The sequence below is a fragment of the Castor canadensis genome, chromosome 7 (genome assembly GCF_047511655.1).
Source record: "Castor canadensis chromosome 7, mCasCan1.hap1v2, whole genome shotgun sequence".
In the NCBI taxonomy this organism is placed as follows: domain Eukaryota; kingdom Metazoa; phylum Chordata; class Mammalia; order Rodentia; family Castoridae; genus Castor; species Castor canadensis.
This window is the reverse complement of record NC_133392.1, coordinates 9,025,380-9,095,989: the sequence shown is the minus strand read 5'-3', so window position 1 is coordinate 9,095,989 and position 70,610 is coordinate 9,025,380. Positions and strand designations below refer to the sequence as shown.

General features: G+C 45.1%; 3 protein-coding genes across 5 annotated transcripts; all 3 read left to right on the top strand.

The window, feature by feature from the left end:
- The first annotated feature begins 27,545 nt into the window (after positions 1–27,545).
- On the top strand, positions 27,546–30,752 carry Hmx3 (H6 family homeobox 3). The gene is made up of 2 exons (XM_020171806.2): positions 27,546–27,943; positions 28,571–30,752. The coding sequence occupies exons 1-2, from the start codon at positions 27,547–27,549 to the stop codon at positions 29,248–29,250; spliced, it is 1,077 nt and encodes a 358-aa protein (XP_020027395.1). The 5' UTR covers position 27,546; the 3' UTR covers positions 29,251–30,752.
- Positions 30,753–33,480: 2,728 nt separating this feature from the next.
- Positions 33,481–41,474, top strand: Hmx2 (H6 family homeobox 2). Its single transcript, XM_020171807.2, has 3 exons — positions 33,481–33,608; positions 39,141–39,409; positions 40,341–41,474. The coding sequence occupies exons 2-3, from the start codon at positions 39,142–39,144 to the stop codon at positions 40,892–40,894; spliced, it is 822 nt and encodes a 273-aa protein (XP_020027396.1). The 5' UTR covers positions 33,481–33,608; position 39,141; the 3' UTR covers positions 40,895–41,474.
- A 3,177-nt stretch (positions 41,475–44,651) lies between these two features.
- On the top strand, positions 44,652–56,607 carry Bub3 (BUB3 mitotic checkpoint protein). 3 transcript variants are annotated; one of them, XM_020171778.2, is made up of 8 exons: positions 44,652–44,792; positions 45,140–45,334; positions 46,249–46,318; positions 48,215–48,366; positions 50,888–51,046; positions 53,226–53,403; positions 53,666–53,882; positions 56,084–56,607. In XM_020171778.2, the coding sequence occupies exons 2-8, from the start codon at positions 45,140–45,142 to the stop codon at positions 56,091–56,093; spliced, it is 981 nt and encodes a 326-aa protein (XP_020027367.1). In that variant the 5' UTR covers positions 44,652–44,792; the 3' UTR covers positions 56,094–56,607. The 3 variants fall into 3 exon arrangements, with proteins under 3 accessions (XP_020027367.1, XP_020027366.1, XP_073934234.1); XM_020171777.2 differs by lacking the exon at positions 56,084–56,607 and adding an exon at positions 54,846–56,077; XM_074078133.1 differs by lacking the exon at positions 56,084–56,607 and adding an exon at positions 54,846–56,077 and having other exon boundaries at positions 44,719–44,800.
- The last annotated feature ends 14,003 nt before the right edge of the window (positions 56,608–70,610 follow it).

Below are 70,610 nucleotides of genomic sequence, written 5' to 3'. Positions count from 1 at the left end.
AGATGGGGAGGGCATGAGGGACTCTTGGGCAGCCTCAGGCATATTGGAGACAGGTGGCAGCTCACCTGCAGGAAGGAAATATAGAGTGGGTGCACTGAGTGTCCTTGCCCCTTCTCATTTCTTCTCCTACATGGAAACTCCTTATCCTAAGAGCTCCTTTCCCAGAGGCAAATCTCCATCCTGATAAGATCTGAGGACATACGGCCTTAGAGAAACAGGCTGGGCAGGGCTTGATTGGGTCCTGAGAAAGAGGGCTAGGGAAGGGAGACAAAACAGGCTCTCTATGGTCAAGAGAGAAGGTGGGAGGGTTCACATGAAATTGTAGTGAGCCCCATTTTCATGAGCCCACACTGTGGTCAGAGCTGCAGTGTTCAAATTTGGGAGCACATCAGAATCAAATGGGAAGCTTGCTCAAAAACAGTTTCCTGGATTCCATCCTACAGATGGAGATGAGGCCCATCCATGTTTTAATCGTCACCCAAAGATAACTCTAAGGTGGCTCTAAGATGAGTGATCCATGGGCACACTTTGGAAAACCCCGGGTCAGTGTATGCCTTAAGAGTCCAGTTCTAGATACAGATGCCTGGACCTTAATCACTGCCTTGTGGGTTATCAAACCAACAATGTACACCCAAATCAAGCAGGTGCTTGTAGAAGCCAAGTCCTCATTGACTTCACCTGCCAAACAGATCTTGAAGATGCTCATGTGGCAAGGGCTGGGGACCATTCTCCACCTTCATCATGTTACCAGTGGGGAGCTGGAGGTGATGCCTGGGAACAACCTGCACAAGGTCAACTGGCCCAAGGCAGAACTGGCCGTTGGACTCCCAGTCCAGGGCTCTTCCTACAGTACCACTAGCCTCTCTTCCCCTGTGGTAGATCCGTGTGCTCACTTCACTCACCACTGCCTAGGAGCCTCAGACTCCCCACTCCTCCATTCTACAAGTGTGGGGTCAACTCTTTTGTGCTCACACAGGGGACTGATAGATATTGTGTGAAAATACCCCAAGTGTAGGTGAACATGTAGACTCCCTGGAATTCATAGTTTACCCCTAGCCTGAGGTTTTAGGCAGAACTAGAACCAAGCCACATGCAAACACAAACTGGTTTGGAGACGAAAAGAACAAGTTCAATTAAGTAGAGTCTTTGGCAGAATTCAACTGTGCATGCCCCTTCCCAGAAAAGACTGTAGCTGAGTTTCTTCAAATATACCAAAATACGCCTTCTCTTGGTAAGAAATGTAGGAGATTACAAAACACATTTACTCCTTGATCTTTGTGGATACTCATTAAAAACACTACGAGGTAAGTGGTACAGTTATGCTTAAGAACAGAGAGACTGGCTGAGCATGGCAGTGAACACCTGTACTGTAATCACAGCACCTGGGAGACTGAGGCAAGAGGAGTTCCAGCTAGAGGCCAGTGAGACCCTGTCTCAAAAAAAGAGAAAGAAAGGGAAAGGAAAAAAAAAATTGAAGTCCAGAAAGGTCAAGGGACTTGTCCAAGGTCACCATGTAAGCAGAATAATAACCCTCCCCCAAAAAGTGTTCATATCATAATTCCCAAAACTGGTGAATATGTTATTTTACACAATGAAAGGGACTTTGCAGCTGTGATTAAGTTAAGGATATTCAGATAGTGACTATCCTGGGTCATCCTTGTGATTATGATAGTCCTTGTAGGGGAAAGAGGGAGGTAGATAATGTGGTTAGATGTGGAAGCACTTGACCTTTCAAGCTGGCTTTGAAGATGTAGGAAGGACTAGAGACAAGAGCTGCCCCCAGCTTCCAGGAGCTGGAAAAGGGCAGGAAACAGAAGGTCCCCTAGAGCTTCCAGAAGGAATTCAGCCCTACCACTCTTGGTTTCATGCTGGTGAGACTCATTTCGGATTTCTGACCTGCAGAACTGTAAAGTGAATTTGTGTTGCCTTAAGCACTGACTTTGTGGTACTTTGTTACAGTGACAGTAGGGAACCCAGAAGGTCACACAGAAAGGAAACAGCAGAATTGAACCCAAAGGTTCTGGCTCAGTCCAGTCCACCCCCTGCCCCTTCCCTACCACCATTGCAGGGACCAGTTGGGAGGCATAGACATCAGAAAGGGGACAGATTTTCAACTCCTATTTTTCCCCTAGGGAGCTAATGGTAACAACCATGGGAGAGGAAATTATTTAAACTTCATCTGAAGTCCTGATCAGGGAGACGTTATATCCTCTTCCTTGTTCTTCCCCTTAGCCCTCTTCTTCCTCTGCTCTACAATCCCAGCTCTTTTCGGTCCCTCCCTATGGGGCCGTGACCTGGGGAACTCAGACCAATAGAGATGGTGGTCTGTTCCCAAGGCTGGCCTTGTGGAGGTTTGTGCAGTGCCAGAGCCCCAAGGAGGCTACATTCTGTTCTGTCTCTGTTTAGGCTGGAGCTGAGCGTGGCCCCTCCAGCAATTGCTGAGTCTGGCACCCTGGTTGAGCCCCCTGCCAGCCTCTGCCTCCTGCCTCCAGCTCTAGGACTGTCCCAGAAAGGAACCTCGAGCGATCAATCTTGCCAAGAGCTCCATGAATTTTAAATAATAGTGGCTCTGCTCTTTCTTGCTCACTCTCTGGGCACGTCAGACTGCAGCTGTTACAAGATCATATTTCTTCACATTTTCATACAATTATTTTAAATGGACAAGATAATGTTGAAATTCTTATTTAAAATGTATGCAGGTAGAGAATGAACCTTTCTGCTTTTTATATTTAACACCAGATGGAGCAATAGAAGGGAATTTTAACAACAGAACTGAAGTGACAGTGTCTCCCTCATTCATGATGGACTATGGTTTTAAGCAGCTGGTTTTCTTTGATAAATAAATAATTACACCCAAAATAGACAGTTTGGCCATTATTAATCTCATTTTAGACTGTGAACATTTTATTGATTCTTAAGTACAAGAATTTTGCAGTTCTCATCGAAGGCTGACTTTCTTAATTAAAATGTAAGTTAGAGGAAAAGAATTTTTAGCAGCCATGTTAGAGGGGGGTGGGGATGGGGGAGTTGTGGAGGGGTGGGGCATAGAGAGTCTTATTTCTTCCAGAATGGATTCCTTCCAGCAATCCCTCCAGCTACAAAGGTCCCTACTGAAGAACACACATCAGGAAGAGACAGAGAAGGTCCCAAGCCACCTTGGCGGGAGGAGGAATGAGAAGGGGGCGTCTGTGGTTATGGGGGAGGCTGCAGCCAAAACCTGGACTGAATTGGGACTACGAATTCTAGAGGCAGCAGAGCATGGGAGCCATCCAAAATGACTGGGGCGAAGTGGCAAAATCTCTCTGTAAAGTTCTTTGACTCAGCCCTAAGTGCAGTGTCCCTGCCACAGTACTTGTCTCTTGAGAGACTGAGGTGTCACTTCCCACAAGCCCAGCTCAGTTTCTATGGCTTTCATCGCATTGGAAAAGAGCACCAGCTTGAAATAGTTGGCTGGCACAAGGGACCAGGTGGTATAAAAAAGATGAAACTTGAAGTCCTAGACTCACTCAACTCTGGAACCATTGTCACACTCCTAGAAGGGCAAAAGAGTGAGACTGGACTCTAAATTCCTCCCATGGCACACACTCAGGATCAGCTTCTCTCATCCTCTGTCTTATGGAAAGTGGACTTTTGGTTGAAAGTACACATGACACAATTCCTTCTCTCTGTCAGGAGACCAGTCAGGCCTCTGCAGGCATCTACAACTTTAAAAATTGCAGTGAGAACTGGGCACTGGTGGCTTCTGCCTAGCTACTTGGGAGGGGGAAACAGGGAGAATATCATGGTTTGAGGCAAGCCTGGGCAAATAGTTTGTGAGACCCCCATCTCCAAAATAACCAGAGCAAAATGCACTGGAGGTGTGGCACAAATTGTAGAGCACCTGCTTTGCAAGCACCAAGTCCTGAGTTCAAACTCCAGTCCCACCAAAAACCAAAAAATCACAATGGTTTATCAAATCTACCATTAATAATGGCCATAATAACAATGATTATCCTTACTAGTGTCAAATGTGGTTTATCTAACTGATTTGGTATGCTGAAAGCCAGTGAGGAAATGGGGTGCAAACTAGGTGCAATGATGCACATCTGTAACCCCAAGCACTTGGAAGGTAAAGCAGGAGGATTCTGAGTTCAAGGTCAGCCTGGCCTACATAGCAAGACCATCTCAAAAGGAAAAAAAAAAAAAGAAAGAAAGAAAGCAAAAGAAAAGAAAGAGAATGGAGCACGTAGCCAGTTTTGCTTGAACCGACCCAGACAGGGGGTTAGTTCCAAAGTCATTTCTACTTAAGGTGCTGTTGCCAATGTCTGATATTTACAACAAATTCTGACAAAATTTCAGTGGAATTGGGATGGTTATGGCTGTTTTTCTTTGATGGAGAATCAAACATGTGACTTGAGCGAGAACTTGCTTTTTATTACCCATCCCTGTCTGTAAAATATCTGGTTTATGTGCCAAGAAAAGTATAAACATATGGCATAGTATTGGTTTTTCAGTAACTTGGCTTAAGCCAAAGGGGGAGGGGAATCCCATCTTGACACTATTTATGAAGCAATTAATGTTGTCAGCAGCCTTCCCACATGCTGAGTTACACATAGCATCTAGACTGTGATGACTCCAAGAAGTGTCAACAATTCTAATATGAACTGTTGAAGCAAATCCATTTGAAAAGACTTATTTCTACAACTTATAAAACATGATGATAGATAGCTCTTCAACTGTGGGGTACAAAAGATGCCTTATTCTCTAGGAAAATCCCCTCATCATAAAACTAACATCAAGATAGCATGCAACAAGGATGTGATGTGCCAGGTATTTCTATAAACCGTATCTTACTTAATCCTAACAATGACAGGTGAAGTAGATATTTCCATAGGTTGAGTATCCCTTATCCAAAATGCTTGGGACCAGAAGTGTTTCAGATTTAAGAATTTTTTTGATTTTGGGATTTGCATATACATAATGAGATATCTTGGGGATAGGACCCAAGTCTCAACACAAAATTCATTTGTGTTTCATATTCACTTTATACACATAGCCTAAAGATAATTTTATACAATATTTTTATTTTTTTATTGTTGTGGTGGGTGGGGGTACATTGTGGCATTTTAAAATGTTCTTATAATATATCAAATATATCATTCTTGAATGCATCCCTTCACTATTCTTCTTCATATACCCCTCCCTCCAATAGTTTCATCTGATATCATTTTTCCATTTACATACATGTGTACACAGTATTTATACCATATTCACCCTCCTTCACAATTTCCCCACCTCCACCCCCCTCCCACTGGTACCATCCCCCTCAGGCAGGACCTGTTCCCCCCTCCTATTCTCTGATTTTGTTATACAGTATTTTTCGTGCACTTGCATTTTGACTGAGACCCATCGCATGAGGTCAGTTGTGGCATTCACCACTTAAGTGGACATGTGATCACAACACAAGCTTCAGATTTTGGAGCATTTCAGATTTCAAATTTTCAAATTAGGAATGTTCGACCTATATTGGTACCTTCCTTATTATGGCTGAAGAAACTGGACCTCACTGAGGGTAAGTACTCGGTTCAGATTCATGCAGGTAACATATTTAGAGGTTAACAAAGACTGTAAGTCTCATCTTTGAATCTCAGGGAATATATGCCCCAGAGGCAGGTCACCCCAGGGGCTGAGGGTGCACCTCACCTAAAAAAAAAAGATTTTGAGTATCAATTTTCAGAGACAAAATACTGTGAAATACCTTCCAAGACTGGCAGTTTTGTATAAATTTAAACATAACTCTACCTTGTGACTCAGCAACTCCACTCCTATACATCTATTTACTCAAGAAAAGCAAACACGTATGTGTCCCAAAAGACTTGCACAACAAAGGTTTCCAACAGTTCTAAACTGGTAACAAATCAAACAGGTATTGTCAGGTCAATAAATGAGCAAATAGTGGTATATCCACATAATGGTTTACTAGTCAGGAAGACAAAGAAATGAACCACTGATACCAGAAACGATTTGGATCAATCCCAAAAACGTTATGCTGAGCAAGAGAAGCCAGACACACCAAAGAGCAGATATCAAATGAGTTCATTTATTTGAAATTCTAGAACAGGCAAAACTAATCTATAATGACAGAAAGCAGGTCAGTGGTTGCCTGAGGCTGAGGGATGGAGGGTAATTGAAAAGAAGTAGGAACTTTCTAGAGACACTGAAATGCTCTTTATCTTGATTTGGTGGTGGTTACACAGATATATGCATTTGACAAAATTTGATGCATCATACACATAAAAATGGTACATTTTGTGGTATACAAATTATACCACAATCAAGGTGAATTTCAAAAGGCAAGCAGTGTCCTATGCAGGAGTAAGCATGGTTTTCAAAGAAGGAAGAATTGACCTCAATAGTCCAGCAATTTCACCACATTCCAATATGCTGCTCAACTCCTTGGGCTCAAGCTCTCTCCTGCATCAAATAGAGATGGCGATACCAAAACTAGGCAGCATTAATTGGGGCTGCACAGGGCGCAAACCTTAAGCAGACTTCCCAGAAGTGTTTGCAGTACCCCCACTTACAGCTAGTTAGCTAAAATCTAACAGCATGGACCATCCTAGCTCCAAGGAAGACTTGGTTGTATCTTCTTTTATTCCTCCGGGTGCTGGCGGCTCACGCCTGCCATCCTAGCTATTTGGGAGGCTGAGATTGGGAGGATCACCGTTATAGGCTAGCAGGGCAAATAGTTTGTGAGACCCCCATCTCCAAAACAACCAGAGCAAAACGGACTGGAGGTGTGGCTCAAGAGTTAGAGTGTCTGCTTTGCAAGCATAAAGCCAGTCCCAACAAAAACATCTCCTTTCCTTTATTCTAGGCAGCAATGTGTGCTCCTGAAACCTGGGGTCTTGTTACAAGCGGGAGCCATCCAAGGGTCTTTGACCTAAAGGCCTCTTCTTCCCAATTAATCTGAAGATTCAAAAACATCCACACACTGATTCTGTGGAGCACAGTGCTGGTCGTGGTTACTGATATTGATGATTGATTATATCTTTATTGATTAGATATTGTTCAGTATTTCTCCTCCTGAATGGGATGTTTTGTATGCAAAAGCGGTCACTTTGGGAATCTGTTAAATTGTACCCTCCCCTACTGCCTTTGACTCTGGGGAGTCAGGTTCCTAGAAACATTATCCAATTGGCCAAGTCTAGGTCTCATGTAAAATAATTATTTAAAAAATATGTATTCTAACAATGGTCATAGTCTACATCAGTGTATTCTGGGCTCTGTGCCAAGTGCTTCATAAGCATTTTCTCACTTAATTCTTTCCACACCCCCATGAGGTTGTGCAGTGGACATTTGCTACCGTTTGGCCACTGTCAAGGGGGAACACTAGCCTGATACTGGGGACTCCATCATCCCATGATTCTTGCTCCTGCCCCAGAAGGTGAAGTGGGGCAGATCTGTCATTCCACCCATGGCAGCTGGGACAGGAATGTGTCCAGGACTTGACCAATTAGAAGCTCCCTGAGAAGTCTTGGCAGGTCGGGGCAAAGGTGCAGAATGGGTAGTGTTGTTCCCAGCAGAGGCTGCACAGGTCGGCAGCCAAGATGCTCAGGGCTTGTTCTGGACGCTTATGCAGAAGCCATGTTCTAACTGGAAAGTTCATCTACCAGGACTTTGTGCTCACTGCTGTCTGGATACCATCAGCCCCTGCTTTTCTCTCAGGCTCCCCTTCTCTCGAATTACCCCATGTTCTTCCTTCCAAAGAAGGAATCCCACTAATCCCATCTCCACTTCCGTTGGAGCCCAGCAAGAGTGCTCTAGGTCCTATGCCAGGGACTCATGATGGTTTTTTCTAAAGATGCACAAAACTGGTCCCCCTCTCCATCCACCCTGAGCCCCACTACCATGTTGCCTGGCCCAGAGTCTCTCACATTCCAGGTGAAAACAACTCCTTCACTTTCTGGCCTCCTCTCTCTTCTTTTTTTTTTTTATTATTCATATGTGCATACAAGGCTTGGGCCATTTCTGCCCCCCTGTCCCCACCCCCTCCCTTACCACCCACTCCGCCCCCTCCCTCTCCCCCCTACCCCCTCAATACCCAGCAGAAATTATTTTGCCCTTATTTCTAATTTTGTTGTAGAGAGAGTATAAGCAATAATAGGAAGGAACAAGGGTTTTTGCTGGTTGAGATAAGGCTAGCCAAACAGGGAGTTGACTCACATTAATTTCCTGTGCGTGGGTGTTACCTTCTAGGTTAATTCTTTTTGGTCCAATCTTTTCTTTAGTTCCTGGTCCCCTTTTCCTATTGGACTCAGTTGCTTTTAAGGTATCTGCTTTAGTTTCTCTGCGTTAAGGGCAACAAATGCTAACTAATTTTTTAGGTGTCTTACCTATCCTCACCCCTCCCTTGTGTGCTAAAGCTTTATCATGTGCTCAAAGTCCAATCCCATTGTTGTGTTTGCCCTTGATCTAATGTCCACATATGAGGGAGAACATACGATTTTTGGTCTTTTGGGCCAGGCTAACCTCACTCAGAATGATGTTCTCCAATTCCATCTATTTACCAGCAAATGATAACATTTCGTTCTTCTTCATGGCTGCATAAAATTCCATTGTGTATAGATACCACATTTTCTTGATCCACTCGTCAGTGGTGGGGCATCTTGGCTGTTTCCATAACTTGGCTATTGTGAATAGTGCTGCAATAAACATGGGTGTGCAGGTGCCTCTGGAGTAACCTGTGTCACAGTCTTTTGGGTGTATCCCCAAGAGTGGGATTGCTGGATCATATGGTAGATCTATGTTTGAATTTTTAAGTAGCCTCCAAATTTTTTTTCCAGAGTGGTTGTACTAGTTTACATTCCCACCAGCAGTGTAAGAGGGTTCCTTTTTCCCCGCATCCTCGCCAACACCTGTTGTTGGTGGTGTTGCTGATGATGACTATTCTAACAGGGGTGAGGTGGAATCTTATCGTGGTTTTAATTTGCATTTCCTTAATGGCTAGCGATGGTGAGCATTTTTTCATGTGTTTTTTGGCCATTTGAATTTCTTCTTTTGAGAAAGTTCTGTTTAGTTCACTTGCCCATTTCTTTATTGGTTCATTAGTTTTGGGAGAATTTAGTTTTTTAAGTTCCCTATATATTCTGGTTATCAGTCCTTTGTCTGATGTGTAGCTGGCAAATATTTTCTCCCACTCTGTGGGTGTTCTCTTCAGTTTAGAGACCATTTCTTTTGATGAACAGAAGCTTTTTAGCTTTATGAGGTCCCATTTATCTATGCTATCTCTTAGTTGCTGTGCTGCTGGGGTTCCATTGAAAAAGTTCTTACCTATACCTACTAACTCCAGAGTATTTCCTACTCTTTCCTGTATCAACTTTAGAGTTTGGGGTCTGATATTAAGATCATTGATCCATTTTGAGTTAATATTGGTATAGGGTGATATACATGGATCTAGTTTCAGTTTTTTGCAGACTGCTAACCAGTTTTCCCAGCAGTTTTTGTTGAAGAGGCTGCTATTTCTCCATCGTATATTTTTAGCTCCTTTGTCAAAGACAAGTTGGTTATAGTTGTGTGGCTTCATATCTGGGTCCTCTATTCTGTTCCACTGGTCTTCATGTCTGTTTTTGTGTCAGTACCATGCTGTTTTTATTGTTATTGTTTTGTAATATAGTTTGAAGTCAGGTATTGTGATACCTCCTGCATTGTTCTTTTGACTGAGTATTGCCTTGGCTACTAGTGGCTTCCTGTGTTTCCATATAAATTTCACAGTAGATTTTTCGATCTCGTTAATGAATGTCATTGGAATTTTGATGGGAATTGCATTAAACATGTAGATTACTTTTTGGAGTATCGACATTTTTACTATGTTGATTCTACCAATCCATGAGCATGGGAGATCTCTCCACTTCTCCTCTCTGTTCTTATGCAGGCTCCAAGCTGGATAAGGTTGGCGGAGTGGCCAGGTACCAGGCCATTCCCTGTCCCTTGTCTCATCTCTCTATCAAGTACAAAACAAAGTGAAACAAAAAGTTTGGCTCCCTTTCTGCCATAACCAAAACCTCCGTCCATATTGACTTACTTATAAGAGATGATTAGTTTAAAAAAAAAATCCAAATTCTAAAGCCTAGTGGATTCAGATAGGTATAACCATACTACCAAAATAATGATAAATATTTTGTGCAGATGTAAACCCTGATTAGTGAGATATTCAGATGGAGCCCTCAGAGGGAGCACATCCATTATTTGGCTGAGCGGGCTGATCCTGGCAGGGGAGTCAATTTAATTTATTCTTAACCACCAGCTTCACCATTAAGTGATTTTCCAATCTACAATTATTTGTTCAAATAAAATACAGTCATTTTTGTCCTTAGATTTCAAAGCAAATTGGTGCTTAATAGAAACCCACTAGCCCTTTTGTGCCCATTTTGTGATTTATTGCAAATAGTGTTAATACTTCATCCTCAACATCTTCCCTTTGAATGTTTTATTTCAAATGTACTTTGCTCTTTTAAAAAATGTTTTTTTCTGATTATAAAAATATTTGCTTGTTGTAAAGAATTTAAAATGGTTTGAAAGTATAAAAACTAAAATAAAATTACCCATTTTTAAGTGAAAATTGTTAAATTTTTCAAGGACTTATTCTTATGCACACACACAGAAAACAATCTATATCTTATACATTCACATAGTAGGGTTGGTTTTTTGGGTTTCTTTTTTTTTTTGGTGGTGGTACTGGGGCTTGAACTCAGGGCCTACACCTTCACACCTTCAGCCACTCCACCAGCCCTTTTAGGGTCTCATGAATTATTTGCCCAGGTTGGCTTCGAACCACAATCCTCCTGATCTCTGCCTCCTGAGTAGCTAGGATTTCAGGTGTGAGCCACCGGTGCCTGGCTTAGACTACACACACACACACACACACACACACACACACACACACACACTCTTTTTTTTTTTTTGCAGTTGTGTGGATCCTACCTAGGGTGTTACACATGTTAGATGAGATCTCTGCCACAGAGCACCATTCCCCAGCACCATATTTTTATTAAGATGGTATTAAAGAAAGATGATATCATGAAAAGTTTTTCCTGTCACTAAGTAGACTTTTAAAACCTGGCTTGTATAATATTTTATTACACTGTTTGGCTATGCCAAAATTTAGTTAGCTATTTACTTATTTAGATTTTATTGTATTGCAAGTAACAGGATGGGTATCCTATGTAGGTTGAGAATGTGCTTAAATTTCCAACTAATTTTTTTTTAGGATATAGTCTAAAGGGAAACCACTGGTTCGAAGTGTGTGATTATTTTTATTATTATTATTTGTACTGGAGATGAGCTTGTGAACTTCTTATCCATATTGACAGATTGTCTTCTGCAAATGTACACTGATTTGCATCCCACTGTGAGGTAAGAATGTCAATTTCTCTTTATCCTCACCAACATTGAATGTTAACTTTTCTTAGCTTTGTTAATTTAATAATGGGAAGGTGTTTCACTGATGGTTTAATTTGCATTTGTTTAATTGTCAGTGACTATAGGCTGCTCATTATTTCTGTGACTTTCAATTTTTTTTTTTTTTTTGCTGTGCTAGTGATGGAGCCCAGGACCTCACACATGCTAGACAAGCACTCTACCACTAAGCTACATCCCCAGCTGCTGATTCCATTTTTTGTGTGAGTTTCCTGTTAAATATTTTTGTAATTTTTCATAAACACTTGAAGGTAATAACTCTTTTTGTTTTTTGGGATTTTTTTGGTGGTACTGGGGACTGAACCCAGGGGCTTGTGCTTGTTAGCCACTCCACCAAGTGGCATTAAACTCTTGACCATTTCATGGCAAGGAATTTTGTTTTTGGTGGTACAGGAATTTTTCTAATTATTTTTCTGTATATATAGGCATGTTTTGGTTGCATATGGAGTACCTATTTTTTATAAAGACTAGACTTCCAATTTTGTAATAATAAATAAAGGTGAAATATCCGAACTCCACTAACACTCAATTTACAGTATCTGTTTCTTTTACCAAATAGCTACAGGCTTAATTGACTGTGGACTCTTATTCATAAACTAACTTCTGAACTAAAGACAATCTATGTGAATAGTGCGTAACTCAGCTGTGTCCATACTGGCCTTTCTTCAGAACTTGCCATGTGTTTCCTTGCGGTTTTCATTTCCTGTCTCCATTACATCTGAGGACCTTTGCTGCCATGTGATGCCTGCCCAGAAATCCAGAATCTTCCCTGGTTTGAGTGGGCATGTGCCTTTTGTTTTCCTCCCTGTGCATTAAACACCTGGGACAGAAAGGCGAAAGAAGACCCTCAGAGTCAGTCTGACCTGGGTTCAAATCCTAAATCCCCTATGTATTTGCTGTGTGACTTCTCCCAGGACTCTGAGCCCAGTTTCCTCTTCTGTAAAGAAGAGGTTAAAGTTCAAGAAGGTCAAGTCCAGCACAGAGCCTGGTTTAGTTAGCAGCTCCTCTTATAAGTTTGGCTTCCATCCCATTTTAAAGATCAGGGAGCTGACTGCCCCTAGTAGCTGTCCTCCTAGCTACTTGGGAGGCTGAGCTTGAGATGATTGTGGTTTGAGGCTAGCCTAGGAAAATTGTTCTCAAGAGCCCATCTCCAAAACATAACCAGAACAAAATGGACTGGAGGTGTAGCTCAAGTGGTGAGTTGCTTTGCAAGCAAATGACTGCTTTGCAAGTGCAAAGCCCTGAATTCAAATCCCAGTCCCCTCCCACCCCCCCCCCAAAAAAAGATTAGGGGTATGACAGACCTTTTCCAGTTCTACTTCTCCCCATTCCTCTGCCCCATAGCTGTTATTCCTCAGTTAAGTAACTTGACACAATACGTACTGGTTCAATTCTTATGTTATCAAAAGTGAACTTTTCCTGCATTATTTAATAATGACATATTTTCTGCTATTTTTAAATAATGGAAAATGTATGAACTGTGCCTCTCCCCCTATTGCTAGGTGCTCCATTACTGTAAATTGTAAAATAACATTTTAGTGAGTAATATACCTTCTTTAGGTCATACATCAAATATATGTCATATTCATTGTTTAATTGATGCTTTATTCTCTCCATTATGATACAAGCAGAAATAAATTCCACTTCCTCCCCTGTAGATGCAATTTCATTTTGATCCCACGTGTCAGTGGGAGCAATAAAACATCAATTAAGCAATGGATTCCTGACAAATACATGGCATTTGATGCATAATTACTCCCTCAAATCTCATTTTCCCCAGGGCTGAAGCTCCCTGGACCATTTATGTTCCAGGTTTCACCCTCTAAAATAGACCCCACGCTTCACGTCCTTTTCCCTCAAGACACGTATCTTGGATACACTCCACAAACAGCAGCTGGGCTGGACAGAGATCTTGCAGTCACAAATTAGTGGCCTTGAAATTCAGATCAGAAAACTAAGTCTCAAGGCAAAAGCCTTGTATGACCCCCTCCCCCTATTTCACCAGAGTCCAAGCAGAACTAGGGTTGGAACTGAAGTCAGCTCACTTCCCATGATGTACCAGGGAGGAGTTGGACTTAGTTCCTTGTAGAGAGGACCAAGGAGGAAGATAGGCATAGAGGAAGCCTGGGAGGCATGGGTCTGTAGAGGAGAGAAGGGAAGCTTCTTAGGAGGCTGGGGAAGAGAGGTCCCTGGTGAGAAGACCTTGCACAGAAGCCCCTCTCCCCACTACAAGCTCCCTAATGCCAGATGACATTCTGATGTATTCCACAAATGTGGTTGAGGGTCTCCTGTGTGCTGGGCTCTGGGGACCTGGGGGTGATTGGCTGTGTGTTTAGTGCCATGGGAGATGTATAAACATAATGCAGGAAGAACATGGGAAAGAGATCCTGGGGAGCTACAAATGCACACCCAGTGAAGAGGGCTGGATGAATTAAAAGGCCCTCAAGCAGCCAGCGCTTCACCCCAAGGAACCCAGGAGCTGCCCAAAGCTGTGGCTGAGAGTAGCCTTGAATCCAAAGTGCTGCAGGCCCTGAGCTGGGCAGGCAGAGCCTGTGCTTCCTGGTCAGCCCCAGTGATCCCAAGAATGTTAAATGTTTGGGGGCCTCTGCTGCCTCCTGGAACCCCATGGAGGCTCTTTTTTTTTTTTTTGAAAAGGCCGTCACAATTGGACTCTGGTGTCTGGTGGAGGGTGGGGAGGAGCGAACGGGCAGAGCCTGAAGTGTCATTTAAGGGGATGTTTAACTTCCACTCCCTGTTTCTGAAGAGTAATTTTCTGCAGAGACAGGAAGAATAATAGGAGGAACTTGGCTCATTTTGGCAAATTGCTCCAATTTTCCCACAATCTCAGCCCCCTGTATCACCTGCCCTCCCCCCTTGTCTATTTGGGCCACTTAATGCCCTGGATTCAGACCTAATAGAGGCTGTTTGTTTGGCCCTGGCTCAAAGGCTAGACTTGTTTTCAGGACAGAGCTGGAAGAAAAACCAATCTGCACATCTAAATCACAGCCAGGACTCATTACATAAATGATATATTTACACAATTGATCCCTTTTCTACTGGGTAATTAATTCGGAATCGGAACCCTCAACGATTTAATTGTCATATGCTTAAATGGAAATGGTTGCCACAAATTTCCAAAGACAAGGAGCAGACTGAGGAGGGGGCCACCTTTTGTCCCGAGTGGGAGTGGCCTCCCTTGTTTCAATATTGCCACCAAAAGGGGAAGCCCCAGCTGTTAGTCCCAAATGGTTAAACACGTCAGGATTTTAGTGCCTGCCTGTCTTGCTGGATTAGGCCATTTAAGGCTGTGGAAGGATCTTCATTTGGAAATAGTAGACTAGGGTCCCACTCCCATACTGACTAGGACCCTGCTGGTGTCCTGAATGCCACACACATCTATCCCATTGAGTCATGAGCTTCTGTTTCCCATAGGACTCTTCCCTGGAGAATGCCAGGAGCCACTTTGCCAAAACAAGCAGAGAGCTGGAAGTGCCTAACAGTCCATGTCCCCAGGGCAGCCCTTGACCAGAGACTGCCCAGCAGTGCGGAGCTATGAAAGACTCAGCTCTGACAGGGATAACTCTAAGAGGTCCACTGTGGGTCAGAATGGATCCACGCTCTGTGGAACTATGGCCAAGAACTACTCTGCTAGATTTCCTGTTCTTCCCTGCCCTGCTTGCCCCCACCTGTCCCCATCTTCCTGGGAGCGCTTTCTTAACTAACAGGCCCTTATCCCAGGACCTGCTTTGGCCTCCTAGACTTAGGACTTAGGACAGCTACTGCCTAGCCAAGTGACATTGGCAAGGTTCTTCCCCTCTCTGTGCCATCATTTGTAAGATAGACAAAATAGTACCACAGATCCCACCTGGCACGAATGCTGGCGGCATTGTTGGTGGATGTGCCAGGAACCGTTCCTGCAGACACTTTCTGCCATCATCTCATTTGACCCTGTGAGCATCTCCAAGAGGCATTATCCATATTTTACAGACTGGGAAATTGAGGAACAGGGCTGTTAAGCACTTTGTTCACATTCACAGCTGCTGCAGTGGTCTTGATGAATGTTTGTATCACATGCCCCAAATCTGTGTGTGGAAATTCTACCCACTCCCTCCTCCCCAATGTGATGACACCAGGAGGTGTCAGGTAAGTAGGTCATGAGGGTGGCACCCTTATCAGAGAGACTCCAAAGAGCTTTCTCACCTTCTTTCCACCATGTGAGGTCACATCTGTAAACCGAAAGAGACCCTCACCAGAACCTGACCATGCTGGCACCTGATCTCGGACTTGTGTTCTCCAGCATTGGGAGAAGTAAATATGTGCTATTTAAACAGCCCAGGCTGTGGTATTTTTGTTATAGCAGTCCAAAGTGATGAAGATACCTGAGGATGATTATTTCTCCCTCCTCCTCCTCCTTCCTCTTCTTCTTCCTCTTTCTGTTGCTTCTTCTTCTTACCTCCTCCTCCTGTTCCTTCTCCTCCTCTTGCTCCTTCACATCCTCCACTTTCTGAAAGCAAATAGTAAGTTTCCCTGACCACAGAGTCAGGAGAAAGACGTGAAGGATGAGTGAGAAAGTGCTTTTCGAAGTATCTGCCCATCACATATGTAAGGACCGCCAAGATGACCTGGACAGGGCTGGGTACACTAGGGTCTTCCGTGGGATTCTCAGTGTGGACTTCCTTATATCACATGAATATCTGTCATCCAGTTTTTACTCTGTGAGTTGAAGGAAATATACACATATCCTAAGGCCCATAGTTCCTTTCTGGAAATTTCCTAGTTTCATCATATTTCAACAGAAATGCACGCAAATGTTCACCAGAAAATGTATTAATGACAGGTCTAATTGTATAATTGCCACAAACTAGAAACTAGTCAAAGGCTCATCAATAGCACTTGGGAAGTGAATATTGAGAGGACTGAGATTCAAGGCTAGTCTAGGCAAAAACTTAGACCTATTTCTACCAACATGCCAGGTGTGGTGGTGTGTGCCTGTAAATCTCACGTACAGGGAGGCATAGGTAGCAGGACTGTGGACAAAGGTCCACCCCAGACAACAACATAAGACCCTACCTAGAAAATAACTAAAGCAAAGAAGGGCTAGGGGTATGGTCAAGTGGTAGGGTGCCTGTGCCTGCCTAGGAAGCATGAGGCCCTGAGTTCAAACCCAGCAGCATAAAAAAGTAAAATTAAAAAAAAAAGAAAGAAAGGTCCATCAATAGCAAAATGGATAAATTTTGTTATATTCATTTTGTGATGCTAAGCAGCATGGAAAAGAAATAAACTATGATTGCACAAAACAAAGTGGATGGATCTCATAAATATCGTGTTAAGCAAAAGGAAGCCAGACATAAAAGAGGAAACAACTCATTCCATTTTTACAAAATGCAAGTGGGGCAAAACTAGTTTGTGTTCAGTACAGTGGTTGTCCTTATTGGTGGTGAGGGGAGGGATGATGAGATGGGAGCCCAAAGAAGCCTTGTGGGCTTTGATATGCTCTGTTTCTTAATCTGAGTGCTGGTTATATGGGGCATTCACCTTGCACAAAATGGCTGGTAGAGCAGGTACTCACTAACCACCTCCTAGCCAGTCTCTCAGACTCCTGTCCCTCTCTTCTTAGACAAATCCTTTGCTTTATTAAAAAGATTTTCCAAGAACCTAAATCTGATTAGATCTTTTTCATTCCTATTGAAAATCAATTTATGTTTCCCCATTGCTTAGGTGTTCAGACCATCATGGGCATAAGAAGCACTCTACCACTTGAACCACACTACCAGCCTTGTTTTGTGTTTTTTTTTTTTCTGAGCTAGAGTCTCACAAACTATTTGCCCAAGGCTAGCTTTGAACTGTGATCCTCCTGATCTTTGCCTCCCAAGTAACTAGGATTACTAACATCCAGCAAGAGCTTGTTTCCCTAGTTATATATTACTGTATGACAAATTACAAACTTGGTGGCTTAAAGTAGCACACACATATTATCTCACAGTTTCTGTGGGTCAGAAATGTGGACCTGGCTTATCTGGGTCCTCAGCTTCATGATAACTCACAGGCTACCATCAAGCCATTAGCCCAGGGTCTATGTTCTCATCTGAAGGCTTAAATGGAGGAGGTCCACTTCCACTCTCAAAAAGTTATTGACAATATTGAGTTCCCTGCAGCCTGTTGACTTGAGGGCCTCAGTTTGTTATTTTCTATTGGCATGAGACCACCCTGGGTTCATCAAGGCATGAGGGCTGAAAAAGCAATAGAGTCAGTTAACAAGACAAAAGTGACAATCTTTTATAACCCGATCGTGGAACTGGCATCCCATCACCTTCCCTGTATTCTTGGCTGTAACCAAGTTTCCAGGTCTAGGCTGCATTTAAGGGGAGAGGATTGCAGAAGGATGTCAATACTAGGGGATCATAATAGGCTGGTGAGTTGAATTGTGTCCTCCCAAAATATAAGTTGAAGTCCTAACTCCCAGTACCTGTGAATATGTCCCTATTTGGAAATAAGATCTTTGCAGATGTAATCAAGTTAAAATAAGATGACACTGAATTAGAATAAACCCTAAGACTGGCATCCTTCAAAGAAGGTCATGTGAAGGCACAGGGACACACACAGAGGGGGTCCACCATGTGAACAGACAGGCAGAAATAGGAGTGATGAACCTACAAGCCAAGGGATGCTGAGGATTGATGCCACCAGAAGCTGGAAGAGAGGATTCTTCCCTAGAACAGAGTCTTTTCTAGAAATTCATAGGGAACCGGGCCCTGCTAGCTCCTTACTTTTGGATATCTGGCCTCTGGAACTATGAAATAACAATCCCTGTTGTTTTAGGCACCACCCCTTCCATGTGTGGTACTTTGTTACGGAAGTCCTAGGGGCAGTGATAGAATTCCACTTGCCACAACCAGCAAAACTGAAGATTGTTGAGCCCATGTTCCTACCACACCACCACTACCACCACCATCACCATCACCACCACCACCATCACCACCACCACCACCACAACCATCACTACCACCTCCTCCACCACCACCACCACCACCACCATGATTACCACCAACACCTCCACCACAACCTCCATCACCATCACCACCACCACACCACCACCATACCACTACCACCATCACTACCACCACCACCACCACCATGATTACCACCAACACCTCCACCACAACCTCCATCACCATCACCACACCACCACCATACCACCACCATACCACTACCACCATCACTACCACCACCACCACCACCACCATGATTGCCACCAACACCTCCACCACAACCTCCATCACCATCACACCACCACCACACCACCACCATACCACCACCATACCACTACCACCATCACTACCACCACCACCACCACCACCACCACCACCATGATTGCCACCAACACCTCCACCACAACCTCCATCACCATCACCACACCACCACCACACCACCACCATACCACTACCACCATCACTACCACCACCACTACCACCACCACTACCACCATGATTACCACCATCACTACCACCACCTCCACCACCACCACCATCATCACCACCATAGTGTGATATATGGGCCTTGCAGTGACTCCTGACTTAGATGCAGGAAGTCTAGAGAAGCAGCCTCCTTTGCCAGCTCCATACCCTGTCTCCTGCCCCACCTGAACCTCTCTGGTCATGCTGCAGCTGTGTCATCTGCCTCTTTGTCCTTCTTCCTTTCCTACTGCTAATACACTAATCAGGCCCCTGACCCTGGCTGATCACCTCCTCCTGGAAACCTCTTTCAACCACACTTTACCACCAGGCTGAGTCAGTGGTATCTTTCTCTGTGATGCTGGTGACTTGGAGTCCACCAATGCTAGCTGCATTGCTACTGTTTGCTCCCTTCTCATTTTCCTTCCCTAGGCTGTGATCCCCACAAAAAAGGAACTATAACTCATTTAGTCTATACCCCCAGACCCTGACCAATCACATTGTCAACTGAGTGAGTGAGTGAGTGACAGAATCCCTAGGACTTCTCAGCCATTGACGTAGGACCTGGAGGAAGCTACACCTGTGTCGTGCCTGGCAGTCTTCGGTAGCTGTCCTGATTTATACCATATGACTGGCAATGGTTTTGCCACAGAGAATGTCTGGTTCAAGGAGGATGGGTCATTTCTTAGTTCTCCAATGTAAGGAGCACAGAATCAAGAGCATCCAAGCTGGAAAGGAAGCTTCCAGGACAACAACCCTCCATGGATGGTCCAGCGCCAGTGTGGCTGAGGGCTGAGAAGCTAAGCTTTCCCCAATGCTGGAGGGAGAGAGCTTTCTACACAGGAGGCTGAGTGAATGGTCTCTATGTCCTTTACCCCTGTGTAGCCACAGCAGGAAGAAGAATGATTTAGGAACAGTTGAGGGAGCCTACCCTCCCCGAGGTGGTCACCGGACTAGCTCCATGGGGTTTCAAGGCAAAAGGCAATAGATATACCTGCCCATGGTGACTGGGAGGTAGATTTTTTTGGGGGCAGTACTGGGGTTTGAACTCAGGATCTAGACCTTGAACCATTCCACCAGCCCTTTTTTGTGTTGATTTCTTTCTGAGATAGGGTTTCACAAGCTATTTGCCTGGGCTGGCTTCATACCGTGTTCCTCCTGATCTCTGCCTCCTGAGTAGCTAGGATTACAGGTGTGAGCCACCAGTGCTCAGCTTGGGAGGTATATTTTTAAATAGCAACTTTATTGAGACAGTATTCATGTAGTATATAATCCACTCAGTTAAAAAGGGAAATTCAGAGGGTTTTAGTACAGTTATAGAGTTGAGTATTCATCACCCCAACCAACTTTAGAAGACCTTTATTGCCTCCAAAAAGAAGCACCAGGACTGGCAGCATGTTGAAGTGGTAGAAAGCCTCCTTTGCAAATGTGAAGACCTGAGTTCAGACCCCAGTCCCACCAAGAAAACTTAAAAATAAAAAAGAAGTCCCATATGTGTTAGCAGCCAATCCCCATTCTCCTTAATCCCAGCATAGGGCAACCATCTAGTTCCTTTTTGTCTCCATGAAGTTGCATGGAATCACACAATAGGTGGTCCTTTATGATTGGCTTCTCTCTCTTTGCATAATGTTTTCAAAGGGTCATCCATGCTGTAGCAGGTGTCAGTTCTTCACTCCTTTTTTACTGTTGAGTAATATGCCATTGTATCGAAGGACCACATTTTCTTCATCCACTCATAGCATGTGGGATTTTTTTAGGGTTAAAATCTCATTGAAACTTGATGAACCCAAAATTGATTTTTAAATGTAAGCCAGATGTGTCACTTCTCTGCTAAAAACTCCGCCCTGGGAATACTATGCAGAACAACATGGATAAGTTGGACAGATATTCTGAGTGGAAGAAATGAAACCTAGAAAGTTGTACATAGTAGGTGTTGTTATTTTGGTGAAGTTCTAGAATTAGAAAAACTAATTTTTTTTTTCTTTTTCGGTGGTATGAAGTTTGAACTCAGGGCTTTGCGCTTGCTAAGCAGGTGCTGTAACTACTTCAGCTATGCCCACAGCCCTTTTTGTGTTAGTTATTTATTCAGATAGGGCCTCGTGGTTTTGCCTGGCGCCAACCTGGGACTGCAGTCCTCCTAATCTCCTACATAGCTGGGCTTACAGGAGCACACCACCGTGTCCAGTTTATTTGTTGAGATTTGCGGGGTTGGGGGAGAGTGGTCTTGCTCATTTTTTACCCAAGTTGGCCTCCAACCATGGTGCTCCTGATCTATGCCTCCCACATGGGTGGGATTACAAGTGTGCACCTAATGCCTGCCTCCATGCCAGGCTGAAAATGACAAAACCAAATCAGGGGCCTTTTGGGACAGGACTTATAGGAATGCATTGCATACGGCCAGAAAGAAGTTTCGGGGGTATTTGAATTTGTCAAAGTCCATTGACCTGTATCCTCAAGATATGTGAATTCTATTGCACAGTAAATTATACTCAAAAAGCTAATTATATAGAAATTATCAATGTCAAAGTGGAGTCACTTATGTCACACCCTCACAAAATGGAGGCGGTAGGCCATGACGACGGAGCTCTCATCCATATAAGCTTGTAACAGGGCTAGTCACAAGAAGTTCCTGCATGTGTGCCTATGATAGGAATTACATAAAGAACTCCTCAAAAAAGCAGAATTCCAGATCAATCATTTGCGCAAGGACACTTGCCCACTCCCTCCACCAATGAGCTAATGTCAAGTCCTACAACACCCCTGTAACCAAAGGTCTTCGTTTCAAAATGGCTTATGTGAACTTTGTTTTGGCTTTAAAAGCTTATTTTTGTTTGCACAACCCTATTATCAGACACCTGCGATCCACCACAGCAATCACAGATTGCAACTCCCTACTATTCCTGAACAAACTCTTTGGAGAGCTTGTCTCTCCCTGACATTATTTTAGGTTGAAAAAAATTAAGTGCATAGCGATTCTCCATTTCAAAATTTCTTATGAGGGCCTCTGGGGTCCCATGAAGTGGGTCCCTCTTACCTCTCTTCTTGGGCTTCTGTAGGCACACCACCATATGGTTCCTGCCTGAACCTTTGACTCCAGCACTTCTTTTTGCTTGCAGCACTCATCTGGCCCCCACCTCCTCAGAGTGTCTGCTTAACTCTTACCTTCTTAGTGGGGCTTTACTTGTCTGTGTATTTAATGCAGCCACACCCTCCACCCCAGCATTCCTGTACCCATTTAGGATTCCCCTATAACCCTTACCACCCCTCACACACTATAATTTACCTGCTTCCTGCACTACAGGGCCATCTCCTGGAGAGCAGGAATCTGGAACAGTGCCCTGCGGATATTAGGTGATCAGCAAGTATTTGGTGGACACATTGTAGTGATACACCTGGAACTTTCCAGATGGTTTTGGAAATCTCTGTCTTAGCACTGTAAGAGAAACCAAAGAACAATGTCTTTGGAGCCCCTGTGCAGCTCCGGGGGTAAGCACATCAGTTTTCTGGGGCCAGGGGGAAATCTCTCCCAAGATCTAAAGGTGCCCTGCTTTGCTCCTGTTGGGTTCATTGTGATGCATCCCAGGGTTTTTCAGGTGAGGAGACACAGGGTCTCTTCAAAGGCTTCGGCAAATTATCAGTCAGAGCCCACAAAATATCCATAAGCTTTAAGCAGTGAGTTAATAGTGCAAAATGCAAACATTTGCCGTTCTTTTCCCCTAATAAGAACTCTGAAGAGCCAGGTGCTGGTGGCTCACGCCTGTAATACTAGCTACTTGGGAGGCTAAGATCAGAGGATCGAGGGGCAAGGCCAGCCAGGCAAACAGATTGAGAGACCCCCCATCTCCAACATAACCAGAGCAAAAATGGACTGGAGACATGGTTCAAGTGGTAGAGTGCCTGCTTTGCAAGCTTGAAGTCCTGAGTTCAAAACCCTGTACCATAAAAAAAAAATTTTTTGAAGATTGAAAAAAAAAACCTGCAAATAATTATAAGTGAAAGACTCTTGAGTCTGGGGAAAAGACTTGAAGAAGATAAGAAAACAGGGAAGATAGGTAAGACAGCTAGCTTGATTTGTGCTAGCAGAGTCCTCATAGGGGCATGTTAGTTTTCTTAGAAAAACCCTGCAAGAACAGATTTTTTGGCCTTTGAGTTCACCTTGAAGAGTGTATGAATGGAAGTTAACAACAATAGTCAACACTTAAATCACACTCAAAGTATGCCTGTACTGCCCTTACAATATCCAGACTAAATGTGTTTAGTACTCACTGCAGCTCCCCTCTGTTGTATTCTCTGTGTCTCGGTTTCCTCATCTGTCAAGTATGAAGAATGATACTATCTGCTTCATCTGGGCATCATGCCTGGTAATGAGGCATTCAATCAATGACTGAAATAGCCTTGCTCTCAGGAAAGGGTTAGCCCTTCAGCCACTGTAAGTACGCTTTATGTGACTCAGGATTCATATGTGATTAAGGGTAGCATGCCTATGATTAATCTCCAAGTGTTGTGTATTTCTCCAAGTCATATTCGTTAGCCAAAGGGAGGGGTCCCTGGCTGCATTCCTGGTGGCCTGAGAAAGATGGGTGAGAGCTCTGCAGTTTTCCCAGAATCACAGGTCCAGGCTTTGGTCCATTTTGCCTACAAATCAAAGATAGGATTTCTTTCAAGAGATTTGGGTGGTAAAATGTGACCATTAGGACCAGGGCAAACTCTGGGTACATTAGTTGTAGGAATCCCAGTCTGGTTCTTTGCAGCTGGGTTAAAAGCCTAAATAGTTTGGTCTCCCTTCTGTGAGTAAGTAGTTATATTGCCTCAGCATCTGTTCCAAGAAGATGGAAAACAGCCTTCTTTAGGTGAAATAGTGGAGAACATGGAAATTACCCCTCCCTTGGAGAACTCCCTGCTTATTGATGTGTGTGGTGGGTGTGAGGGATGAGGGCACTATTCTAAGAACTCCTTTGCCAAGTCTCTCATTCTTTGTGTAAAAGTTGGTTGTTATTCACTAGTGTTCACCAGGCCCCCTCTGCTCTCTTGGCCTCTCCATTCAAAGGGAAGTAATGTGCAGCCCATTTGCCTTGGATCAAGCTGTGAAACACTCTCCATTGGTTCTATCCCTGGAGATTCTTTACGTTTTGTAAAATGTCTCACCAAAAGACCTCAGATTTTCATTAAACTCTTTAAAAACTGTTTTTGGATATTCTCAAGCTATCTAAGCTTGAGAAGTGGATCAATTCTATGCAGTGGGAACTGTGAATCCATCCAGCCACCCATCCATCATTCATCCATCATCCATCCATGCACCTCACTCAGGCATTAGTACCAGTGGTTACTGAACACCCATTTGCTGGCAGTCGGTGTGCTAAATCCTGGAGAGACGAATCCTTGCCTGGCGTCCTTACTGAAACTCGCATCCAGACTACAAGTATGATTGGACAGTTAAAGAACAGGTTGCAAGGGGGAACACAGAATGGTCCCTAAAAATGGGAGCAGAAAAAGCAGGAGAAGGGTGAGAGGCAGGCGGAACCACTTCCAATGACGGTCAGGTAAGAACCAGCAGAGACCTGCAGGCGACTTCAGTCTCTACTCCTCCCAGAATCCAGACCAAAACAAAATGTTTTTGTTTTCTAACCTGGACGGGCCAAGCAAAGACCGAAATGTCTTTTAAATGCTTTGCACCAAGACCGGTATCTCCAGCCCAGCCTGCAGGCTTGATTTAGAAGATGCCCCATAGAGGGCGCTGTTTGCCTGACTTTGAATGGAGTCGTGGATGCAAGAAAACAGAGGCGGCGTTCGCCCCCTGGGCCGGATATTCCAGCTTTCTCCAAGAGGAAAGGAAAGATCTACTCTATGCATCTTGCTGCTCAAACCCAGTATCCCAAACTCAAAAGATGGCTGGGGATGCTGACACGCAAGAAAGCCCGCCTCCCTGGTCAACACACACACACACCAGCGCACCTGCGCGCCCCTTGGGAGGGGAGACACCTTTGGGGCGACAAAAAGTAGGGAGACGGATGCCTCGCAGCAAGGTCCAGGGACTACATGGTCAGTCAGGCACCCCCCTCAGATGTGATCAAGCAAGAGTGCACCTACCCAGACAGAACCCTCAGCGTTTTGGGGGTCTCCAGCTGGCTCTTGGTTTTCACGTTTTTTCTTTTTTTGGGGGGGGTAGGGAAGGCGCTCTTTCTTTTTTCTTTTGCGAACCTGGGTATTGAACCCAGAGCTTCGCATGCTAGGTAAGTAAGCGCTCTATCCTCAGCTTTTTCTGGGGAAATCAGAAGCTTTCCCCACTCAGTTTAAAAGCGGCTGCCCTGCGTCAGAACTTTGGCAAGTATGCACGCATCCGCCCCGACGCAAGCGCTCCCACAACACGCATGCAACTTCGAGAGCAGCCTCTTCGCTTCTTCCGCCACCAGGTTTGCAGTGTGCAGGTAGTGCGCACCGAACCCGCACAGACTATGAGCAAAGAACAATCTGCGGGTTAGGGAAAAATGATGTCTGGGTGTCCAGTCCTGCTTGGGTGACCTAGGCCCGGTCTCCTCTCTGGAGGCCAGTGTCCACTGTAAAATTCAAGCGTGTGACCCACCCTGCTTGAGTCTCATGGCTGTGATTGGTTCCAAGAGTTTGGATGGTGCACCGTTTTGCATTCTAGTAAAGCCTTCTACAAACTCAAAGGAATAGTAGTAATTGTTTGCCATTTACAAAGCTATTCTAAGTGAATGCTAAAACATTAAATTCGCCCATCGAGATGTGGTTGGAGAGGGTCTGGCGTCCTAGGACCGAAAAAATAAAACATATCTGCTTTTCACTTAAGGACCCAAAAGCAGAGAGACTTTGAATTAGGCAAGATTCAACCCAACAAAAAGGAAAGCGGCAAGGGGTGGGGGGTAGAAAGTAAGGGAACACAAAAAGACAGCTGTACAGGGAGTTTTGCCAGGGGCGGAGGGGGGCTGAGGACTGTTTGCCATCTTTCTCACTACGCAGCTGTGTTTCAGGAAGGGACCCCACAAACACTTCTGATTTATTTGAGGCGTAAATCTAGAGTTAAAAGTGCCTGCCTCTCGGGCTTCTCGTGCCAGTCAGGGGGCTGTTTTTAAAGTCCAGTGACCTTCCACCCATAGTTCTTCTGAGGCCAGACATGGTTCTCGGGGGACTTAAGGCCCTTGGGACGAGCTGCAGATGTCGCTACCTCGGAAGGTACTCCGTTGAGCCTTTCGTTCACCTGGCGCCTATTAAAGCGTCGGGCAGAGCCAAACGCCTACCTGAGAGACTTCCTGGAAAAGAGTCTCTTTCAGGACCTCAAGATCGGACTCGGTCCTCCAGCATTGGGCTCCGGCATCTAGAGGGGAGGAGTGCCCTTCCGAGCACAGCCAAGGCTGCGGAAACGTGGCCACCCCAGCCCGAGTGATGTGTGGGCGTCGGCTCCTTCCGCGCGCTCACTGGGGAGCGCAGAGACGCACACCCACTCCTGCTCCCCAGGGACTACTCACTCTTCGGTTTTACAGGGCCAAAGGCCACATCTACGCGGATTCGTGAGCCCGCAGACGCACCGCAAGGACTCACTACGGATTCCCTTCCTACAAGCTAGGCGGTGGATGGGGAACACAAATCCCCCTCTTCGTTACTGCGCCCTTCTTAGCAGGCTTTGGGGAAAATGCTGAGGCCACAGGACCCCAAAGGGTAGGAAAGTGCTGAGTTTGTCGCGAGCCGAGGTGGCATCCTGCCTACTGGGCCAGCGCCCCGTAGCTTTCCAGCCGCGTGGGGGCAGCGGGCCCCTGTCAAGCCCCTGGGGGCGGGGGAGCGGCAGCTGCAGGCTCGGATAACCCCGAGGTGACCCGGGCGGGCCTGGCCGCCCCTCCCCCTCCCGCAGGCCTGGCTGCGGGAATCGGGTCCGAAGCCTCTGGGGGAGGGGGGGGGGCGGGGAAAGGGAGGCGCGGACTCCGGGCTCACCGCTGTCAGTGCGCTCCGGCCGGCCGGGGGCGCCGCCCGCCCCGGGTCCCTCGCTCTCTTTCTGCGCTCCTAGGAGCGCTCCGAGTGCCTCTTTAGCGGGAGCCAATATCCTTTTGTGCTAATAGGTTTGTCCTCATTTGCTGCCTAATTGGACTATATAAAGCCAATAACAGGCGGGCTCTTATAGCCCGAAGCCAAAGCGCCAAAATCCGAGGGAAGGCAAGGAGGGGGCGGTGGTGGAGGCGGCTGCGGGGCCGAGGCTCGGCTGCGCCTTCGTCTGCCTAATCCCATTTGCCATTGTACGCGCCCAATCGCCGTATACTCCCCGCATTTAACTTGGATGACATTTTGATTTCATCATTAGCATCCGGCGCCGGATTGACGCAGCCCCAAGTCGGGGACTGCTCTTGCTGCCTCCTCCCCGGGAGCTGCAGCCATCGCCGAGCCCCCTCGCTCCCTCGGTGCCGCGACAGGGCCGCTCCCCTCCCCTTAGGACCCCCTCCCCCATGCGAGCCCGCCCCGGCCCGGTCCTCACCCCGCCCTCCCGCGGCTCTTTTTGCGCCCGGGGCGGCCCCGGAGTTTGCGCCCCGTAGTTGAGTTCCGTTTATGGTCTGATTTCCGGCCGCTCGCCTGCTTGCCCCGCCGCCCGCTTGTCCCGCTCCCTCCCTCCTTGGGACCTGGAGGAAAGGGGACCATGCCGGAGCCCGGGCCCGACGCCTCCGGCACAGCCAGCGTGCCACCTCCGCAGCCGCCGCCCCAGCCTCCGGCGCCTAAGGAATCCCCGTTCTCCATCAAGAACCTGCTCAACGGAGACCACCACCGGCCGCCCCCTAAGCCGCAGCCACCCCCACGGACGCTCTTCGCGCCGGCCTCGGCCGCAGCCGCCGCTGCAGCCGCAGCTGCCGCAGCTAAGGGGGCCCTGGAGGGCGCCGCGGGCTTCGCGCTCTCGCAGGTGGGCGACCTGGCTTTTCCCCGCTTTGAGATCCCAGCGCAGAGGTTTGCCCTGCCTGCGCACTACCTGGAGCGCTCCCCGGCCTGGTGGTACCCCTACACCCTGACCCCCGCCGGCGGCCACCTCCCACGACCTGAAGGTACCGACCTCTCTTTGAACTTTCGTTCTCCTACCCCCCGCGGGCCCGTCCCATCCCCGCCCCGTGCTGCTTCCATCGCAGTTCTTAGATCCCCACACATACACCCTCAAACTCGATGTTTGGCCAATCTCTCCGGCCCCTGTCCTGCATCTCCTCTCCGTGCTCTAGATTGTGCGGCCCGGGAATCCAATCCCACTTGGTGAGAAAATTGGTGGAGTTGGAGCCGGAGGCGCAGCACTTCCCGGGAAAAGTGGCCTCTGGCGTGAATGGGGTGGCTTCGGACGGCCAGGGCTAGGGACACGGCCTGGATGGAGGGATTGACCCAGGTGGACCCAAAAGGATGATTAATCTTTCCTCGTGCCCCTGGCATGGGAGCCGAGGGAATGGAAGGAACCGGCCACGCTGCCATCATCTACTCGCCTGTCCTGGAGGAGGGGGATCCCAGGATGAGGCGCCCCTACTCCATCCCAGCTGGGAAGGAGGAGGTCCGCGGGAATGTTGAGGCCTCAAGGCCCGGGGCCTGGAGGTCAGCGCAGGTAATGCCTGCTGCCCCCAGACACCGGGCCTAGCTCAAGGCTGTGTCCGTGTGCTGTGCGTGTGTGTGCGTCCGTCTGTCTGTCTCCGCAGCCTCAGAGAAGGCCCTTCTGCGAGACTCCTCCCCCGCCTCGGGCACGGATCGCGACTCCCCGGAGCCGCTGCTCAAGGCTGACCCCGATCACAAGGAGCTGGACTCCAAGAGTCCAGACGAGATCATTCTGGAGGAGAGCGACTCAGAGGAAGGAAAGAAGGACGGCGAGGCGGCGCCGGGAGCGGCCGGGACGACAGTAGGAGCGGCGGCGGCGACGACGCCGGGCGCTGAGGACTGGAAGAAGGGTGCCGAGAGTCCCGAGAAGAAACCCGCGTGTCGCAAGAAGAAGACGAGAACCGTCTTCTCGCGCAGCCAGGTTTTCCAGCTCGAGTCCACGTTCGACATGAAGCGCTACCTGAGCAGCTCGGAGCGTGCCGGCTTGGCCGCATCGCTGCACCTCACTGAGACGCAGGTCAAGATCTGGTTCCAGAATCGCCGCAACAAGTGGAAGCGACAGCTGGCCGCAGAGCTGGAGGCGGCCAACCTGAGCCACGCTGCAGCGCAGCGCATCGTGCGTGTGCCCATCCTCTATCACGAGAACTCGGCGGCCGAGGGTGCGGCGGCGGCGGCCGCCGCAGGGGCACCGGTGCCGGTCAGCCAGCCGCTGCTCACCTTTCCGCATCCAGTCTACTACTCGCACCCGGTAGTCTCGTCCGTGCCGCTGCTGCGGCCGGTCTGAGGCCCGAGAGGGGAGAGGGAGGGGGCGCCAGGCCATCTTTCCACCCGGGAGAAGACTGGGCCGGACCGAGGGCGCCGTGAGGCGCAGCGGCCTTGGGAACCCGGGCTCGGCGCACTGCCTGGTCTCCTTTCCCCCAATCGGTAGCGTTTTGTAAGTATTTGCAATGCATTTTCGTGCAATTCATCCCTAATGGATTTGAGGCGCTTCTCCTCTTGCTTTTGATTTTGGTTACTACTAAGAAAACAGGAAAAAGAAAATTCCCAGGTCAAATATGGCGGGTGAAAGCTTTTGTAAAATGTGCAGTTCTTCCCCTAAATTTTTATTGCGCCATGGCTTTTGGTTTTTATTTTTATAGAAGGAATATAAGCGCAGAAACCGGAATCCCTCTAGTTATTCATTTTCTATGGAACTATTTTCAGAATCCGGAGAGAGAGAATGAATTCAAATGGTAGGTTTTTTTTATTTCTGGATTTCTGGGTGTGGTTCTTCCTCCGCCCCCCGCCGCCCCCAGTTATCCTCCCCAGTTTTCAGAATCTGAGCAGCCTCTTATAAGAACTCCCGACCCTGGGCTGATTTTTCTCTCTGGGAGAGGTGTGTGGCAATTAACCTCTTCATCTGTCTCGCTTTGTGACTGAGAAATTCTCTAATCAAGTGTTTAAAGGGAGAAGACAAAACAGCCAAAAATCAGAACTCTGAAAATTGAAACAGCTCCGCATCTGGCCCGGTTGGAGTACTCTTATTTATTACTAGCCTTCATTGGGGGAATTTCACTTATCAGTAAATTATTATTACTGTTATTACTCAGTTCCCTGTTTTGAGAGAATGGTTTCAATATTTTTTAAAAGAAACTATCTTTTTCCTCTCCCCTACCTATTTGTTCTGCAGCAACTATTGTACTATGACCTGTGCAATACTGTACAAAATTTCCTGAGAGCCCTGCTCCCTTCTCCACGAGGGATGCAGACCTTTCTACGATGCAATGGCAGTCATTAGTGTAGAAAGAGAAAATTAAGCAGGGGAAAGGGAGAGGGAAGAAAACAAGGCTAGGTAGTGATCTCAAAGGAATAAGTTAGGCATACTGGAGCGCTTTAAGTGAAGGACAATCAATTTAGGAAAATCTTAACTTATTTGATAAATGTACAGATTTCTTGTAAAATTCACCCTCAATTCCGCAGGGCTCTTTGCTCTGCCATTCAACCTATTTTCTTTCTGTTGGCTACACCTGTTGTTCTGCGGTAGTTTGTCCTGATCACCCTCACCCTCTACCCAGGTTCGGTCCCTTTATAAGAAAAAGAAAAAAAATCTACAAAATATTGTTACACTTAATGTCGTGAAATTGAATTAATTAAAAAGAAAAGAAAAACAAAGCCTTTCATGTTGCCAGAGTGTGTAACTTTGGATGATTTTTTTCCCCCAGAGCAGGTGTCTGGAAAACTCTTTTCTTGTCTCGCTCCCTGGCTGCCTTTTCGATAAGTCCGACCTGGACACACACACCTATAATCCAGCAGGCGGCGGAGACAGAGGCGGCTTTGTTAGTGACCAGGGGCGCCCTTTCTCCAGTATCTTCTGCGGCTTGAAACGTCCTAGAAGCAGGAAAGAATGTAAAGATCTGGGTTTATCTAGTTTTTGAAATTGAGCAAAACGACAGCTGCGAGCTTGAAGACCGCTAGTATTTCCCAGCGCAAAGCTGCAGTCTGCGTTCCTTTCCCAAGCCACGGTTCCTTAAAGACCGGAGAGCTTCTGGGCAGGGCATCCCTAAAATGCCTAGCTAAGAGATGGAAGGAAGAAGGAAATGAGCCTGGAGTTAGCTGCGGGCTGGAGGTGACTCGCTAAGTGCAGCTGGGAGACGCCTGGCCTCCAGAGGGCAGCCCCGGGGAGACCAACCAGCCCTTGGGATGTCGGTTCCCGGTTCCCGTGTCTAGGATAGGGAGGCTTCAGCTGCGATGGGAGAACTTAGGGTGGTTCAGGTGTGGGCTATGTGCCAAGTTTCAGGGTCAGAGACCACCTGGATGGGTCAGTGGTAATGGAGCGGACTGTTCTTCCTTGGGCTGGGCTTTCACTGTCCACCGGCGCCCAATGCCTGGAGGGCAGCCTTTCCAGTCCTCCTATTCTGGGGAACACCCAGACGCGCAATGGTCCCTGCGGGCCACAGTGCTCTTAGTGGGCAAGGTAGGATGCAGTGTATCCCTCCACTGCCTAGAAAAGCTGGTCTGCCCAGGGAAACAGGCGCTTGGGCAACCTTTGCCAACTAGCGCGACCTACTGCCTTGAAGCTGTGAGTGTGCGTGCAAACTTCGTTTGAAGGTAGGGAGCCCAAGTGGGAGTGAGGGGGATGAGGAACCCGAAAGCTGAGAAGATTCCTGGAGCGCCACAGGACACGACCGCTGGGGAGCGCTTGCCCGCACGTTTTCTTCACTCCTTTTCCTTCTGCGTTTCAAATTCAATTGACACAATTGATTCTACTGTGGCTGAAATGTCCAGTATCGTTTCCTGTTGATGGAAAACTGCCCCCCAATAAACCGGCATGCGTATTTATGGCAAAATTTTAGCCCAGACCCCAGTAAAGATAGATCTCCCTTTATTTCCCTCTGGTTTGGAATAAAAACGAGGGCATGTGTCATAAATGAAAAATAAACAGAAATTCGGGGTCAAAATATGTTGTTCCTTGTGTTACCTGCAAACACAGTGATGCCTTTACTGTTGGCAATACTAACTGCTCCACAGGCCAGTAACAGCTCATTAAAAATAATGTTGCAATAGCAAACACGTCCTCAGATTTTACAGCCAGAACACGATGTTATCAAACGCCAAGAAAATACTTCTTTATTTGTTTGGATTCTAGAAAACGGTTCTTGACTGACCCAGTCTTTACAAAGTCAAGAAATAACTGGTTCTTCACAAGCACAATTTATCCTTTGTCCTGCTCCTTTCGGCCTCCCTGTTCCTCCAGTTTGAGAGCTCAGCTGCTCTGGGCCAGTGCTTCCCTCCCCAGATATGGGACAACCCTGGTGGAGGAGTTAGTACTGACTGGCCTGGACACTGTAAGCATGGGGCGCTTCAGGAACCTTGAAGCTGGCACTGACAGGAAATATACACTTCCCTCTGGCAGGTTGAGGCCCTAATATCTCTCCCAGTGCAGGAGGAGTTGAGTCTGGGTGTGGGATTTGAAGCTGCTCTAAGTAGGATGCATCCTAGGCTACACTTCAGATCTTTCTGGGGGCTTCCTGTCAAGAGATGCCAAGAAACCACTTTATGGGACAGTCTCATCTGGAAAGCTGGTTGTCACCGTACTTCCCCACTAGACACATCTCCCCCCCCCCCCCCAGTGCTTCTGCAAAGATTCTGGAGAGCTGCTGGAACCACTGGCCAAAGGAAGGCTTGGGATGGGGATTAGTTGAGTGATAGTACCTCTGAAATTCCTCCTGGAGCTTACACAGAGGAAGCCAGGAAAGTTGCTGTGCCCTGTTCTAGGACACTGAATGGACACCCTGACTTTATCCTTTCAGCCCTTCCCCACATTGTATATCCCTGGTTTCTGCCTGCCTACCCCAACTTCAGATCCTTCCCTATCTGTACTCCGTTCAATCTTCCAGGTCAATGCAAATGACTTCACTTTTGCTGCTAAATCCTTTCTACAGTGCCTAAATAGACACATACAACACAGGACACACTTGCACTTGACACACACATTTCTGCTTCTCAACCGGGTCTCAGCTTCTGGTGTCTAGTAGTCAGACCACCCAAATATGTTTAGTATTGCTGAGATGGCTAAGGCATACACACTTTGTTCGAGGTGACCCTGGTCTACTGGTTTTCTCCAGTGGCCCCAGGCTAAGGCAAGCTGGGGAGAACCCTGGGAAAGGATGGGCAGGGAGCTTGGTGGCCGCTCCCAATTTTGCGGTGCAAACCTGAAAATCCCCTGGCAGGTTTGTTTCCTCCCAAGCCATCTGGTCGAACTAGCGGAGCTGGCCACTGCACCACGGACCCTCATACTCCTATGCTCCAAGACCTCACACGAAACCAAGGTCCCCACAGTGCCGGGCTCTGCCGCTCTGAGCAGCTTTGAGCGCCTCCAGGCCCCGGGAGACCGTGGGGCCAGGGCGGGAACTGTTTCTGTTGGCAACACAGATGTATTTCTTTTATTTGGTAGTAAATAGAGCAGGTGTGTGTACATCAAACAACAGCAAGACAGATATAAACTGACCCCCCTGCTACTGGCGCTCATTCTTGAGGGGAACACCCCTCCATAGGCTTCTGGTGGACCAGAGTCAGAGGCCACGCGGTGAGACCCCAAAGTGCACGCCTCTCCTGGCTAAGAGTCTGGAAGTGAAGCTGGGAGAAGGAGGAGGAGGCAAAAAGGTCAGTGGGATTTGCTTTCTTTTCTGCGATTGCACGCTAGGCAAGCTAGATGGGCACGGGAGTCGGACCCATGTGAGTGCTTTGTTGAGGTCTATCGTGTTGGTCCTCCTGGTCCATGACCACTCGCCCCTGCTTCCATCTCTCTATGCGCATGGGACAATGAACTCCAGAGCCCCGATGGGGCCCGAGCCTTTTCTGGATGGGCTCTGGTAGCCTCCAAGACTCCATTTTGTTCCTCCTCTTCTGTTCCTCCGTGTCTCAGTCCAGTGACCTAGCCAGGGTCCCTCTTTCTCTTAGTGGTGTAAACTTAAACTTCTCAAAGCTATTAGGAAAAGAATCCTCTTCTGGGCCCCGAAATGAGTGCAGGGCTCGAGAACCACTAGTTCCACAGAAATCTCCTGCGCAGCCAGGCAGACCCAGGGGACAACGCACACCCAGGCACTTGCACGTGGCCCAGCAGGAACCATCCTCAAGGCTCCTCCTCTCAGCTTCCCGCCCATTCTCTGCCTGTCACCTGGCCGGGTCTTCTGGCCCTGCCTGACTTTAGAGTGCAAGTGATCCATTGAGCCTGGATGTACCCATCTGGAAATGTGCATGCCTCTGTGCGCACTTGAGCGCGTTTCGTGTGCAGAGCAGATGGCGTTGACCTTTTGACCTACAAACAGGGAGGGGGCAGCGGAAGAGGCGAAAGAACCTTCACGATAACTAGGTTCAGTGTACCTTGGAGCTCTGCCTGGGGCCTCTGACAGAGATCTTGGGTTGAGATTTGGGCTGCATGTGCCCCTGGAGAGTTTCTTTGCGGAAGTACCTGAAGGAGGACAGGGTAGAGAGTGGCGGCTGAGGCTAAGAATCGAGGTCCTGGACTGCAACGCAACCCTAGTCCTCACTGGGGCCGAGGGACTCCTCCCGGACGCCATGTAGTATCATTAGAGCATCAGGGCAGTTTTGGAGACCCAAGGCAAGGGAGGGTTGGTGGTTGCAGCGTGCCTCCTCAGACAGTTTCCGAGAGGTACAATGTTTATACTCGCCCAGATTCTTTCCTTCGCTGCTACTCCGAGGTGAAACCTGCCCTGGTCGGGTCGCGGAGAATCCCTTCGGAGTGTGGGAGGAAAAAAAGGAGCTGAGGGCTGGGCGTAGGTGCCAGCGCGCAGAGAGAATCCAAAAGAGAGCACATTGCGCCCATCACTGAGGCAGTAGCAGCGAGGTGGAGTCACCTGGCCGTGCCTCACCCCAGCACTAATGTCTTAAAGAAATATAAAGAATCCTCATCTCTCCTGAGTTCCTGGCCGCCCTCGCCCCCCTTGGTGATGGAGTGCACGCATCAGATTTTCATCAAAGTTCTATTAAGTGAAACATAGGTTGCAGGGCACCCTTTGATTGAAACAGTTTAAATTTTAATTGTGTTTTTAATTTGACATATAGTTGCAGAAAGGAATGACACTGCGTCGCCAAGGGGCGGTCGATTTTCTTAATTTCTCCCAGAGGAATTGATGAGTCTATCAGACCACTAGATTGGAAACCCATTAAAGCTCTCTGGTTAGGCTGTTAATTGGAACTTGATGGATGTGGGAGGGGGGTGTCGGGACTCGGCTATGCTGATCCAATCTTCAAGACTTTCTGTTTTCCAATAAATTACACAATTCATTTTCCAGCCGAAGATTACATAAATTGTACACCTCTGGGGCTCTCTTTTTCAAATAGGGAGCCCTTTTCCCCAAAAGCCTATTGCGAGATGTCATTTGCACCAAAGAACGAACAGCAGAGGCCCTTGAATGAAAATCGAAACATAATCAACGTTTATACTTAGAAAATTTATTGAGATCATTTTCTCTGGTATTTCCTTATTTTAAAGTTTGGACGCGCCATATATCATAATCCACTCGCGTAAAGGGGACGGGGGGGTAGACTGTGTTTAATATTTATCGAAGCTTGATTCCAAGATCAAACTTGTTTATGACTTCATCTGTCATTTCGGAGGGAGCCTTCTTCCACTATTACCCGGCTCAGCCAGCCTATTTTCCGACTGCCGCAGAGCAGAGAGGATCAATTTTTATTAGGCTCCTCCGCAAGTTTGCTCTGGGCCGCTTTAATATTGAGCAGCGGCATAATCTCAGGACCTAAACTTTAAGCGTTCTTTCAGTCTCGGAAAGTTTATCATTCATTCCTTGGAACTCGGTTATGCCTAATTCCTCGGAAGGTGAGGGGGCAATCCCAAAGATGCGGAAAGGCAGCCCTTCAGGGTGTGAGTTACTGAACAGTGAAGTAGGAGAGGGGCGGAGCTATGCTGACACTGGAAGGGTGGGGCGGGGTGTAGGGTGGTACTGGGCTGAAGGATTGCCCACTTGAGGGTAGAGAGCTGGGTGTCTGTACGTGATGGCTCCTACAGCTGAGGATACCTGGGAGTGGGTTTTGCGGCTGCGCTGGGCCCAGGAGAGGGCGTCTGTCTTCTGCGCTCTAGGTGAAGTCTTGGAGATCCCCAGATCCCAAAAGAGGTGGTAGGGAATATTGTGTCTTTGGCCTTCCTTGCTCCTTCAGTGTGACTGCAGGTGATCAATCAGTTGAAGGGAGCCCAGGAGAGCTGCAGCCCTTGGGGACTCAGAGCCCGGAATCTTATGGTCTTCCAGACCCCGCTTTGTGTCCACCACCACCACCACTTCCCTGGCTCAGTGTGTGTGTGTGTGTACCTTTGCTGAATGAATGTGTGTGAATGCGTAAGCGTTTATACAAGTTCATGCATGTGGCATGCGGGTATGGGGGTGGAAGAAGCACCTCTGCGTGGACCCGGCCCTCAGTGCGAGTAGGGGGATGGGCAGGTGGAATACCAAACCAGACAGTTCCTTTACTTCCCAGCTCCAAGAGAAGTGGGTTGAACGACTTCATCGTTTTCTGGTTTAGAGTTCAAGCCCAAGTCGGGCTCCCAGGATGGGGTGCCCCCCCAGTCTCTCGCTGCTCTAGGGCCTGAGAGCTGCTTCTAAGAGGGAGGCTCATCTCAAAGTTCCTGCCTCAGCCTCTCATGTTCCCTGCCCTAGCAGGGATCAAGTCCCTGGGCTCCTGACCGCACACTCGCCCCTGCCTCTCGGGATTCCTAGGTCTTGAGTCTTCCCCCCAGCTATTCCTTTACCATCAGTTTTTCCCCCAGCCTCAATTTGCCGATCTGTACAACAGGGGTGAAGAGAGGCAGATTGAAATGAAGAATGGTGAGCTGCTCCCTGCATGTTCTTGGTACCAGAGTATTTACTAGGTCGGAAACTTTAAACCATCTCTCGCTCCACATGGCCAGCGTTTTCTACCCCAGCGGGGTAGCTAGGCTCAGCTCTCTCACTGGGACTGCTTTGTGTCTAGCCCCTGATACAGCGCCCAACTGAGGGCACCTACGAGAGAGACCAAGGGTTACTGAGGGAGTTGGACATTTCTTTCCTGGAATCTTCCCTCTACCCCGCGACCGCGCGGGGGACGCCGAACCCGCTGTAACCAGGCCCGGGAGTCTGCGTATAGACCGCGCAGAGGAGGACGCACAAATTGTATTTCAGCTCCAGGTCCTTCCGGGTTAATGAGCTGACACCATGATTAAAGCTGACCATTTGTAATGTGTCTCGACCCCGCCACCGAGCCCTGAAGAGGTTAATATGGTGACGGAGGCCGGCACCTGCCCCTCGCCGGCCTCCCGGGCCGTGGCACACAGCCCCTGGTCCCCAACCCGCTCTCCCGCCCCTGTCCCGCCTGCGCAGCCGACCCCTAATCAATTAGCCCATTAACGAGTCCTTCGAGGAGTTAAGTAGGGAGAGTTCTGCCACCGGCTGGGCTGCAGTCGGTAACTCACCGTGGCTAATGATATTATAAGCGCTTTACTCAATAACCCGCGAGCGGTGCGGGCTAGGAAGGAACTGCACCGTCATGATGCAGTCTGGACATTTGTAGGGACTGATGCCACAGTCTCTCCTCGCGCTTGGCTCTTTTGGGATGCCCTAGGGACAGAGCTCTCCAGGTCTTTTGGCTGAGAGGTCTGAGGCCGCAGCCCGAGGTGTGGGGTTGTCTGGGTGCTTTGGACCTTGCCTCGCTCGAGTTTCTATAATGCTTAAGTAGACACTAGTGGTCCCAGACCCTTTCGCCTGCGCCTGGATGACTCTAGGTCAAGTAACAGCTGATGTAGGAATTAAAGGGGTGGGAGCCAGGATTCAGAAGGGAGCCATGAAAAGGAGAGGAAACCATGGTTTATTGAACTCTACCGCGTGCCCAGGTGGGTGCTGGGCACCTTGACCTCACGACAGCCTCTGCAAGGTAGGCATTACTTCTTTCGATTTTAGGAATGAAGAAACGGAGACTCAGAAAGTTTAAGTATTGCTCAAGGTCACCTAGCCAATATTTGAATGGACGACCCACTCTGTGTCCCTATAACCGCCTCTTCTTTCCAAGAGGAAAGACTTTCTATTTTGTAGCAATTCTGACACATTCAATATTTACCAAAAAAGCGGGCTGCGGGCTAGTGGGTAAAGGTTTAAGAAGTAACAATCATGGCTCCTAGTGCTTGTAGGTCTCTTGTAGCTTTTCCATCCCGAGCTGACGCGATCTTTAAAACGGGAGGAAGGGATGCTAATAAGTTTATTTCACCTGAGGACAGAGAGGCTTTGATTAGAACCAGACTTGTTCAAGTTAACGCACAGTGTAAAGGGTGGTGCTCGAACAGGAACTTCTTGACTCGAGATCTAGGGTTTCCCTATCCCCAAATCCCGTGTCCCCATGGCCTGACAGGGGTGGTGTTGTGTAAGCACTGAGGGCAAAAGGTGTCTGTTCCTGGGGCTCCAAGCCACGATCAAGGGAAAAGCATCGGTCCGAGACCCATGCTCTTAAACCCATTCCAGTCACACGCGTGCCGCCGCGGCCTGGTAAATGACAGTTCTGCCTGTCCCGCAGGGTTTGGAAGGGGTAGAGAGTTCGGGAGGGTGGCAGCAGCCTGTCGCAGCCCCTCGGAGGTGCGAGGTCTGTTGCCTGAGGAGACATCGGGCTACCACTGTCCCTTGAGAGGCCTGGGTCTGAGTCGCGGCAGAGACCAAGAATCCACGCTGGAATCCATGCTACTCTCAGTCCCCGACGCCACTTCATGCGCAGAGCCGATGCCCGCCGGATCTCCGCGTGCGAGAGGCGCACGGGCGCTGCGTGCCTGGCCTGGGCTTTTTGAAAATTTCCGGGGCCGCTCCGCGGCGCTGCGATTGGCCGGGTTTGGGTAACCTCTATGCAAATGAGGCCGCGCCGCCTTCGCGTCGCCGGAGACCCATGAGCTGGCAGGCAAGGCACCGGCATTCGCACCCGGGCTGGGCGGGTTCATCCCGAGCGGTGCGGGCAGGAACCCCCGCGCAGCCGTCCCGTGCCCGTGTGTCCCCAGCGCGGAAGGGACGCCTCGCCAGCCTCGTCGCCCCCTCCCCCTGGCTTCTCTCCCCGCCCCTCCCCCCTGCCCGCCTGCCAGCCTGCACCACCTTCTACCCAGCTCGTCTCTAAAGGGAGTTCTTGGTTTCCTCCAATTTCTTATGAACCCAGGATGGGAAGCAAGGAAGACGTGGGCAAGGGGTGTCCGACGGCCGGTGGCGTCTCCAGCTTCACCATCCAGTCCATCCTGGGCGGGGGCCCCTCGGAGGCGCCGCGGGAGCCCACCGGCTGGCCGGCCAGGAAGCGCAGCCTGTCGGTGTCCTCGGAGGAGGAGGAGCCGGACGACGGCTGGAAGGCGCCGGCTTGCTTCTGCCCAGACTCGCACGGCCCCAAGGAGCCAGGCCCCAAGCACCACACCCCCATCCCTTTTCCTTGCCTGGGTAAGGATCTCATGTCGCCAGTCTGGCAGGGAGTGAGCGCGAGGGGAACGAGGCCGCGTGCCCCTCAAAGACTCCCGAGCCCGGCCCTCTCCCGTCATTGCTGCTGTTGCTGAGGGTCCGGGGCCGAGAGAAGGGGACGCGCACGCCGTGGTGCTTCCTCCGCTGGTCCCTCAGGAGGAGGAGGAGGAGGAGGAGGAGGAGGAGGAGGTGGAGGAGGAGGAGGAGGGGAACATAGATCCCGTACCGCTTGGGCGTTTGGGGGAAGATTGGGTTGGAGGGAGAGTGGAGCACAGCGATCTGGGCACTAAACGGGCGGTTCACATCGCTCTGCCTTAAGTCCTTTTGCACACAGGTACTTTCTTTGGGGACCCGAGGTCTGCAAGTTGGGTCTGGGAGTTCTGTCTGTACTGAAATCTCTTTAGGTTTTTCCCCTCCTGTCTGATTTCCTCGGAATGATTAGCACTCTAAGATGATTGACAATGATGCCTTTCAGAGATGGTTCCTATTTACTACATCTGACGGAGTAGAGCCCCGCGTTAGTCCTTAGCATGATTTTCAAACAAACGGCCTGTGAAACCATGCCACTCCATGAAGCTGGAGGAACTCTTCGAGCTCAGTTATTACGAGGCAAAATCACCTTTTAAAATGACGCTAATGTTTCTTCTCCAGACCTCCTCCACCTGCTGCCACCTATCCTTTCACAAAGATGGGAGCACAGGGACCCCAAGCTCGGAATAGCTGGGTCCCTCTCGTGTCTCCTTAAAGGGTCGGGGTGGCTGGGCTTTGAGTGTTAGCGAGAGGCAGACGAGGTAGAGGTTTGGTAGAAATGGGGCAAGGCTGCAAGCGTCTGCCCACCTTCTGGTCCCGGGAAGAGCTGAGGGTCTCTGAGGCGCTTCTAGTCCATGGCCTTGCTATCTGTTCTGCTCCTCAGGTACCCCCAAGGGCAGCGGAGGCACGGGACCAACGGGATCCGAGCGCACGCCTTTCCTCTCTCCTTCGCACCCGGACTTTAAGGAAGAGAAAGAGAGGCTCTTGCCCTCAGGCTCGCCCTCGCCTGGGCCGGAGCGGCCGCGGGACGGCGGCGCCGAGCGGCAGGCGGGAGCCGCCAAGAAGAAGACGCGCACGGTTTTCTCGCGCAGCCAGGTGTACCAGCTCGAGTCCACCTTCGACATGAAGCGCTACCTGAGCAGCTCGGAGCGCGCCTGCCTTGCCTCCAGCCTGCAGCTCACCGAGACCCAGGTCAAGACTTGGTTTCAAAACCGCCGCAACAAGTGGAAGCGGCAGCTCTCGGCCGAGCTGGAGGCGGCCAACATGGCGCACGCGTCGGCGCAGACTCTGGTGGGCATGCCGCTTGTGTTCCGGGACAGCTCGCTGCTGCGCGTGCCGGTGCCGCGATCTCTCGCCTTCCCCGCACCACTCTACTATCCCAGCAGCAACCTCTCGGCCTTACCGCTCTACAACCTCTACAACAAGCTCGACTACTGACCCGCCCGCCGGCCGTACACCCCCCGCCCGCCCCCCGTGCACCCCGGGCCGCCTCCAGCAGCCCGCAGAGCCCGGCGCGGGCTGCACCCTTCCTTCCCAGGGCTCTGGAGCAAAGCGGCGTGTTTCCAGAAATATTAAGAAATACACCATGTGTATTCATTATCTCTTATTTATGGCCTCTGCCCTACTTTTTGTTTTGTTTCGGGTATTTATCCGCATTCCTCATGCCAGATCGCTTGCTTTCTACCCAAACCAAATCAATACGCTTTGAAAACTATTTTGGAGGGGGATATTCTCGGGTGGTGGTGGGAAAGGGAGTTTGATCCAGACTGGCTTTGGCTGGTAAGAAAAAAAAAATCAGAAAAACACCAACAAACCAGATAAACTCCTCTCATATATACACCTGTATATTTGTACATGGACACACGCTCCGCCAAGTCAAGCCCTCAGGGGCTTTGGACATTGAGCTAATCATTTTTTTTCGTTTCCTTCATCGCGAAGATGGGGGGGGGGCGAAATGGGGAGAGTTCATATCTGTAAATATTTTTAAATAGAAAAAAAATAAAACATTTTAAACATCGTTGCTAACTTTGGAGGCATTGATTGCCCTGCTCCGCCACGCGCGAAAGGTTTTCCCGCTCTTTGGGGGCAGACCTGGCGGGCATCGGTGTCTGGAAAGGTCCGGCTCGCAACACATGAAGGGTGTGGCTGGGGTCAGAGGTTAAAGGTCTAGACATTGGCGCAGTCTGTCTCGCACGTGGCTGGAGCTGCTTACTCCTCCCTCCTTTAGTGCCCCTAATCCTGATGCGGGCTGGGGCGCACTCCGGGGTGGAATCTAGATCCAGACCACGCAGGGGGAAAAGACAAAGGCGGGAAGACAGGCCTTGCTGCTGATGCGGCTGCCTTCTGAGAATGAGTCCCGCCAGAACGAGCAATATTGGGCTTGTCCATATCCGAACACACCAAGACATGGCCCAAGCTGTGCCTTGCTTCTCCTCTCCGACATAGGGCAAGCCGCAGCTCTGCTTGTATCTGGTAAAGCGTCCGCTTGTCGCCCTTAGTCCGGCGTGGCCCGCTTGCAGAGTCATGCACATTTCCTTGGGCCGGTGACATTGTTGCGCGTCCCGCGCCTAGCGGTGAGTGAATACCTAAAGGCCAAACTTCGGCCCAGGAGGGATCCGATGCTTGAAAGAAAGCGCTGGAGGCAAAGGCACTTCCCCACACTCTTTTATGGTTAACGGTTTACATTGTGCATGCCTAAATGGTTGGATCCCTGGCCAACACGCAACTGCTCTTTCTGAATTGAACCCTGAAGCTCGGCGGAGGCGTCCACGGACTTCGGTTCCCAGACCCCTGCAGCCGCGCGGAGGCTGGGATGGCTCTGCGCGAAGGCTGGGATGGCGCTGCGCGAGTCATGGAAATCGCAGCCTCTCCCTGGTTAGATTGCAGCCACCTGTTCTTGCAAAATGTCTGAAATGGTAGAATGAACTTGGAGGAGCCCGATAGTTCAGCGCTTAGAGGGGCGAGCTTATCTGTTATCTTGCCTCTGGCCCCTACTCTGGCTAGAGCCAGTGCAAAGGAGCTGGGAGTCCACAGCGCCAAGGCTGGATCTGTCTCTAGAAGAGAATGTATACTAAATTTTGGGTGGGTATAGAGAGAAAAGTGACGTGGATTCGTTTTCTTTTGATTTATTGTACACATATATTTCATTTCACTGAAGTGCTCTCCGCTAACGTTGTTATTTACTTATTCCATGCAGAAACACTCAAATTATTTCAAAGGAACTTCTTGTATAGGAGTCTTGTATCCACATCATTTTTGTATGTTTCAATAGATGGTGGTTTGATGATGGTTTTAATAGCGTTGGGTCACTCTTTATTCTTGCTTCTCTTCGAGTAGGCGATTTCCACTTAGTTTTTGTAGGTAGTTGCTCTTAAGATTTTAGGGAATGACCCTTTTCCGGTTTGTCCTATGTAGTGTATATTTCACTTTTTACTAACTCAGAAATTAGCAGTGATCCAACAGCTCAATCACTTTCTAGGAATTTCTCATTCTTACAGGCAACTAAGTATTACATACATGCACACACGACTTTGTATTTGTATCTAAAATGTGCAAGACTCCATTGTTGCCAGATTTCCTATCTCAAGCCTATCAATTCATTTGAATAATCAGCAAAATCATCAGTCTCCTTTCAGGCTCTAAACTGGATTTAAAAGATTGACGTTTCTTAAAACTCAAATCGAGTCCGGCTGCAACTACATGCCCAGAGGGACCTGAATCATACACACACTGGATAATGAAATACACTTAGATTTTATTAGTGGGTAATTTATGCTTAGAATCTCGAAACACTAATACAATTAAACGAACTGGGAGAAGGAACCAAATAAGTCAGGAGATAAAATTATTTAGCTAAAGTTAGAATGGAAATAAGGCACTGCATTTTAAATTTTTGAACTTGGCCATTAACTTGTTGAAAGAGAAGAGATAGAGAACTGAGTAGGAGGCCTGATAGAGAAGGACAGGAATATTTTAGCAGTAATATCAACGTAATAAGCAGAAGAGCTGTTGCTGTGTTTGTGCGTTGTCAGGAATCATAAGAAGTGTATCCAATTCAGAGTGTGTGAATGTCTAACAACTTTTTCTTATTAATGTGTCTTCAAAGTTAAACACTTTAACCCCGTCAATTTCTTCCCACTCCATACAAAATCAGATAGCAAAAGAGACTTTGTCTCTAAAATAGGCAGTGAAAATAGAGGTTATAGCATGGATTAAACTGAAACTTTTCAATAAGACTTTGAGGTACAAGAGTGTTGGTCGCTGCATTCTGATTATTGCTTTTCTTTCATGGAGATAAAATAATTTATTACTGAAGCAACCTTCTTGATCCTCCTATTTCTGGAGGAATCTAGAAACAGAAAACTGAGCAAACTGAGCCTGAAAGCTGTGGACTGGCAGGGCAGAGTGGAAGGGGAGGGGCTTATTGCTGTCATTTTAGGACCCCGTGATGAATCTATTTCTAAAGGAAGCTGTTTGAGGTTTAAAATATTGCAGAGTATTTGTTTCCCAGTCTGTGTACCCCTCCTGGAAGAAGAGTTCTTTCCAAGGACTGGACTAATTAATGCATCTTCGCAGAGCCTCTCACCAGGCCTGGCATACAGGGGACACTCAGTAAATGTGGAAAGATGGGATGGAGCGATAAGGCATAATAGAAATAAGGATCAGTTTCTACGAGATCAGTAGAACCTAAGACAATGAGAAACGTGAGACCTCGATTCATAGGCGCAAACTCCAGGAAAATGAGGAAAAAAAATGAACGCAATACTGTAGTTGCAAAGAACAAATGCTTCCTTCAATACTTGAGTTTTTGGTTCCGTTCACGCGCATATGCACGCCAAGAGAGGAGAACAATAATTTAGTATTAACCAACAGGGGATCCTGTGTCTGAGACACTGAGGGGCATCTTTCCTGCCTACTAATTCAGAGGCCAAGCAGGGCGGCTGCCTCAGGGAGACTACATTTCCCAGGGGGCCGTGCATGAGCGTGGGCGGGGTTGAGAGGCGCCATGGCACGACACTCCTTGGGAGTTGTAGTTTTCTTTCGTTCAAGCTTGACCGCCGGGACCTCCGTGTGGTGGTAAAACGAGACCACGTGATCGGAAAACCGCGGTTTCCCTTTGAGCCGGAACAGAATAACTGCGTCGACTGACCCAGCCGCAGAGCGGACCAATCGGCTGCTTAGAGTGAGCCGTTGGCGTTTGAAATAAGCCAATGGTAGGCCTGCGCCGGAGCTTCCTCTCCGCCTCCTCGTCCAGTCGTAGAGGCGTGGAGAGAACCGAAGAGGCGGCGGCGGCGGCGGCGAGCGGTTGAGACCTTGCTTCTGAGGGGAGCCCAAGGTACCGGGGTGAGACGAGGGGGCGCAGGAGCGGACTCCCTGGGAGCCATCGGCAGGGGAGTCCGTTTCGCTTCCATCGCTTTTCCTTTAAGACGGTTTGGGGCCATCGGCCCCGGCGGAGGGGAGGAGGCTGGGCCGGGTGCGGGCCGCGCTGGGCTTTGGAGTTGGGGCTCGGCGGTGTCGGCGGGCCGGTTGGGGCGCGGCGGGGAGGGAGAGGACGTGGGGGGCGGTGAGTTCCGACCGTGGCAGGCGCCGAGCCTTCGCCCGCGTCCTGGGCTGGTCCTCCCTGTTCCCCATATGGCCCGACCCTGGGTCCCTCGGGGACCCTGACTGCGGTCTGTTGTGCAGATGACAGGTTCTAACGAGTTCAAGTTGAACCAGCCACCCGAGGACGGCATCTCCTCGGTGAAGTTCAGCCCCAACACCTCCCAGTTCCTGCTGCTCTCGTCCTGGGACACGTCCGTGCGCCTCTACGACGTGCCGGCCAACTCCATGCGGCTCAAGTACCAGCACGCGGGCGCCGTCCTGGACTGCGCCTTCTACGTACGTGGTCCTTCCGCTCTTGTGCAGGGGGCAGGCGGGTCGTGCGCGCAGCCCCACCCGCCCCGGGGCAGGCCCTGCCGGGACAGGCCCTACCCGGGGATAGGCCCCTGCCGGGGACAGGTCTCTGCCGGGACAGGCCTCTGCCGGGGACAGCTGCTTAGCTGTTCTCAAACGCCCGCCTTGAGCCAGGGGTCCGGGTGGTTTCGTTTTTTGGCGTTGGGACAGTGAAAACGACGGAGACCCGGCCTTGCCTTTCTAGTTCAGGTGTAGGTAAACTTTCTTGGACTTGGTGGTGAAATATGCACCCAAACTAGTTTGGCTACCTTATTAAAAGGAACATTTGGCTGGGGTCATGGCTTAAGTGCCTGCCTAGCAAACAAGGAAGGTCCTGAGTTCAAACTCCAGGACCTTCAAGAAATCATATGTGTATATGTATATGCAGATGTGTTAGTTTACTTTGGGGTGGTGATCAGGACAAAGCAACTCTCCCTTCATTTGCTGGCTGATGGTAGTTTTTGTGACTACTTGTTTTTTTTTTTTTTTTTCTTTGGTGGGACCACGATTTGAACTCAGCTTCAGGCTTGCAAAGCAGGTGATCCGCTGCTTAAGCGGCACTTCCAGTCCATTTTGCTCTGGTTAGTTTTCTTTTTTGGAGATAGGGTGGGAGGGGGGGGTCTCTCGAACTATTTGCCCAAGATTGGCCTCCAACTGCAGTCCTCTTGATCTCAGCCTCCTAAGTAGTTAGGATTACAGGCATGAGCCACTGGTGCAGGGCAACCGTGTCTTATTTACAGTGATGGTCTACGTGTATCATTCTTGAGCATAACCTGAACTGTTGGCTGTAGAAGTAAGAATTTTGACCTACTTCCTAAAGCTGTATAACTTTTCAATGTTTGAAAACTTCTATTATGTAGGATCCAACACATGCCTGGAGTGGGGGATTAGATCATCAGTTGAAAATGCATGATTTGAACACTGATCAAGGTAACATGGTTACATGTTTTACTGGTTTTCTTTACGAATATATAGGGTGCGGGTACTTATTTAGGAGGAGTAGTAGTTGAATTGCTTAGTTACTACAAAGTAAAAAGTTAGATACAAGTAAAAAGTGGCTTGAATTTTTCATTTGTTTAAATGGTAGCCATTAAGTTACCAAAAGACATTGTGCATGCATTTTTTGCAGTAAAGTCCATTTTGATCCCCATCCTAAGTGTTTACAGCATTTGACTTTAGAAGTGGCTGGATCCCACAGTGGTGTATGATTTCAATAGGATTTTCCAGACAGTTGAATGTGTTAGGTAGGGCTGTCTTTCCAGGAGCTAATTTTGTTTAAACTGGAGGAGGGTACATTTTAAAAAATACAACATAGTCAATCATGTTTACATTAACTTGCTTGTGTACTTAGCAGTAGAGTATGTTTTAGTTGCATTTGCAAAAAACTTAAGAGGCCCAAATATGAAAAGATTTGCCAAATTTTTGTGATCTCATTCGTTCAGAGAAGAGACTGGAATGCAATCCAAATGCACGGAGCTCTCTGAGCATTTGTTTATCCTACATTCGACATAGACATACTTGAAGGAAATGGCAGAGCACAGAGATAGAACTACTTAGAGGCTGAGTTAGACAGTGGGAGGATATTTGGAGGGTGGGCACATTTCTCAGAAAATAGGTGTTCAGTCAAGAGGCTTTTGCATGAAAGTCACTTTCCTAGGTAACTTTTAATGCTCACATTTCGTTTTGTTTGCCTACAGTAACTTACCCTTTGTAGGAAAATAGCCTGCAGGTTTAAGTCCTGCTTGTTCAAAAGCTTGGGAAAAGCACACTGAGATATTTTCAGTATTGTAGATCATAATTTAGGAGAATTAGATGTTTATTCTCTGAAGATCCTTGCCAAACTTAATGAGATACTTTTATTTCTTCTTTAAATGATATACTTCTAAAAAGGTGACAGTATTTGAGAATCAAGACTATACATAGATATATTTGTATGTATGTATTGTGCATGTAATATACATATATGTGTTAAATATATAATGCATATGTATGTAATTTCTTTATATTTTGGTGCCCGGGGATAGAACCCAGGGCCTTGTGCTCTACTACTCAGCTACATCCTTAGCCCTGTGTTATTCATTCTTGTGTCCTTAGGTTGAGTGGTTTTTGGCACATACTAGATATTTATTAGATATTAATTGAGTGAATAAATGAGATAATTGAGATACTTGAAATTGATAGTAAGGAAATTACGTATTGGAAATTTGACCTACCATGAAAACCAAGTGGAATAATTAAAACCAAACATGGGCAATTAAAAGTTATATAAGAAGTGACTTTCATGCAAAAGCCTCTTCTGAGTGGATAATGTATGTTCACATCCTAGATCTCAATACTGTAACCAAATAGTTAAGTTTCCTATAAGCATTGGTTTAATGTTTAAGATGAATAGATGCTAAGATACAGGAGACCGCAGTTCTCCACTCATTTGTTCATTCAACAGGTGTTTTTTGAACACCTAGCATGTAACAAACTTTGCACTAGATATTGGCAAAGATACAGAGCTAAACAAAGTTCCTGATCAGAAAATCTAGAATCAAGTGAAAAAATTAACAAACATGCCACCATTGTAATGTAACTTGAAATTCAAGGCTGCCTTTGATATATACCATGGTAGTGAATCAAACTATGCAGTTTAAGGTGAATAGAAGGGAAGAGTAGCTTTTTATAGTCATGGAGAGATTTTGCTGTATGCAGACATTTCCAGTGGAGTCTGATGAGACAGTTTCATTACAGTTGAATGTTTCTTTAGTTCATTTGAGGAATCTTTGCTTAGTTGAGGTAGTAAAGCTAGGTTGTTCCCCCCCACCCCTCTTTTTCCAATAGAAAATCTTGTTGGAACCCATGATGCCCCTATCAGATGTGTTGAATACTGTCCTGAAGTGAATGTGATGGTTACTGGAAGTTGGGATCAGACAGTTAAATTGTGGGATCCCAGAACTCCTTGCAATGCTGGGACCTTCTCTCAGCCTGAAAAGGTAGGATTTTTTTTTTTTTTATTCTTCCCAGGTGTTAGGATCTTTGGGGTAGTTTCTTTTGGTGGTGCATGTTTGATGAACTTGCCATTGAATTTAGAGGTTAAGAATTGACAAAAAGTCTGTTTTATAAGCTGAACTGTATGGAAACACTTTAATGGAAAGAAAATGAACTTCTACATGTTGGTCTTTTTTCTGTCACTTGTTATACTAGTGCTGGAGAGCATGAGGGTAAAATGAACCTGCTCCTATCCTTTGACTCTCAGGACTGAGAAGCAACTCCCTGTCTTTCCAGAGAAGTCATTTAGTAAAGATTCTTGGGTTGTCTTAAATTGGATTTGACATGCCCAAACCAGAAAATGGGATGGGACATCATTCTTTTTCATTTGTGACCTGAGGTTTCATTTGAATTGACTATCGGTGAACTGGGTTATTGTTACAAATTTAATGAGAAAGATATTCTTATTCTGAGGTTTTAACTGTTTATAAATGCTGACAGATGTAATTTGAAGGCTCTTGGTGAATGGAGCTTTTTAAAACTGAAATTTTGTGTATTCTAAACTTTTGATTTGTGTGATGGAAGTGTAATTGAGCGTTCTTGATATATTCTTATCAGTTTATCAGGCGGCAGTTAATTTTAGAGATGGATTGTTTTAGCAATTTAAAGGTATCCTTCACTTGAGTCTGTAAATACACTATTCCGTTCCTGTTAGCTATCATTGTATATAGGAGTGCGTCCAAAGAGCCATTATTTTGCCACATCACAGTCGAATCTACTCCTGGCAAGACCTTTGTTCAGAATAAAATAATTGCATTGTTTCTAGTTTTGATTTATGGTTGTATGTAACATGTTAAGAACTGTGATAAATTGCTGACAGAATATCATATAATGGACAGCCACACTGAATCAAGCTGCTTATTGGTTCAGCAAGGTTCATTATGTCACCTTTTTTTAATACTTTCTTTGATAAATGTATATACCTAGTCAGTAGCATGACAGTGGTTTCCCTTGATTTATGATCAGTGGGGATAGAGAGCACTATTAGACGCTTGTATGTCACCTATATAGTAAAGATTTAAGGTAAAATTCCTGATGTGATTGTACCATTATAAATTGATCTCTTTCTGGATTTTGTGTTTTTTAAGTTTGTTACTTCACCATCTTATGTTATATTTCATTTTTTCTTCAAAACATTTTGCTTTCTGAATAAACTATGATAAGTCTTAAAATAGTCCTCATGTTTATATCTGCAAACTTTAAATCTATTACTTCAGCCTTTTTTAATTCTTATTTTTCTCTTGCTCACATTAGTTGTTAAATTTTGAAGTGAGATTGTAGAGAATGCTGTTGGGACATCGTATTGTACTCAACTTGATTCTTTTGGCTGGTGGTCTGTGCTTGACATAGTAGTGGTCATTAACCATATGGTTTAGTTACAGAGTGAGTGTTAAGATGTCTTGCTATGTCATTGGAACTCTACATTTATTATAGCAGTTTTTCAGGGTAGAAAATAATAGGTCAGATTAGAGTTAATTGAAAATAATAACCGCACTTAGATCTTAGAAGTTTAGATCTCAAGTCTAAATTTTTTTTTTAAACGATGTAATCAGGAAAATATTTTTGTGCCATCTTTTTCATGAATTTGGTACCACTGATCTCTAAGTAACATTTGGAAATCACTAAATGTTTTGCTTGCAGGAATCTTAATGATTTATTATAAAGTAGTTTTTGCAGAAATTTAAATATTAAAGAAAAGGAATCATAAGGGGGAAAATCCCAGGCACTTTAATGCATTTAGGGGATAGAATTTTAAGAAAATTTCCCCTAAAAATGAACTTCTGTTGTGAATATTGAGTATGATGTCAGGGCATAAAAACTAGCTTTGCTGTATGTCAGATTATTATCCTTGCCTTTTAATTCTTAGTTTATGTGCCACCAAAAGCAGCTAGTTAATGATGGCTCCCTCACTTCTCCTTGAAAGGCCTTTTATTCACTCACTGTAACAGCTGGGAGAAGTCAAGATTTTTAAAGAGTTGCAAAATGAAATCTTCCAAAAAGTGGTCAGGTCATAGAAAAATAACTTTGACAATGATCATTTTTGTGAGAAAGTTAGAGCTCGTTCAAAGGTATTTTGAATTATTTTGTGGCTTTATTGTCTCATTTTTTTTTTAATTTTTAAAGCACTTTATATTCTCTCTAAATTGAATAAGAAGACTGGGAAAATTGTGTGTGTGTGTGTGTTTTTTCAGTTATGAAGAGCATTAAGTCTTTAATTAAAAGTGCCTCTGCAGACTTAATTAGAATGTAAATTATATGGTACTTAGTGAGGTATTAACAATATCCTGGATTTGCTATTTTGTGTGAATTACTGTGTCTTCATACAATATCTAAAATTGGTGCCTGTTTTTGGGAACCTAATCAGCTAACTTTTTTATAGTTTTATGATTAGGTGGACTTTTAAGGTAAACAATGCCATTTCCAGGACATAGATGGTTTTTAGCAAGTTTTGGTCTTTCCTAAAAGGTGTATACCCTCTCAGTGTCTGGAGACCGGCTCATTGTGGGCACAGCAGGCCGCAGAGTGCTGGTGTGGGACTTACGGAACATGGGCTACGTGCAGCAGCGCAGGGAGTCCAGCTTGAAATACCAGACTCGTTGCATCCGAGCATTTCCAAACAAGCAGGTACTGATCCACACCCCCAAGCTTTTGTGAAATTTCAGAATAACAGAATGATAAAAGCCTTTTATTTTTGAGCAGGGAGTGTAGTGACTTAGAATTTGCTGGTAAGTGTATTCTTGTTTAATATTTTTGACTGCCTTGTATCACTGTTAATGTGTAACCCCGTTCTAGAAGAGATCTTCATGTTCAGAGCAGTTAAGTAATTGGCGTAGGATTAACCTGTGGTTTGAATAGATGTCTTCTGGTCTCGTTGATTCTGATGTTTGATAGAGATACTCTTTTATCAAATTTGTTTTTATCAAAAAAAGAGTTTTGCAGATCTTTCAATTTGCAAACTACTGAATTAAATCTGGAAATTTAGGTTTACAGAATTCATTATTTCCTTCACCACCCCCCACCCTGCCAGACAGGGTCTTGCCATGTAGCCCAGGCTGGCCTGAATCTTGGGATCCTCCTGCCTCATTCTCCTTAGTGCTGAGAATGTAGGCGTGCAGCTCCATGCCTGGAATTCTATTGGTTTCTGTAACCCTAATATTAATAGGTTTTTATTTCTGTCCACCTGACAATAAAACTTTTCAGTTTTTTAAAAAAGAACTCCACTGAGGTTAGAGAGGCAATGCTCTTTATACAGTCTCTTGAACCATGTCCTCAGTCCTTTATGCTGTAGTTATTTTTCAGGTAGGTCTCATGTTTTTGCCTGGGTTGACCTGGTCTATAATTCTCCTATTTAGGTGTCCTGAGTAGCTGGGATTACAGAGGTGTGCCCAGCTTCTTGGTTGAAATGAGGTCTTGCTAACTTTTTACCCCAGCTGGCCTGGAAACCTTGATTTTCCTGATCTCTGCCTCCCGAGTAGCTGGAATTTTAGGAGTAGCTGGGATTATTGGCATGAGCCACTGCACCTGGTTATGATTAACTCTTGATGTATAGATTGAGTCCCTTCCACTATCTTGAAAAGAGATTAGTTTATTCATTAGGGAGTTCCCTTCTCCCCCTAGTCCTTAAAATTGTGGTTCTTCTTCTGGTTGTATGGTCAGCTGCCATAGGATTTTTGCAAGAGGAAAGGTCATTAAAAATAGGTGTGTTTGCAATCATGGTTCCTTAATGGTTGTAGACTATGAAGCAAAAGCAGTTAAGTCAATCATTTTCTTGGCCCTTTGTCTCAAAAGTCCAGTACTTCAGTGTGGCAGTATAGCTCAGGTTGTAGAGCACTTGCCTAGCAAGCATGAGGCCCTGGGTTCAATCCCTATATTGCCAAAAAACCAGACAACAACAAAAACCCCAGTTCCTTTTTTTTTTTTTTTTTAAGTAAATGGGTTTAATTTCCATTGAGCATAAGGAATTTCAGTTAAGTGAAGCTTAAAAGAGATTTAAATATGTCATTAAAATATGTTTGCATTGCAAACATGTTTTTATATGTAAAAATTTCAGTAGAACTTCTTCCACTTTATAATGGAAGTGTAAAATAGGGTTTTATTGAGTTCTTTTTCTGTAAGCAGTTTTTAGTTTTCATGTTTTGAAGGATTAAAAAAATGAAGGTATAAAACATTTCATATCCACCATATTCGCTCTTTTTGTTTTAAGCATGTTATTTCAAAGAAATACAAGAAAAGGTTTAAAATTGCAAGCCACTTTGAATGTTCCTGAAAGTGTTTTATTTATTTATTTGCAAACTTGACTAGCTATAGAAAAGGCAAGAGGTGGAGGACTGAGATGGAAGACTGGTGTTCCAGTCGATTTGGATTATTGATGCTCCCAGTGAAGGAAACACAGTTCCTAACAGTTGTTAGAGATGAAGAGGCCATAGAACACAGACTGTATTTTAACTTGGGGAACAAATATTTGAGTCCCTGTCTGGATATGAAACAGATGATACTAAAACACTTAAAAATTCCTGCTCAGGTTTCACAAAACAAGTTGACATTTTTGATTGCAGGGTGCAAGGCAGTGATATAGTGAAGAAAGAAAATGATGATAGCCTTATTTTTTATAAAACACATTAATGTTTTTAGCTTTTTTATAGAATTGTCGTAACTATGTTATTTCATCTTAACACTTTGTAAAACCTGATTACTGTTCATTTCTGAAATAATTATCTTTTTTGTGGATTGAATTTGGAACTAGTGCTTTGTTTTTGGAAGGTAGATTTTACCATTTTTTTGTTCTTTGGTTCCCACGTGGCAGGGTTACGTATTAAGCTCTATTGAAGGCCGAGTGGCAGTTGAGTACTTGGACCCAAGCCCTGAGGTACAGAAGAAGAAGTATGCCTTTAAATGCCACAGACTGAAGGAAAATAATATTGAGCAGATTTACCCAGTCAATGCCATCTCCTTTCACAATATCCACAATACATTTGCCACAGGTAAAGTATAGCATGCTAACCTATATTAATTGATAAGGTTATAAGCCATTTATACTTGGGCAGAATTGCTTTAAAAATTTGTGCTTTTTTTAAATAAGTATTTATGGGAAAAATCTGGTATGTACTTGGAAAATGTAGCTTCTGTGACTTAAGATTAGCTATTAAGATAATGGTTATTTCTGTATCTGGTATTAACTATTTTAACTATTTTGGGTTTTCTGTTGTTTTTTCATTTTATTTAAACTGTTGAAATTAACTGCAGGTGGTTCCGATGGATTTGTAAATATTTGGGATCCATTTAACAAAAAGCGGCTGTGCCAGTTCCATCGGTACCCCACCAGTATCGCATCACTTGCCTTCAGTAATGATGGGACTACGCTTGCAATAGCATCATCATATATGTATGAAATGGATGACACGGAACATCCTGAAGATGGTATCTTCATTCGCCAAGTGACAGATGCAGAAACAAAACCCAAGTGAGTATGCTTCACCTGTATTTGAGCCTTTTCTTGCATTCAACCCAGTATTTATTAATTTTTCTAAATTCATGAATAGCATTGTTGATGCCTGCTCGATATTACAGCTGACTGTAGGGTTGGAGTTGATTTTATCTTGTTCTCCCAAGCTTTCAATATCCGTAGGTTGATAGACGTCTGATGGATAAAATTGTGCCTAGTTGTTTTGTAGAGAAGAATGTCAAACTCTCATTCTTCTTGAATAGGCTCTATTATTTGAATCTCTGGAGTTATTACTAGCTCATTGCTTCAAAATTAAGTTGAGGAATTCAAGAATAATTTATTTTAGTAAATTCTATTTAAGATAGAACTGCCAAAAATCTTTCCTCTCCACAGAGGTTGTTTCTATAATATTTACACAAAGTGAATGACCTTCAGGTCTTATTGGAAACCCAGAATAATATGGCCTTGTCTAGCATAGCAAATTTCCTTAGTTTTGAAATTTTCATAGATGTCTTTGGCTCCAGGTTGTAACTGTTGACTGAGAGGAACCATTTACATTTTTTTTTTTAATATCAACAGGGCAAAGCTTTTTACTTAATTACCTCTACCAGGCTTAAGAGAATATTGACACTTAGATATGTTACACCGTAAAAGTGCCTAGCCCAAGTGTCTTTGTCCTGTTCCCTATCAGGACAGGCCTGGAAGAAAGTCCTCAATAACTCTCTCTGGAGTAACTTGAATGTCTTCTGGATTAACATTGAAGTGGTACTCTTGCTCAGCTTGTTGGGCCCCTGTGAGGGAGCGGAGGATTACATGTTCAGTGTCACATATGCATTCACAGGTTTAACTTTAGAAAAACCTTGGAATGTGAGGCCTGTTGGATAAAGGGCTGTGTTTGCATTTATACTGTCACTTTTGTATCTCTTGTCCTGGACGGCCATTTTGATCTCATGCTGTTCTTTTTTTCTTTTGAACTTGTAGGTCACCATGTACTTGACAAGATTTCATTTACTTAAGTGCCATGTTGATGATAATAAAACAATTCGTACTCCCCAATGGTGGATTTATTACTATTAACAAAGAAACCAGGGAAATATTAATTTTAATATTATAAGAACCTGAAAATAATGGAAAAGAGATTTTTATTTTTTAATGAACACTTTCTTAAGTGCATGAGATGGTTTGATGGTTTGCTGCATTAAAGGTATTTGGGCAAACAAAATTGGAGGGCAGTGACTGCACTTTTCAGAATCAGTTTTGACCTTGATTTTTGTTTCCGCTGTGGAAATAAATGTTTGTAAATAAATAGAGGTAATAAAAATCCCTTTGCATTCTTTCTGGACCTTAAATGGTAGAGGAAAAAGCCTCTTGAGCCATTTATTTCTTTTGCTGGTTATAGTTGCTAATTCGAAAGCTGCTTCAGACTGCCTCATGAGGAGGTTAATCTACAATTAAACAATATTTCCTCTTGGCCGTCCATTATTTTCTGAAGCAGATGGTTCATCATTTCCTGGGCTGTTAAACAAAGCGAGGTTAAGGTTAGACTCTTGGGAATCAGCTAGTTTTCAATCTTATTAGGGTGCAGAAGGAAAACTAATAAGAAAACCTCATAACATCATTTTGTGACTGTAAACAATTATTTATTAGCAAACAATTGATCCCAGAAGAGCAAATTGTTTGAGTCAGTAATGAGCTGAGAAAAGACAGAGCATATCTGTGTATTTGGAAAATAATTGTAACGTAATTGCAGTACATTTAGACAGGCATCTACTTGGACCTGTTTCTATCTCTAAATGAATTTTTGGAAACATTAATGAGGTTTACATATTTTTCTTGACATTTATATAGTTCTCATGTCCATTTCAGTTGTCCAGCCGCTGGTGATTAAGGTTAAAAAGAAAAAAATTATAGAGAGAATGAGATTCATTTCAGTGTAATGCCCTAAAGCAAAGCACGAACTTCGCTTGGCCTATTCTAAGTAGTTCCAAATATATATTTTTGTTGTCAAAGTTTTATTTTGAATTTGAATTATTTACAAATGTATGTTTTTGAACAGGACTTAGACCTTTACTGAAGTGTCTTTTATCCACGATGTACTTTTCAGAAAATTCTTTTGATATAAGAGAAGGGTCTTACTTCTATTTTTTAAGTAAAAAATTTTAGTGAAAAACTAATGTAAGTCTGAACGAATCTTTTGAAATGTATTTTCTTCATTGCAGGTCCACCTAATCATCTCGTGAAAGTGGAAAGCTTTGTTTGCTTCCTACAAATACATGCTTATTCCCTAAGGGATGTGTTGTAGTCATTGTGGACATGTTATTTAGTATGTGGATTTCTTTGTTTTCTGTCTTACATGAAATTTGTCTGTGTACTCTTTAATGTCTTGTTCAGGGTGGGGAGTGTTTGTGTCCCTGTGCAGTGGTCTGAAGAATTTCCCCTCTGCCCCTAAGCAAGCCCGGTTACTGTTTGTGAGCAGTTTGAGCTCTTTTTGTAGCAAAACCCAAACATGTTATTTCCCTGCTGTCTAATAAATCAGAGATTCAAACCCTTAAATGTTGGATTTTTAAAATCTTGGTAATTAATGTAATTAACTACATAAAAAGGCTTCTGTAAAGCAAAACTCTTCATTAAGAGCATGTTGAAGATGACATTTTACCTTTAGGTCCATTTGTCTTGTTTAATTATGTCTACTGTGATGTATATTGGGGATACAGTCCTGAATAAAGTGATCTGTTGGAATTCAGCCATTTTTCTCATGCCCCCTGGGTGGATCAGCAGGGCCTTTGAGCCAACTGTGCAGCTTCTTTCAGGACAGGCACAGACTATGGCATCCTTTGGATGCCTTTTGGCACAGTGCTCTCCTAGTGGTGTCAGTGCCATAGAACTCATGCAGCTCATACATCCCTGTGCTGATGAAATCATCTTCATGCAGAGAGCTAAATGACAGGCCTTTCTGGACTTATCCATCAAACAGTAAATCAAAGCAAAGCCCTTGGGATGGTAAATAATGTAATAGCCAGGGACTAACTGATGGTATTGGTTCTTTGGTGTGATTATGTGCTTTTAAAAGTCATAACCACTTGGTTGAGAACAAAGCATAAATTTTAAACATTGTATAACTGAAAGAGAATTAATATGCTATTGTTAAAGGTAACCAAATTAAAGCCATGTTGTGGACCTGTCCTTCTGGTGATTGCATCTGGATGTACTTTGGTCTCTTCAAACCAAATGTGCCTCCCTGCCTCCCGTACATACTACTTAAGCAGCTCTTCTGCACAATTGCCTATTTATTATTGTAGCATCTTCTCTAATTACTCAGATGTAGTTAAATCTTGGCATTTTCATTGGTTTCCCTTTATGCTTATTCTTCATCTCTCTATCTTTTTCCTACTGCTACTATTCCCAGGGTCTTCTGGGTGGTGCTGCAGTCTCTAGTCTCTCCCCTGTCTTTTGTCTTCTAGAACAGCTGCTTTCAAGCATGTTAGCTATGACCAAAGTAAAAAATACATTCTGAACCACAGTCCAGAACACAAGTCGATACAGTATATGCAGCGGCAGACAAAAGATGCATACAGTATCACCTGCTCTTAATGTGATGATCTGATGTGTGCGTGTGTGTTTTCCTTTTCTTTTTTCCCTTTTCAGTGCTGGTTATGATGTTCTGAATTGACTTTTGCAACAAATGCATTGCCACCTGTAATTTGCAGAAACTCAGTATCTTACAACCTTTTTTTGTTTGTTTTTCCATAAACTTTTCATTTTTGGCAGTACTGAAGTTTGAACTCAGGGCTTTATGCTTGCTAGGCAGGCATTCTGCTGCTTGATTCACACCTCTAGCTCTTTGTACTCTTGATTATTTTGTAGATAGGCTCTTGCTTTTTGCCTAGGCTGGTCTGGACCGCCATCCTATTTTAAGCTTCCCTCTGTTGCTGGGCTTAACCATGCCTACCTATGGGTTCAGATGGGGTCTTACAGACTTTTTTGCCCAGGCTGGCCTCAAACTGTGATCCTCCCAGTCTCAGCCTCATTACTGGTGTGAGCCACTGGGCTAGGGTAACAGGCATGAGCCAATGGTGGTTGGCTTTTTGTGTGGGATTGGGGTTTAAACTCAGGACTTCGCACTTGCAAAGCAGGTGTTCTACTACTTGAGCCACACCTCCAGTTCATCTTTTTGCTGTGGTTATTTTGGGGATGGGTCGCCAGAACTATTTGCCCAGGTTGGCCTCAAACTTCAATCCTCCCTGTTTTAGCCTCCCAAGTAGTTAGGATTACAGGCATGAGACATGAGATGCCTGGCGAAATTTTTTTTTTTTTTTTGGCCATACTGGGGTTTGAACTTGGCCCTCGTGCTTGCTAAGCAGGCACTCTATCACTTGAACCTCTCTGCCAGCCTTTTTAAATGTGTGTGTGTGTGTTGGATATTTTCAAAATGTGGTCTCACAAACTGTTTGCCTGGTGTGACCTTGAACCTCTTTTCTCCTGATCTCTGCTTCCTGAGTAGGATTACAGGAGTGAGCTACTGGGCTCTGGCAAAACTTTTTTTTTTTTTATAATCATGCCATATTTGGAATCCCAGTGCTTCCCATTCTCATAGTAACCTTTCAGTAACTTCATAGAAGACTTGCTTCCAAAGTCTTCAGGTCATCAGGAACGGACTGTTGACTGTAGAGAATTCTCAGAATAGCATTTGCCCTTCCACTTGGAATCCTGATAAGTGGATGAGAAAAGGATGTCTTGGTGGCAGCAGTCTGTGCTTCTGAGTCCCACTGTAGAAACGTGAAGGTTATTAGCCCTCCTTATTTATCTGGGAAATCTAGGCTTTGTTGGGAGGGCTAAGGCCATACTGCCTAGTTTGGCCTTGGCACTCAAGCTTTTCATTGTTTTGCTTTTGTAATCTGTTAAACTGCAGTGTTTGCTAAGGCATTTTCATTTTCAGTGACAAAAGGATTTTCTGGTCAAACAAGACTAGCTTCGCTCTGTAAATCAGTGCACATTAGCCTTTGGGCATTTGGACAATTCTACCAGTAAAGAAGTCCTAGTAAATTTGTTTAACTCAGTGCTCCCAGATTTCTTTGACCCCCAAGTCCATCCCCTGCTCCAGTAATTTTACCTTTTGCTGTGATCAGGAAGGGCTGGGGTTCTGATATCCTACGAACTGCACTACTTAGCTGTAATTCAAACGCTTATGTTCTGGAAGTCTCAGTCTGCTCAGGCTTCTCTATCTGGATTGCTCGTACATGTTTTAATTCAAATCTTGCAAGATCTGTTTAAGGTCCCCTTTTCTACGATGCCTTCCATCCTTGTTGCAACTCACAAGTAAGCGTGCCATGTCTCAAAATGTGCTCAGAGCACCCTGCTTCTGTGCCTTTGGCAGTAGGTGCTCATACTCTCTGTGCTTTAACACTGTGCATATCTTGCTGCCCTGTTTGGATCAGGCAGGAACCACATCTTTTTGAATACTTAGCATATGAATGTTGGACTGCTTTAACGTTGCTGGTTGGTGCATGCTGTTTCTTTTTCAGAATAACTTGAAATACCATTTTAGAAGGTAGACACTAAAATGCACTTTGTGACCTTTGGCTTTGTTCATAAAGTGTTATAGAATTGCTAGGTTTATTTTAGAAAAGTTTAACATGCCTGCAATTAAATTACACCATCAGAATCCTATTATACAGTATGTCCAGCGTCATTGATGTAGGGCAAAATTATATATGCCAATTGTGTATATTTATGTGTATATACGTAATGTTTTGATAAATGTATACATTGCAAAAGGATTAGAATAACCAAGTGAATTAACATACCCATCATTGTGTGTAGTTGCCGTGTGTGTGTGTGTGTGTGTGTGTGTGTGTGTGTGTTTGCATGCATGTGGTGAGAATACTTAAGATACACTTAATTTCAAGTATACAGTTGTCAGCATGTTACATGTTAGGTCTTTAAAATTATTCACTTACAGTGGATATCCACTTTATTTTTTTAAAACATTTTGGTGTATATCCATTCTCCGGGATTTTCTCCGCTGTTTTTCCATAAATAAAAGTTTTTGTTAACCACATATGAAAATGCCAGGGTGGATGAATTTGAAGATTTTGAGATGGTATGACTGTATGGCCTGTATGACATTCACTTGGGGGGAATATCACAGATAGATTTGAAATAATAGGTGGCTGGCCACCCCCTAGAGCAGCTGAAGCTTGAGTGTAAGAGAGCCTATGACTGTGACCCAGAAAAGTCTGACCCTGGGAATTCCATGAATGAGTAGAAAATGACAGCATCACAGTTGGACCCTCTGTGTTGCGTGGGTGGTTGCTTAATGACGCCTTACCCACCCCCACCGTGGTACCAAGGTTTGACTTCAAAGCAAGACCTATACCACTTGATGACAGCCAGCTCTTAATGACAGTTTTGTAACTCACTTCACATGGGCTCCTGCTTTGTTGGCTGTTCTAGAGTGAAGCACTGCAGGTGTCTGTGTGTTTACCTCTGGCTAAGAGTGCTTGTGAGTAACACCAGGGGCCAGTTAGTACAGTACAAGAGTTTACAAAAATAGGTTCCATAACCTCTTCATGCACTTAACTGAAAATTGCCCACAATTTATTTTTTTTGTCTCAGTTTTAATGGCTACTTAATTAGTGTTTTATTATTTGAGCAAATTTTTAGTGCTTGCTATATGCCAGCCACAGGGTTAGTGTGATAGACAAAGTCCCTGCCATCTGTCCAAGCTTGGGCAGGGGGTTATGGCTGAAGCACAAGTATATATGACATGCTGTGGTTCTGTAGTGTGTCCATGTTGTGTTTTCAAGAACATGGCCATCCTTTGGTTCTCAAAACCCACTGCCCTGTTAGGAAGGGTGGCGGTTAAGTTTGGTGGTTGCTCTCATGTCTAAGGTCACCTAACTGGTGACACTTATGACACACAAGTACTGTGACAACTTAGGTACTAGGAAATGCAGTCTGGCAGAAAACCCCTGTTAAAAACTTTTTGGTTGATAAAAGAGGAAGGAGCTTAGGTGCCCTGTCAAATCTTCAGGCCTTCATGGGCATGGCTTATCACCAATCCAGAGTCCAGTCTGCTAGTTTACTCAGTCACGCAGTGCACATCTTTGAATCTGGCTTTAAATCTGACTTCTGTGCTTGATTCCTTGCATTACTAATCAAATTAATTTCCGAGTCTTAGTTTCCTCATCTGTAAAATGAAGGTAATACCTAGTGTATGGAGTTATGAACGAATTGTAAAATATTTATGAAGAGCATCTGACACAATGAATAGCAAATCCCTCCTCTCTTTGGAAAAAAAAAATCAAACTGAGGGTGTGGCTCAGTGGTAGGGTGCTTGCTTAGCATGTGTGGGACCTTGGATTTGATCTCAGCACAGGGGGAGTGGAGTGGAAGTGGGAATCCATCACTCAAATATAATCACTACCTAATTTTTAGTTTTTTGCATAAATTCATGTATTTCTCAGCTGTTAGAGTCCTAGCTATTAAATATGTCAGTATATTTTAAAAATATTTATGGGAGAGGGTGGGGGAGGGGGGCAGGGGGAGAAATGACCCAAACAATGTATGCCCATGTGAATAAATGAGTAATAAAAAATTAAAAAAATTATGAGACGAAAAACAGCTATTTTAAACATCAAAAGCTCAAGATGACATTCATAACCCACTATATTTTAAAATGTTAAATATTTCATCTTCAATTTTTTCTTTTTTGGTGGTATGGGTTTTGAACTCGGCCTCATGCTTGCTAGGCAGGAACTCTACCACTTAGCCCTTTGCTTTAGTTGTTTTTCAGATAGCGTGTCCTGCTTTTGCCTGGGGCCAACCTGGACTGAGACCCTCCTACATATGCCTCCCACAAGCTGGGACCATGGGTGTGCACCACCTCGCCCAGCTTGGTCGAGATGGGATCTTGCTAACTTTTTGCCTGGGCTGGCGTAGAACCACAATCCTGATCTCCCATCTTCTGTATAGCTGGAGTTATAAGTGTTTGCCACCATGGCAGGCCTCATCTCCATTTTAAGATAAGACTGCATATATTTGGAACCTCATTGTACCCCTCTGTCACCTCATTCCTATTTTTTATTTTTCTTAAGTACTCTAGCCATTTATGCTTTCTATGCACATGTTTTGAATTTTTGAAAGTTTGCATATATGTTACAGTTTGTCCCAGAGTGAGCCTGTCCCCATTCAACTCAGGTGTGACTGATAAGGATATGTGAGAAGGAAAGGGGGTGAAGCTACAAACAACTCAGCAGCAGCAAGGTTATGTGGTGGAGTGGCTCAGCTGAAAGCCCCTTTCTCATAGATCAGCCTCCATTACAAAAGGAATGACAGTTAACTGTGACTTGTTGGGTCTTTCAAGGGTGAAACAGCATAACCTAACCAAAGTTATTCTTTCCCTTCCAGGAAAATGTGTGTTAATATCGAATAGATTAGATGTATTAAAATATCACATCCATGTTGTCATCTGGGAAACAGATAGCTTTAGTTTCTTGGTTCTACTCCTTTGACTCCCTCCCACTCACCCCCAGTCTTTGAAATGTCTGTGCTCATCTTTCACTTGGGGAAGTACTGACTTAAGCTTTTAGGAGTAGTTAGAGCAGTTTCCTTTCAAAATGGCACCTGCCTACGTTGCTTTGGAACTAGTGATAAGAGAAATGAAAGCTGCTGCTCCCGGTGGCGACAAATACCGATTGGACCATCGAGTACAAAGGCACTTTCCCCTTGATCAGTGGCGTGCTGTAATAGGGCTTTCATTTCCAAGGATGCCCACAGAACTTGTCCTGGGGTGGTTGTAGGGCACTGGCTTCTTGGGAAGCATTTTGTGTCCTGATGGGAGGAAAAATCTGAAGATAAAAACTAGATTCTACTATAACTTATAGAGGACTGAAAGGAGAACATGACATGAGTTAGCCTGTTTAATATAACTCATGATTTGGCAACTGGTCTTCAGAACTTATTTTAAATGAAAAGCAATTGATTTGATTTTGTTGTTTTATTTTCCGTGAATACACTACTAGTGGTATGACTTTCCAAATTACTTAACTTGAATAGAGAGATGGAAAAAAGAAATGCATTACTGACCTTTAACATAGCAGCATGTCAGGCTTTAGTAATTGAAGGTTCATTTTCCATGGTTTATTTCACTAATTTCCCAAGAAACACTTTTTCACCTCTGACCACACTAGCCAACTATGTGCAGTTAACACAAACCTGAAGAAGCCATACACATTATACCTACTGGTTTCAGAAGCACCTAAGTTTGCTTTTCCAATGTAATGAAGTACCTTTCATCCGCTTTATAGGACTCTGTTATAGGCTATTGCAGTAATTTAAAACCTATGTACCTAGACTCCTGACCTTGTTATAACATCACTTTATAATTCTCAAAATACTTGGCTCTTGAAGATTTTCTTAGCACCAGCCATGTATTCTTAAAGAGCCCAATTTGTCTTCAGTGTTACATTACCCATATCTCCTCTGTTGCTACAACCTAACATTCTTACTGAGCTGCCTGACAACTCTCAGTTCTTTCATTACTTCACTGCTTACCACGGAGTTCAGTTTATTAGCATTCCTTGATTTAAAAAACACCCTTGCTTGAGATAATGACAGTGTACACCTTTGTCAAGCTTTGGAAATAGAAGGAGCTCTCTTGCTATCTACTAAGACAGCAAGTATGTAAGATTGCTAGGGTATTCCCATGTGTGACTCTAGTATAAATGTGATCATGGACAGCCATACCAACAGTTAGCCTGTCAACATGCAGCTACAAGCAGAAGGCTAGAATGAGCGTTGTCTATGCAAGCTTGGTACCAGGTGGCTTGGTAGTCTGCTTATTTTATATTAATAGAATGTGTACTGGTAAGTGTTGGGCTTTACCTTTGCTTTGCAGTAAGACATACCAGACCATGTCACATGTACTGTACTTGTGCTGCCAGTCATTACCCAGGGTTTTGGTTTTGATTCTGATCTGAAGCTGTTATGTATTTGGTCTCCACCAACACAACATTTGTCATAACTTGACTACAATTTAACTCTTGGTTAGTGAATTCTTTTCAGAGATTTACACATTGTTAATAGTAGTAATGATACTTGATGTATACACTGCCTTGAAACTTGAGTAGTTACGCCTGTTACTGAACTTGAATTTGAAACAAGTTGACCTAAGACCTGCATTCTGGTGGTTCAGGAAAACCCCATGGAAACATGCAGAAAAACAAAACTAGCCTCTTTGGATTAATTGGGAAATCAGGACTAATTCAAAATTTAAATTTGAAATTTTAATTGATTTAAGGTAAAATTTTTAACTTGGCCTCCAGCCAAAATTTCAGAAAAGCTTTTTTCTTAAATGAAGCTATGACCCCACCCAAAAAGTAGGAAAAAAATGACCCCCAAATAAGTAGAACCCAGAGGAGAAGATTGTTTCCTCTTTTAGACAGTGCATGGATCTGTCAGACTAATATTTCTGAAAAACTTCATCTTTTTAATCAAAACTGATTACTCCCTGATCAGAGTTTCTTTGTGGAGTGGATCAAGTGAAAAAATTAGAGGAAGTGTTTTCTTAATACTTGTTACTGCAAGCATCTAATAGGTTTGGAATTATGGAAACAAATAGGTTTATAAAAGGCTTTACTTTCTGGCAACTGAAAAAGAACCTGGCAGGAGAGAGGAGAATATCTTGGATGGTGTGACAACCATGCTCTTAGTATGAATCTATAGTATTCATGTATTATTTTGGTGAGAAAGGGATTAATCTTATTTTTATTAGCCCTCCAGAAATATGTCAGGAGTTGGAAACTCAAGAAATCAGTTTGAAATAAGCCTCCTTTGACCTTATATTAGAACCTTCTGGATGAAGGGCATTCCAACTCTTGGACATCCAAAGAATCAAGATCTAAAATTTCTTATGGACTGGCTTGCTATTGAATGCTGAGGGCCTCACAGAAAGCATGTAGACATGGACATTGTTCTAATGGAACCATCCATCACTGCCAACTACTTGCTGGAAAAAATATTAGGGGTCTTTCATGACAGCCTCCATAATCCTTAGGGATTAGAAGCCTGTGCAGACTGAATGTGCCAATTGCTATGACATCGTCTCTTGGCCACTGCTTCAGGTAATCATGAAAGGTCTGTAATTCAGAGCCTGTGGCCTCTCTTTTTTTCTTCTGCTCCTCTCTCGTTATTCTTTCCCTTCTTTCCTTCAGTCAATAGCCAAACAATAAAAGGCATTTGTGCAAAAGTTGACTTAGGAAGATGTGGTCATTGGCTGGTGGGTTTTTGAAATAGATGTGTGAGGTACCATTGTACCATTTGTTCCAGGTGGTGGTCTGTGGCAGTGGATAGATTAGCCCATTGCATGCCCACGAGCCAAGAGTTGGACCTGATCTAGCATGTGCATGTTATGAAGTAGCTGGGCATTTTGAAGACACAATGACAAAGCTCATTGTATATCCAGTACATTAAAGCCCTAAAACATGCTTTGTGGAGGCATTTTGCCAGACGGTAGTTTAGGAAATGCTCTTATCCTCACTTCTGGGCTCTGCTCAGGTTTAGCTGAACATTGGGTTTCAAAGGACAGTGTGTGTTTGAGGAACATGACTAGATGTGAAAAAGTACATCTTAATAAGGTAGCTATTTGGATGGTATATAGATTTTTCTGGATCTAATAATTTTGAAAAGAGGGAAATATTAGGAAAATGCTGTGAGCTTGTTCTTGAAACAAAATTTCTACCCTGAAATAAGATTTCATAAGAAAATGTTGAGTAGTGGAAAACAGCTTTAGTCTTCTTGTCTGGAGACATGTTGCTTGGGAGATCATGTTTGAAGACCTTGAGTTACCTTCTGACCATATTTCAGTCATGGCTTTAATCACATCCTCAGCCATTTGAATTATTTAGCATCTTTTTGAAATTACATTTTTTATTCCTAATTATATGACAAAGATATATACCATGAAATATTTATCATGTAATTATGATTAAAATGTGCAGTCTCCCCAAAGATGTGAATTATCACTTTTACGTATTCTATAATTAAAGGAGTCTGGTAGACTGCTGGGTCAACTTGGTTAAGCTGAGAACTACGTTTCCCAGCATCCCCTTCCCTGTATGCTTCTGGGTCAGAGTTGGCCCAAAGGGGAACATATACAGACTGGGAAAGCTGAAGAAAAGCAGTGGCTTTTCTCCCTGGGGTTTCTTCACTATAAGGTGCAGAGGTGGGTGGTTCCAGGTCCCCGTTGGGTTCCCATATGTCCTTCTCCTCTGCCCTGATACCCAACTACAGCCCATAGCCTATTGCCAGAGGCTTCACTGCAGACTCATAGGACATTAGCTACCCAGAGGCCTCTCACCAGCTCCCCTTTGCAGCCCTTTTGGTGGGACATGTCTGCATTCTGATTGACTGTTGGTGACTGCTGATACCCAGCATTCCTTCCAGACCTTCACCACTCTCCCCACCCAGCTCTGCTCACAGCTGTATGAGGCTGGATTCCTATAAATAAAGCTCTGTTCCTGTGTCACCTCTGTCTCAACCCTGACTGACACAGGAGTAAGAACTAGAGGAAGTGTGAAGTCTTTTTCAAAAGGACTTCCGTTCTTTCAAAGCCTTTGCTTTCTAAGTTGCAAAGGGCAGGTGTTCAGAGGTGGATGAAGGTGCTAAAACCTTTCTGGTGTCTGTAGTCTCTAAGACATAATGAGATGTCTTTTTTTATGTGAAGATGACTCTTTTGACCCACAACTGTTTCTGAAGCTGGGTTTATGCTGATCCAGAGAAATTCAGATTTGTGAAACCACCTAAACAAAATCACTACTACTCACTACATGTCCATTTCTGTGCTTTGTCCCTTCCTTCTTTTCTCCCTGTAGCATGAATGACCCTGGTGCTTTTAGATGCAGCAATAGGGATTTTTAATTAGAGACCCAAGTTTAGCTAGACCAGGAAGACAGAAAATTCTCATCTTCATTCAGGTGCATCCCTAATGAGTGAAGCTCATGGGTCACCAAAATATTCCCTTGTGGGTCATTTTTTGTTTTCCTAACAAATTCATCAATTTGTTTATTCATTCATTCATCTTTTTAACCTTTGACATAGCATTGAGCTTAAAAGAGTGGTCTCTGTCAAATTTGAATGTAGGTACTGTTACTCAACTATGGAATTTGAGGCTATTATTTAACTTATGAGCCTCTTTCTTTCTTTTTTTTTGTGGTACTGGAGGTTGAACTCAGGATCTTGCATTTGCTAGGCAGAGACTACCTGTTGAGCCAAGCCCCCAGCCATTTTTGCTTTGCTAAGTTTTGAGATAAGGTCTCAATTCCCAGGCTGTCATGGACCTGATCCTTCTATTTGTTCTTCCTTGTACCTGGGATGACTGATGCTTGCCACCACTTGATTGAGATGGGGTCTCTCAAACTTTTTGCCCTGGCTGGCCTTGAATGGTCTGACCTCTTACCTCTGCCTCCTGAGTAGTTAGGATTATAGGCTTGATTAACTGCACCCAGCCTGAGCCTCAGTCATTAAGTAGTGAAAATAATAGCATCTATTTCATAGGGTTGCTATAGGGATTAGATGAGATAACAAAGTTATTAGCACAGTGTTAATTGCTTTTATTATTCAAAGATGGATCACATGTAACCCTTGTCTTCAAGACAGTTATAGGTTACTGGGGTGCAGCATGCATATAAGCCAGTCAAGTAGCATGAGGCTGAGAGGAAGGAGACATTAATTAGTGCCATTCAGAAACAAGCCCTCTTTCCTCAACCTTAAGTACACTCAAGTGCGTCCCAAAGTTACCCAATCATTTTTAGTTCCCCTCATATCATTTCTTTTGAGTTGTTACACATTTTTGTATTTCCTCCTTCCCTTTTATTGTTTTCTCTTAAGTCTAGAGGTATAAATGATGAATATTAATTGGGATACATACAAAATTTAAATATACTGCATAACCATAATCATTGTTAAAAACATCTTGCCAAGTATCCCTTTCCTATAATGTTTGCATAGGGACTTTTTAGTCCTGGGCCCAGTCCCTTCCCTGAGATGATATGTAAAGCTACAGAACTGCATACATGACCCCTCCTCATCCCCAACATCTCTAGAACACTTAAGTGGACTTTAGTTGGAGACTTGACTCAAGAGCATTAGGTTTTGGTTGGACTGAGGATAGTGATCTTGGACTTTTGCTGTCCTCAAGAAAAATTAGCTGGATCAACTGGAATTCACTTCCAGGCCAATAATGAGACCAAACTCTTTGGTGGTGGGCTCCACAGTTGGATGGGGGATTCTATAGAGTTTGGGGCTATAGGAGCCACTTCTGGTCCACGTGCAAGCAGGTAAATGGAGGAGAAGGAAGCAGAGGTGTGTTTTGTAGAGCAGAGACCATGAGGCCCCTGAGAAAAAGAGATGTTGCTTCCATTGAGACATAGGGATATCTTTGGCAATGACATCTAAGGTTCGTCTTCCATTGCATTTCTCTGGGATGCAGTTTTGTGATCTCACTTGGAGGCCTTTTATCCTTCTGTTCTGCATTGTAGTTAAAAATCCATTGTTAATCACTAGATGTATGCTATCCCATTTAAAATTTGAGAGCTTTCATTTTGGAGGTACAAATCCTACCCAATTGTCTTGTTATTTTGTAAGGCGGTCTAATTCTGTGCCTTCAGTGTTTAATGTGTGCCATAATCCAAAAAGGACCCGTTGGGTGCATGCTTTCTACAGTCTCCACTGGGAGGAGTTCAGTCAGTAACTAGGAAGCAATAAGCTCATTCTGTAGAGCTGCAGTGTAGCCAGTGATGATCCCCTTTGAAGTGCAGAAGAGTTGCCTGGGTGAACAGAATAGGACTTGAACTGAAGTTTAAGGCAAAAAACTGGCACAGCAGAAAAAAATCTTCAAGTCAAATGACTTATGGAATGGGAACTCTAAACCTGACACTGTGGCTCAGCTTCTTGCTTTGCCAGACTACCTTTGTGATCCTTGGAACGTTTTCTAGGTCTTAGGCTCATCTGTTAGAGAATGGCTATTGGGAAGATTAAATGAAAATGTGTGTAATATGCCTTGCTCCATGTCTGTCATACAGGTAGAGCTCAGTACAAGCTAATTAGTTATGCATCTAATAATTATATTAATATCCCATATGATATTAGCTACTATATATACATATCCCTTTTGAAGGTGGTATTTGACAAAACCAAAAACTTAAATGCAAATTCCTACTTTTCCTTTTTTACTTAGGAGTGTCATTCTGTAATGCTGGACTGTCAGGGCACTTGTTAAATCTAGTAATTGTCCTTCTAATCTGAAAGCGCTTTTATTTCAGGAAGTGCATTGTGTAACTACATCTCCTAACTGCTACTGTATTCCCAGTCTCTTAAAACATAAGCTGAGTTGTAGATTATGAAGTGCTAACGTGGCCATGGACATCCACCTCTGAGGATACCTGTGCTACTCTCTGGTGTCAATAAATCTCTGACCAGGATGAGAGGCCACCTAACACCTATTAGCATGGCTATAAAAAAAAATCCAGAAAGTAGCAAGTATTGTCAAGGGTGTGGAGATTGGAGTCCTTGTTCATGACTGGTAGACATTTAAAATGGTGCAATTCTATAGAAGACATTATGGTGGTTATTCAAAACATGAAATACAGAATTATCAGATGATTCAGAAAGTCCATCTCTGGGTATATTCTTAAAAGAATTGAAAGCCAGGACTCAGAGATACTTGTATACCTACAGACATAGTAGCATCATTCAAAGTAGCCAAAAGGAAACAACCCAAATTCCCACCAGTAGATGAATAGGTAAATTGTGGTGTTCATATACAATGAAATATTCAACCCTGAAAGGAAGGAAATTCTGAGATAGGCTAAAATGTAGTCAACCCTTGAAAACATTATACTAGGTGAATAAGTAAGATGCAAAATGACAAATACTGTATGGTTACACTTACTAAGGCAAGTAGAGTAATCAAATTCCTAGAGACAGAAGGCAGAATGGTGGTTGTGAGAAGCTGGAGGGAGTATGGGAGTTATTGTTTAGTGGGTACAGAGTTTCAGTTTGTGAAGTTCAAAAAGTTCTGGGGTTGGGTGGTGAGGACCGTTGCACAACTGTGTCTCTGAACTGTGCATTAAAATGGTTAAATAGTTATTTTGTGTTACGTAAATTAATACACACATGTCAACACATTTCTCAGCACACAGTCTGAATAAATGCTGGTTGTTTTTTTGTTTTGTTTAAATAAAACAAGAAAACAAAAGAACAAAAACAGTCCTTTTGGGGTATGACTTATTAGTTTGAAGTAGTGCCTTTATGACTAGGACTTTTTCTGATTTCACTCACATGCACCTGAATTTATCCAGTCATATCCCAAAGAAAACAAAATATGGCTTCTAAAAATGTAGAGGAACTGGTGCAGTGGTGTGTCCCTGTAGACTGGGCTACTCCAGAAGCTGAAACAGGAGGGTCACCTGAACCCAGGAGTTCGGGGCCAACCTGGACAAGACAGCTCGTCTCTGCTTTAAAAATAATGTGGAGGAGAGAAGGAAAACTATCCTTTTTCTTCCTTGGTGGATTTCCACTTGAAGTTTTTATGAAGATGGTAGGAGTATGATCACTGGCACTGGGTGCTCCAGCTACTGCTGGGCCAACCGGTTCTGCTGCCCTTCCTGGTCTGTAATGAAGCTCTTCATCTCAGTGCCATCACCGTGAGCACTGTCGTTTTCATGTCCTTGTTTTGTTTTTTGGGAC

What these genes read in the sequence shown, in the direction of transcription:
- Hmx3 (XM_020171806.2), top strand. Translation starts at nt 27,547, where the DNA reads ATGCCGGAGCCCGGGCCCGACGCCTCCGGCACAGCCAGCGTGCCACCT. An exon ending in CCACCTCCCACGACCTGAAG is followed by an intron (nt 27,944 to 28,570) that starts GTACCGACCTCT and finishes CTGTCTCCGCAG; the next exon opens with CCTCAGAGAAGGCCCTTCTG.
- Hmx2 (XM_020171807.2), top strand. Translation starts at nt 39,142, where the DNA reads ATGGGAAGCAAGGAAGACGTGGGCAAGGGGTGTCCGACGGCCGGTGGC. An exon ending in CATCCCTTTTCCTTGCCTGG is followed by an intron (nt 39,410 to 40,340) that starts GTAAGGATCTCA and finishes TCTGCTCCTCAG; the next exon opens with GTACCCCCAAGGGCAGCGGA.
- Bub3 (XM_020171777.2), top strand. Translation starts at nt 45,140, where the DNA reads ATGACAGGTTCTAACGAGTTCAAGTTGAACCAGCCACCCGAGGACGGC. An exon ending in GAGCATTTCCAAACAAGCAG is followed by an intron (nt 51,047 to 53,225) that starts GTACTGATCCAC and finishes CCCACGTGGCAG; the next exon opens with GGTTACGTATTAAGCTCTAT. An exon ending in CCACAATACATTTGCCACAG is followed by an intron (nt 53,404 to 53,665) that starts GTAAAGTATAGC and finishes AATTAACTGCAG; the next exon opens with GTGGTTCCGATGGATTTGTA.